We start from the raw sequence: 63,286 nt of genomic DNA on the forward strand, positions 1-63,286 counted from the left end.
GTGTTCAGACACGAAGGTCAACAGTGCATTTGGACTGACTGCCATCATCTCCACCGCTGGAGTGGACTCCATCTTCATCCTGCTCTCCTACGTCCTCATCATCCGCTCGGTTCTCAGCATCGCATCCCCAGAGGAGAGGAAGAAGGCCTTTGGCACCTGCGTCTCTCACATCACCGCTGTGGCCATCTTCTACATCCCTTTAATCAGCTTGTCCTTTGTTCATAGATTCGGAAAACACGCTCCGCCCTTTGTGCCCACCCTCGTTGCTAATCTCTACCTCCTCCTTCCACCTGTGATGAATCCTATCATCTACAGTGTGAAAACGAAGCAGATTCAGAAAGCTGTGCTCAAACTAGTGTGTTCTAAGATAACTCAGATTTAGCATTTACTATTCTTAGAATGTTCTTCTAAAGTTCTTTTTTAAATGTTCATATGTTGTTCACAAATGTTCACATTTTACTTAATGACCCCATATTTATATGACATTCACTGTTTTTCTCTTACATTTTTAGTTTAGAATGATGTTCACTTCTGTTAAATATTTTATTAAATAGCTACAAATGATTATCTCAGATCATATCTTGAGGATTTTTCTGCTCTACACTCTCTGTCATGGTTTTTCTAGGTTAATATTACAAATGACCTGTTTCACCACAACACTATTTTTAATTTAAAATAAAAACACCTTTTACATTTATCTGCTTATAAAATTGAAGCTGCATTCTGACATTCTAGTTCTTGAAGACTTTCACCACCTAGATTTAGTTGATATTTTACTTAAATCCTTTCTTTTATTGACCAACTCTGTCTCTTAACAAAATGATGCATTAACTCTTTTTTCAGATATATTTCAGTTCCTTATTTACTTGTGCTTGTTCACATCTCTTGGAATCTCCATAATTGTCCCCTCACTACCTTCAAATTCCACCTGCTTTTTAAGGCCCATCTAAAATATTACCCATGTTATTCTCTTCATACCCAGTACTCAGATTTTTATCCTTTCTTTTCATTACATTTTAATAATGTTTTAGATGCATCTTCTTATGGTGCATTTGATTATTATGTCTCCTACTGAACATATCCTAAGGATAAAAAAAATTTATATTCTTTGAACTTTTGAAATTACTAGCATAGTACCATTCAAATAGGAGGTACTCCATGATTTTTCTAAATTTTCTACAACATAACAAATTGTCACCTTCTCCATTTGAATGATTGCTAAGATAATCCATTCAATTCTATTGATTGGACACCTAATTTAATTTTTTAAGATTTCATGTTAAACCAAATTTTTCTTTTTATATAACAAAAATAATGATCATTCTGACTTTTATAAATAAGTATAAAGAAGCCAAGAATCCTAATGTTGTGGTGCCTAAAACTTACCTACTTACCTATATCATAGTCAAAAGCCACAAATAAATTAAACCCTTTCCCAGATTTTGGTCAAAATGTGTTTTAGATAGATCCAAAACATCGTGTGGATGTGCTTCCTTCTTTCCAGCTCCCTTTCAGGACTTATATCTATGATATGAAAATTCCTTAATTATTTCTAGTAGCTGCTTTCTATGTGCTCACTCTTTCTGCCTTATCCCATTCTATAATTTTCATTGCCATCAAAGTGACAATTTATTAACCTAAATTTTAATAAAGAATAGAGTGATAGATAATAGAGGCAGGGAAGGGTGTGAGAGAGGGAAGGAGAAATGAAGAGAGGTTGGTGAATGGGTATAAACTTGTAGTTAGAAGAAATAAGTTCTAATGTTGGATGGAAGACTAGAGTGACCAAAGTTAGCAACAAGATATTGCATATTTTAAGGTAGGTGGAAAAGAGGACATGAAATGTTACCAAGATATAGAAAAGGTAAACACTTAAGGTGATGGATATTACACATTTGATGCATGTAAAAAACATTGACCTTAGTATGTAAAATATTATATATCATTGAAATAAAAATACTGATTGAACTAATGATGTAGAAAACAAAAATTAACTTTTAATTATGTATAAAATATATTTATATATTATTATTGGAAAATATGGCATTATAGAAATACTAAAAGTCTCTTTCACACTTCTGCATTAAATTTTCCACCAAAAATAAATACTGGGTAAAGAGAGTTTATTTTGAAGATTATCTCAGAAAGTACAAGTGAGAAAAGGGAGATTTAAAAGGGAAAAGATAAATAAAACATGTATTAATGAGTAGGTAACCACTGTGGACATCTGGAATTCAGTTTTCATGAAACCACTTCAATAACTGAAAAACACAGATCTCAGGACATTCCCTTCAGAAGACAGAGTCAAACATACAATCTATTCAGTCTCATGTTCAGGGATAGAAGGATAAATACTGAGGATATTACTCCCTTAATTAGGTTGTAAATATCTGATAATATATCATATATTATATGATAATATATCTCTAACACTAGAGAAAAGTCATAGGTAGTAAAGTGGAGAGTAGATGGTAAAGATTGAAAGCCAAAAATATGATGGGAGAATCTACCTTCCACTGCTTGCATATGAATTGAGAAGGGTGCTAACATAATATAAGGCAGAGAACCTATTCCAGCTGCCACAATCCACTTCTATGACCACCCAGAGTCCTTTGTATCCATTTTTATTTTTACCTGATACTAATGCTTCTGATTACTAGCTGGCCACTATCTGTAAGAACTATTCAATAACCAATGGTTAGTGAAGGAACAACAGTCCCATCAGCTGCGGATGGTTTTGAGGCCATAACTAATTTTCATTATTACCTTTATCCATCATTTTTTCCCCAAATTTCCCTCCCTCTCAACAGTTTCCAATGATTTAGGTTTCAGGCCATTGAAGTAATCTAGTGCTTTTCCCTTGAAAAATGTAATTCCTGGTTACATTTCCCTATGTCATAACTTCTACAATTGCTCTTTTGTTCCTTTTGTTTTACAAGCTTCATTGAAGTATAATTGATATACCAAAAACTTTATGTATTTAATGTATACAATTTGATGAGATTGGATATATGCATAGACCTCTGAAATCATCAAAACAATAAAGGTGGTAAACATATTCTTCACTTCCAAAAGTTTCCTCCTACCCCTCTGAATTTGTTTTTTTTGTTTGTTTGTTTTTGTAGGAGGAACGTGTAACATAAAACTCACCATCTTAACAAGTTCTCAAGTGCATAATACAGTATTATTAATTATAGGCACTATGGTGTACAGAAGATTTCTAGATCTTATTCAACTTGTATAAGCAATACTTTATACATGTTGAAAATTCCTTTTCCCCAAATTGCCCTTTTACTCTTATCACCAATCATTAGACACTAAGATTTGCCCCAGTGAATCTTCCAAATTTCAGATGTAATCTTTCCTACTCTCATTGTGTAGCAACAACCCTAGCTCCTCGTGGTAATGAGGCAATTACCTCACTAGTACACTATTTTTTTTCTTTCCTACTGTTTAGCTGGTGTGAGTATAAGTGACCAGTTATAGGAGTATTAGAACATTTGCGATTCTCCAGAATCTAATTTTGCAGTAAAAGCAAAAACAGAGTCCCCAAGTAAGCCATTGAACTGATGGTGAAAAAAGCCAATTGTATTTCCAAACCTGGGTTTCCAGACCTACTGACAAAGCATCACAAAAAAAAATCTATTGAGTCAGTATACAAGCTATAGGCCAGTGCCTGAAGATCATCACCAAGATTACACCTCAGTTCAGCCTTTAAAAGATCATACCAACGTTTTATCAATCCAACAATTTCCAGTTGGTGCATTATATGGAAAGAATAATGGATCTCATGGTTATCTGCCCATTTTCACATCACAAAATACGTCCCTCAGAGAGTGGTGCTAAAAGAGGCCCTATGTTCTGAGGCAGGAGACTTATATTCAGAAAAAGGGATAAGACTAGAAAGGATACATTGCTACCCCTAAGGTGGAAGAGGTCTTATGCAGTTAATTTGCCAACAAATTTTTAGTTTCTCTCCTTTATGTGTCCCACCATATGCAAGACATAATGTCGACTTCTGCTGCTAGCAGGTGCACACTGGCAGCTGCAGTATCTAAATTAGCACTGATGAGAATGCTCGCCAGGGAACATTTAAATGAGCTAACACTAGCCCATAACTTTGTGCCCAGACTCACAGGCCTTCCTCCATGCTCCTTTTCTTGGTCTCATTATCTTCACTCTTCTACTCCAGCTATTCTATGCCCTTGATTTACCAAAACATATTTCTCCACTTCCCAAGAATCTTTGCATATCGTATACAATTTTTCCTTTCAAAAAATGAGATAATCGAATGAACAGCAAAAGTCATGAGTTAGCAAAAAGTTCAGTTTGCTTTCATCTAACTTTTTCGTATAGCCTTTTCAGCACTTCCAAATAATAAACTACATTAACTGATCAGTTGTTACAAATTCATAATGAATAATCTCTTTGCTGTAAAAAAAAAAAAAGATTAGCAACTTAATTTTGACTCTTGATTTGGACTGACAGAACTTTTTCAGTTGTGAGAATTGGCTGGGTTCCATTATGAAAATTGACACTTTGTTTCAAGGTCATATTGATACACCCAGGTTTCGTCACCAGTGATAACATGGCCCAAAGCATCATCTTTCCTCTCCAAAAGTTCTTTGCAAACTTCAGTTCTCCTTTGTTTTTATTCATCAGTGAGTTTCCTTAGGACCATTTTTGCACGCAACTTTCTTAAGCCAAGATTTTCAGTTAATATTTTCCTAACTGTTTGGGTTTCTCTGTGGATGTTTACTTAGTCTGCTATACTTCCCACAGATGACTATTTTAACACAAAATTTGACAAATTTTTGCAATGTTTTACCACTTCCTTACCTTACTTGCCACTCTGACCTTTCTTATACAGTAATGCTTTCTCTCTCCTCAGAGAAAACATTTTATCCATTTGTACACTGCTATTTACTTCAGGCACTATCCCCATAAAAATAAATAAATAAAAATAGCTGGGCGTTGTGGTGGGTGCCTGTAGTCCCAGCTACTCAGGAGGCTGAGGCAGGAGAATTGCCTAAGCCCAGGAGTTGGAGGTTGCTGTGAGGTGTGTGACGCCATGGCACTCTACCGAGGGCAATAAAGTGAAACTCTGTCTCTACAAAAAAAAGACAAAAACCCTATTAAAAAAAAAAAAAAAGAAACTAAGTTCCAATAAGAAACTAAGCAAAGAAATTTTAGACTTAAACATAACCATACAACAAATGGATTTAACAGACATGTTCAGAACATTCCATCCTAACAAAACTGAATACACATTCTTCTTATCAGCCCATGGAACATCCTCCAATATCCTCACATCTTAGGTCACAAGTCTAACCTCAGCAAATTTAAAATAATAGAAATTATTCCTTGCATCTTCTCAGACCATCATGGAATAAAAGTGGAACTTAGTAACAACAGGAATTTGCATATCATACAAAAACATGGAAACTAAATAACCTTATGCTGAGTGATAGCTGGGTCATAGATGAGATTAAGAAGGAAATTACCAAATTTTTGAAATAAAACAATAATGAAGACATGAATTACCAGAACCTACGGGTTACCACAAAGGCAGTACTAAGAGGGAAATTCATAGCTTTGCAAGCCTTCCTCAAGAAAACAGAAAAAGAGGAAGATGTCTCTAATGGGACATCTCAAGCAACTGGAAATGGAAGAAAATTCCAATCCTGAGCCCAGCAAAAGAAAAGAAATAACCAAAATTAGAACAGAATTAAATGAAATTAAAATCAAAGGATTCTACAACAGATAGAATCTGGGTGTGCCAGAGGTGCAAAGTGGGGAAGAAGGCATCAACCTTCCCAGACAGATCTATTTGCTGGGTGGCTCTTCCTGACTCCATGCAGCAGTGGAGCAAGCCATATCAGAATAGTCACCAGATTCCTGTGATCCAGTTGCCAGAGACCTTTTAAACTCTCCCACCTGAGACAGGTGGTGACTGAGAAAATTGATTTGGACCTTTTGAACTGAGCCAATCGCCTGAGGACTATTCAGGTGGTGTACTGGGTGTGTGGTTGTAGGAAGGTTTGACTTTCCTTTTCTAATTGTTACCTGTGGTGGGTGGGGTGACTTAATTCCTAGCGTTTCTCCACAGCTGAGACTTCAACCCGGAGTAACTGTTTCACTAGGATCGAACAGAAACCAGCTGCAAACAAGACAGAAACACTTAGCTCCAACACACCAAACAGATCCCCAGTTTCTCAGGCCATAGCACTGTACGGGTCCTGGACAAAGCTCCAGGGAAAAAATCAAAAAGTGTAAAACAAATATTGGGTGGAATCAGCAGAAAAACTCTGGTAACATGAATAACCGGAATAGATCAACACCCCCCAAGGAAAGATATGACAATGTAACTGAAGATGCCATTAATAAACAGCTGGCCAAGACGTCAGAAATCGAATTCAGAATTTGGATTGCAAACAAGATTAATAAAATGGAGGAAAATTTGGAATTAGAAACTCGAGGAGCAATTCAAAACTCGGAATTAGAAATTCGAGGAGAAATTCAAAAGTTGTCTCAAGAATTTAACGAATTTAAAGACAAAACCACCAAAAATTTTGACACACTGAAGCAAGAATTTGCAGCCCTCAAAGATCTGAAAAATACAGTAGAATCCATCATTAACAGATTGGAGCAAGCAGAAGAAAGGATTTCTGACATTGAACACAAAGCCTTTGAACACTCCCAAACTCTCAAAGAGGAAGAGAAAATGGAGAGTAAAAATGGATCATCCTCTCAGAGAGCTCTGGCATAATTCGAAGAAGGCTAATATCTGCCTCATAGCAATCCCTGAAAATGATGAAGTGGCCTTGCTAGGCACAGAGGCCCTTCTCCATGAAATTATGAAAGAGAATTTTCCAGATATGCCTAGAGATTCTGAAATTCAGATAGCAGACAGTTTCAGAAACCCAGCATGACACAATCCCAATAAGACATCCCCCAGGCATATCGTAATTCACTTCACTAAAGTTAATATGAAGGAGAAAATTCTCAAAGCAGCCAGATGTAAGAAATCCATTACCAGGAGGAGAGCAAGATGGCGGCCAAGTAACAGCTTCCTTGCATCTGAGTACCGTGAGTCTGGGGAGATAGGACTCCAGTCATCTCTGGCTGGTGGGATCTGCCTATCATCACCTCTGTGAGGATACAGGAAGTCAGTGAGAGACTTCTGGACCCAAAGAGGAGGACTAAAACAGTGGAAAAGCCGCAAGTGGTCGAGTGTGTTCAATTGTTCTAAACCCGCCCACAACTGTAAGTTCAGTAGCAGCAAGACTGCAAACCAGAAAGGACTTACCTGTGAACTGTTTTGGTGTCTTTGGACTTGGCACTCAGTTGAACTGCCTTGGGGAGAGCCTGAGCGGGAGTGCGGAGAACTTTGGCCATTGCCTAGGGCCCCAGTCTGAGCCGCTGAGCCAGACGGAGCTAATAGTGTTTCGCTGTGGGCCACAGGGAGCCATTGTGAGTGATCTGCCCCAGCAAGCCCCGCCCTCAGGGTCGCAGAGTTAGAATTGGGTGGGAGGTGGTAACCTAGCGACTGAGTAGCCTAAGGGTGGGGTCTGAGCCGCCTTGCAGCCCTAACCCTCAGAGGCAGAGTGAGACCAGTTTTGGGACACAGGGTAAGTGGATAGCCACTTCAGCAGTGATTCCAGCAACAAGCACTTTCCTGGGAAAGCATCTGCTCAGCAAGTTTAAAAGTTCAAAGTGCCTTTTAAGTGGGCTGAAGAGAAATTTAGGGTGTCTACCTGCTGGGGTTTGAGAAATCAGCAGCCTCCAGTCGTATCAGAACTGTGATTAACATCTCATAACCCAGAAGACCACGTGTTGCCCAGACATATTCAACAACATATACATACTGCTTTGTTTCTGCTTGTGTTTTGTTTTGTTTTCTGTTTGTTTGGTTGGGGGGTTTTGTTTATTTTGATGTTATTGATGTTGTTTTGTTTTTAAATTTCAACCATCTCCATACAGATCTTTTTTCTTTCTCAATTTTATTAGTTTAATTACAATTTCCCATTGCTGCCTTTTTCAATAACTAGAACTTCATTTATGCTAGTGTTTCTACGGATATTATTTGGTTTTTCACCCAATTTTATTCCATAAATGTTTCGGTCTGCTTGTTTTGGTTTCATTTATAGCATTTTTATCTTTCCTCTCTACTTGGTAGAGGTGGGGTACTGTGTCTGATCAGGTTAGCAAAGAGCTGTGGACCTCAAGGGAACCACCCAACTGGGCAACCCCACAAGGTGGGTTTTTTTTAAGGTTGTGTCAAAATACCCTACTATACACCTATATTGCTCTGTCTCCCTCTTTTTGTGCCTCTCTTCTTTTTGTCAGATCACCTCAACTCTAACTGAGCTTCTCCAAGACACATTGTGATGAACCTGTCCAAAGTCAAGACAAAAGACAAGATTGTGCAAGCTTCCAGGACTAAGTGGCAACTGACCTACAGAGGCAAATCCAACAGAGTCACTGCAGACTTTTCTAATGAAACTTTCCAAGCGAGAAGACAATGGTCATCTACCTTTAATCTACTTAAAAAGAACAATTTTAAGCCCAGAATTCTGTACCCTGCTAAGCTAAGGTTAAAAATTGACGGAGAAATCAAATCATTTATGGATATACAAACATTGAGGAAATTTGCCACAAAAAGACCAGCTCTACAGGAAATACTTCAACCTGTTCTGCATACTGACCACCACAATGAATCAGCAGCAAAGTAAGAACTCAGAAATTAAAGGGCAGAACCTAACCTCCACACTGATGCAAAAGATAAAACTAAGCAATGGACTCTCATCAAATAAGATGAATAGAATACTACCACAGTTATCAATTATCTCAATAAATGTTAATGACTTGAATTCCCCACTGAAGAGACATAGATTGGCTGACTGGATTAAAAAACACAAGCCATCCATATACTGTCTGCAAGAAACACACCTGGCTTCAAAAGACAAATTCAAGCTCTGAGTAAAGGGTTGTAAGGCAATTTTTCAGGCAAATGGCTTTCAGAAGAAAAGAGGAGTGGCAATCTTATTTTCAGATACATGTGGATTTAAAGCAACTAAAGTCAAAAAAGACAAAGATGGTCACTTTATATTGGTCAAGGGAAAAATACAACAAGAAGACATTTCAATTCTAAATATTTATGCACCCAATTAAAATGCTCCCAGATTCTTCAAACAGACTTTACTCAGTCTAAGCAATATGATATCTGAAAATACCATAATAACAGGGGACTTTAACACTCCTCTTACAGAGCTGGAAAGATCCTCTAAGCAGAAATTAAACAAAGATATAAGAGATTTAAATGAGACCCTAGAACAACTGTGCATGATCGATGCATATCAAACACTCCATCCCAAAGATGAAGAATATACATTCTTCTCATCACCCCATGGAACATTCTCCAAAATTGATCATATCCTGGAACACAAAACAAATATCAACAGAATCAAAAGAATTGAAATTTTACCTTGTATCTTCTCAGACCATAAGGCACTAGAGGTGGAACTCAACTCTAACAAAAATGCTCGACCCCACCCAAAGGCATGGAAATTAAACAATCTTCTGTTGAATAACAGATGGGTGCACGAAGAAATAAAACAGGAAATCATTAACTTCCTTGAGCATAACAACAATGAAGACACAAGCTACCAAAACCTGTGGGATACTGTAAAAGCAGTTTTGAGAGGAAAATTCATCACTTTAGATGCCTACATTCAAAAAACAGAAAGAGAGCACATCAACAATCTCACAAGCCATCTTATGGAATTGGAAAAAGAAGAACAATCTAAGTCTAAATCAGTAGAAGAAAAGAAATATCCAAAAATCAAATCAGAGATCAATGAAATTGAAAACAAAAGAATCATTCAGAAAATTAATGAAACAAGGAGTTGGTTTTTTGAAAAAATAAATAAAATAGATAAACCATTGGCCAGACTAACGAGGAATAGAAAAGTAAAATCTCTAGTAACCTCAATCAGAAATGATAAAGGGGAAATAACAACTCATCCCACAGAGATACAAGAGATCATCTCTGAATACTACCAGAAACTCTATGCCCAGAAATTTGACAATGTGAAGGAAATGGATCAATATTTGGAATCACCCTCGCCCTAGACTTAGCCAGGAAGAAATAGAGCTCCTGAACAGACCAATTTCAAGCACTGAGATCAAAGAAACAATAAAAAAATCTTCCAACCAAAAATTGCCCTGGTCCAGATGGCTTCACACCAGAATTCGATCAAACCTTCAAGGAAAAGCTTATTCCTGTACTGCAGAAATTATGCCAAAATATTGAGGAAGAAGGAATCTTCCCCCAACACATTCTATGAAGCAAATATCACCCTGATACCAAAACCAGGAAAAGACCCAAACGAAAAGGAGAATTTCAGACCAATCTCACTCATGAATATAGATGCAAAAATTCTCAACAAAATCCTAGCCAATAGATTACAGCTTATCATCAAAATAGTCATTCATCATGATCAAGTAGGCTTCATCCCAGGGATGCAAGGCTGGCTTAACATACGCAAGCCCATAAACGTTATCCACCATATTAACAGAGGCAAAAATAAAGATCACATTATCTTCTCAATAGATGCAGAAAAAGCATTTGATAAAATCTAGCATCCTTTTCAATTAGAACACTGAAGAGTATAGGCATAGGTGGCACATTTCTAAAACTGATTGGAGCTATCTATGACAAACCCACAGCTAATATTTTACTGAATGGAGTAAAACTGAAAGCTTTTCCCCATAGAACTAGAACCAGACAAGGTTGACCTCTGTCACCTTTACTATTCAACATAGTGCTGGAAGTTCTAGCCAATACAATTAGGCAAGACAAGGAAATAAAGGGAATCCAAATGGGAGCAGAGGAGGTCAAACTCTCCCTCTTTGCTGACGACATGATCTTATACTTAGAGAACCCCAAAGACTCAACCACAAGACTCCTAGAAGTCATCAAAAAATACACTAATGTTTCAGGATATAAAATCAATGTGAACAAGTCAGTAGAATTTGTATATGCCAATAACAGTCAAGATGAGAAGCTAATTAAGGACACAACTCCCTTCACCATAGTTTCAAAGAAAATGAAATAACTAGGAATATACCTAACGAAGGAGGTGAAGGACCTCTATAAAGAAAATTATGAAATCCTCAGGAATGAAATAGCAGAGGATATTAACAAATGGAAGAACATACCATGCTCATGGATGGAAAGAATCAACATTGATAAAATGTCTATACTTCCCAAAGCAATCTACCTATTCAATGCCATTCCTATCAAAATATCAACGTTGTACTTTCAAGATTTGGAGAAAATGATTCTGCATTTTGTACGGAACCAGAAAAAAACTCGTATAGCTAAGGCAGTTCTTAGTAATAAAAATAAAGCTGGGGGCATCAGTATACCAGATTTTAGTCTGTACTACAAAGCCATAGTGATCAAGACAGCATGGTATTGGCACAAAAACAGAGACATAGACACTTGGAATCGAATTGAAAACCAGGAAGTGAAACTAACATCTTACAACCACCTAATCTTCAATAAACCAAACAAGAACATACCTTGGGGGAAAGACTCCCTATTCAATAAATGATGTTGGGAAAACTGGATGTCTACATGTAAAAGACTGAAACTGGACCCACACCTTTCCCCACTCACAAAAATTGATTCAAGATGGATAAAGGACTTAAATTTAAGGCATGGAACAATAAAAATCCTCCAAGAAAGCATAGGAAAAACACTGGAAGATATTGGCCTGGGGAAGGACTTCATGAAGAAGACTGCCATGGCAATTGCAACAACAACAAAAATAAACAAATGGGACTTCATTAAACTGAAAAGCTTCTGTACAACTAAGGAGACAATAACCAAAGCAAAGAGACAACCTACACAATGGGAAAGGATATTTGCATATTTTCAATCAGACAAAAGCTTGATAACTAGGATCTATAGAGAACTCAAATTAATCCACATGAAAAAAGAGCATTAATCCAATATATCAATGGGCAAGAGAAATGAATAGAACCTTCTCTAAAGATGACAGATGAATGGCTAACAAACATATAAAAAAAGTTCATCATCTCTATATATTAGAGAAATGAAAATCAAAACAACCCTGAGATATCATCTAACCCCAGTGAGAATGGTCCACATCACAAAATCTCAAAACTGCAGATGCTGGTGCTGATTTGGAGAGAAAGGAACACTTTTACACTGCTGGTGGGACTGCAAACTAGTACAACCTTTCTGGAAGTAAGTATGGAGAAACCTCAAAGCACTCAAGCTAGACCTCTCATTTAATCCTGCAATCCCATTACTGGGCATCTACCCAGAAGGAAAAAAATCCTTTTATCATAAGGACACTTGTACTAGACTGTTTATTGCAGCTCAATTTACAATCGCCAAAATGTGGAAACAGCCTAAATGCCCACCAACCCAGGAATGGATTAACAAGCTGTGGTATACGTATACCATGGAGTACTATTCAGCTATTAAAAAAAATGTAGACTTTACATCCTTCGTATTAACTTGGATAGAAGTGGAAGACATTATTCTCAGTAAAGCATCACAAGAATGGAGAATCATGAATCCTATGTACTCAATGTTCATATGAGGACAATTAATGACAATTAAGGTTATGGGGGGAGGATAAGCAGAAAGTGTGATGGAGGAAGGGGGTGGGGCCTTGGTGTGTGTCACACTTTATAGGGGCAAGACACGATTGCAAGAGGGATTTTGCCTAACAATTGCAATCAATGTAACCTGGCTTATTGTACCCTCAATGAATCCCCAACAATAAAAAAAAAAAAAATTAAAAAAAAAAGAAAGAGATCCATTACCTACAAAGGGAAGAATATTAGAATGACTTCAGATCTCTCTGCTGAAACTTTTCAAGCCAGAAGAGGGTGATCATGGACTTTTAACCTCCTAAACGAAAATCACTTTCAACCACGGATCCTGTATCTAGCTAAACTGAGTTTCATTTGTGATGGAGAAATTAAATACACTAATGACATTCATATGTTGAAACATCTCTTCAGAATATTTTCAGACCTATACTCCATAATAGCCAGCCCAATCCTCTACAACAAAAGTAAACTCACTCAGAAACTTTTGATCAAACTCAAACTTCCACAGTGGCGAAAGGATTAAAAATGTCCACTGGACTTTCAAAAAACTCGATACCCAAAATTTTACCAGACTTATCAATATTCTCCATTAATGTGAATGGCTTAAACTGTCCTCTAAAGAGGCATAGGTTAACTGACTGGATACAAAAATTCAGGGCAGATATTTCTTGCATACAAGAGTCACATCTTACCTTAAAATATAAATATAGACTTAGGGTGAAAGGATGGTCATCCATATTTCAGGCAAATGGTAATCAGAAAAAAGCAGGTGTTGCAATTTTATTTGGAGATAACAATAGGTTTTAAACCAACAAAAGGAAAGAAGGATAAGAATGGTCACTTCACATCTGATAAGTGTAATACTCAATATGATGAGATTACAATTATTAATATCTATGGACCCAACCAGAATGCACCTCAATTTATAAGAGAAACTCTAACAGACAGGAGCAACTTGATTTCCTCCAGCTCCATAATAGTTGGAGATTTCAACACTCCCTTGGCAGTGTTGGAATGATCCTCCAATAAGAAGCTGAGCAGGGCGGCGCCTGTGGCTCGGTCGGTAAGGCGCCGGCCCCATATGCCGAGGGTGGCGGGTTCAAGCCCAGCCCCGGCCAAACTGCAACAAAAAAATGGCTGGGCGTTGTGGCGGGCGCCTGTGGTCCCAGCTGCTGGGGAGGCTGAGGCAAGAGAATCGCGTAAGCCCAGGAGTTGGAGGTTGCCGTGAGCCGTCTGATGCCACAGAACTCTACCAGAGGGTGGTACAGTGAGACTCTGTCTCTACAAAAAAAAAAAAAAAAAAAAAAAGCTGAGCAAAGAAATCTTAGATTTAAACCTAATCATCCAACATTTGAATTTAGCAGACATCTACAGAACATTTCATCCAACAAAACTGAATACACATACTTCTCATCAGCCCATGGAACATACCCCAAAATTGATCACATCTTAGGTCACAAGTCTAACCTCAGTAAATTTAAAGGAATAGAAATTATTACTTGCATCTTCTCAGACCACCGTGGAATAAAAGTTGAGCTCAGTAACAACAGGAATCTGCATACTCATACAAAAACATGGAAGTTAAATAACCTTATGCTGAATGATAGCTGGGTCAGAGATGAGATTAAGAAGGAAATTGCCAAATTTTTGGAACAAAACAACAATGAAGACACGAATTATCAGAACCTCTGGGATACCGCAAAGGCAGTCCTAAGAGGGAAATTTGTAACACTGCAAGCCTTCCTCAAGAGAACGAAAAGAGAGGAAATTAACAACTTAATAGGACATCTCAAGCAACTGGAAAAGGAAGAACATTCCAACCCCAAACTCAGTAGAAGAAAAGGAATAACCAAAATTAGAGCAGAATTACATGAAATTGAAAACAAAAGTATTATACGACGGATCAATAAATCAAAAATTCGGTTTCTTGAAAAGGTCAATAAAATAGATAAAACTTTGGCTAACCTAACCAGAAAGAAAAAGAGTAAAATCTCTAATCTCATTAATCAGAAATGACAAAGACGAAATAACAACAGACTCCTCGGAAATTAAAAAAATCCTTAATGAATATTACAAGAAAATTTATTCTCAAAATTATGAAAATCTGAAGGAATTTGACCAATACTAGGAAGCACATCACCTTCCAAGACTTAGCTAGACTCAAGTGAAATTTTTGAACAGGCCCTTATCAAGTTCTGAAATAGCATCAACCATACAAAACCTCCCTAAAAAGAAAAGCCTGTGACCAGGTGGCTTCAAGTCAGAATTCTACCAAATGTTTAAAGAGGAATTAGTACCTATATTACACAACCTGTTCCGAAATGTAGAAAAAGAAGGAAGACTACCCAACACATTCTATGAAGCAAACATCACCCTGATCCCCAAACCAGGAAAAGACCCCAAAAGAAAAGAAAATTATAGACCAATATCACTAATGAATATAGATGCAAAAATACTCAACATGATCCTAACAAACAGAATCCAGCAACACATCAAACAAATTGTACATCATGACCAAGTCGGTTTTATCCCAGGATCTCAAGGCTGGTTCAATATCCATAAGTCTATAAGTATAATTCAGCACATAAACAAATTAAAAAACAAAGACCATATGAGTCCCTCAATTGATGCAGAAAAGGTTTTGATAATATACAGCATCCCTTCATGATCAGAACACTTAAGAAAAATTGGTATAGAAGGGACATTTCTTAAACTGATAGAGGCCATGTACAGCAAACACACAGCCAATATCGTATTGAATGGAGTCAAATTGAAATCATTTCCATTCAGATCAGGAACCAGACAAGGCTGCCCATTGTCTCCACTGCTCTTTAACATTGTAATGGAAGTTTTAGCCACTGAAATTAGGGAAGAAAAGGCGATCAAGGGTATCCATATAGGGTCAGAAGAGATCAAACTTTTGCTCTTTGCAGATGATATGATTGTATATCTGGAAAACACCAGGGATTCTACTATAAAACTCTTAGAAGTGATCAAGAAATATAACAGCCTCTCAGGTTACAAAATCAACATTCATAAATCGGTAGCCTTTATATATACCAACAATAGTCAAGCTGAAAATACAATTAACAACTCTATTCCATTCACAGTAGTGCCAAAGAAGATGAAGTATTTGGGAGTTTATCTAACAAAGGACATGAAAGATCTCTATAAAGAGAACTATGAAACTCTAAGAAAAGAAATAGCTGAAAATGTTAACAAATGGGAAAATGTACCATGCTCATGGCTGGGAAAATCAACATTCTTAAAATGTCCATACTACCCAAAGCAATATATAATTTTAATGCAATCCCTATTAAAGCTCCACTGTCATAATTTAAAGATCTTGAAAAAACAATACTTCGTTTTATATGGAATCAGAAAAAAACCTCGAATAGCCAAGACATTACTCAGAAATAAAAACAAAGCATGAGGAATCATGCTACCAGACCTCAGACCATACTACAAATCAATAGTGATCAAAACAGCATGGTGCTGGCACAAAAACAGAGAAGTAGATGTCCAGAACAGAATAGAGAACCAAGAGATGTATCCAGCTACTTAGCATTATTTGATCTTTGACAAGCAATTTAAAAACATTCAGTGGGGAAAAGAGTCCCTATTTAACAAATGGTGCTGGGTAAACTGGCTGGCAACCTGTAGAAGACTGAAACTGGACCCACACCTTTCACCCTTAACTAAGATAGACTCTCACTGGATTAAAGATTTAAACTTAAGACATGAAACTATAAAAATACTAGAGGAGAGTGCAGGGAAAACCCTTGAAGAAATCGTTCTGGGTCAGTATTTTATGAGGAGGACCCCCCAGGCAATTGAAGCAGTTCAAAAATACACTACTGGGACTTGATCAAACTAAAAAGCTTCTGCACAGCCAAGAACACAGTAAGTAAAGCAAGCAAACAGCCCTCAGAATGGGAGAAGATATTTCCAGCTTATGTCTCCAACAAAGGTTTACTAACCAGAATCCACAGAGAACTCAAACGTATAAGCAACAAAAGAACAAGTGATCCCGTCACAGGCTGGACAAGGGACTTGAAGAGAAACTTCACTGAAGAAGACAGGCACATGGCCTACAGACATATGAAAAAATGCTCATTATCTTTAATCATCAGAGAAATGCAAATCAAAACTACTTTGAGATATTATCTAACTTCAGTAAGATTAGCCTATATCACAAAATCCCAAGACCAGAGATGTTGGCATGGATGTGGAGAAAAGGGAACACTTCTACACTGCTGGTGGGAAAGCAAATTAATACATTCCTTTTGGAAAGATGCTTAGAGAACACTTAGAGATCTAAAAATAGATCTGCCATTCAATCCTATAATTCCTCTACTAGGCATATACCCAGAAGACCAAAATTCACATCATAACAAAGATATTTGTACCAGAATGTTTATTGCAGCCAAATTCATAATTGCTAAGTCATGGAAAAAGCCCAAGTGCCCAACGATCCATGAATGGATCAATAAATTGTGGTATATGTACACCATGGAATACTACGCAGCCTTAAAGAAAGATGGAGACTTTACCTCTTTCATGTTTACATAGATGGAGCTGGAACATATTCTTCTTAGTAAAGTATCTCAAGAATGCAAGAAAAAGTATCCAGTGTACTCAGCCCTACTATGAAACTAATTTATGGCTTTCACATGAAAGCTATAACCCAGTTATAACCCAAGGATAAGGAGAAGGGGTAGGAAGGGGAGAGGTGGGAAGAAAGAGGGTGATTGGTGGAATTACACCTGCGGTGCATCTTACAAGGGTATATGTGAAACTCAGTAAATGTAGAATGTAAATGTCTTAACACAATAAGAAAATGCCAGGAAGGCTATGTTAACCAGTGTGATGAAAATGTGTCAGTCTAGAAAACCAGTGTATGGTGCCCCATGGTTGCATTAATGTACACAGCTATGATTTAATAAATTTTTTTTTAAGTAGATATTAGCCAACAAATGAAAGCAAGAGTATTGGACCAAGAGGCTGAGAGAGCTGTCAAATTTTGATGTAGGATTGACCTGGAGTTAAATATGAAGGAACATAGAATATCCTGGTAGAAAGAAGCATCTTAGACTCTAGTGCAGTTCTGAACAGTTAGTCAAGGCCAGTGTGTATCCTCAAGTCAAAGTCAACTATAAAAGGAGTCCCATGCCTTCCAAAAGTGGGCTGCCTTAGTTTCCCTGCCACACTCAGTCATCACCTGGAACTTGCTCCTGAGAAATGTGGCTGCCATGGAATGTGCTGATGGACTATGACTGTTGACACCCATAATCTGAAACATGAAGGGAACATTTTAATAACCTCTACACTTACTGAATTAAGAGATCTTGAAAAAGGCCAGGTAATACAGGAGGAGGCAAATCCCCAAACCTGGAGACCGAAGAAAGGCAAAGCAGCTATGGGCTACTCAACAGAAGTTCAACAGTCTTCAGGTACCTTTCTTTAACTTTCAAATATTCAGGAAAAGCTACTGGCATAAATGACATAAGAATTTTAGTGTTCTTTTTGCAGCTTTTCTGTAACTGTGAAATTATTTAAAAATACAATGCTTAATAATTATCTGTTTGGCCTTGCTTAGGTCAGGCATCTAGTATTAATTAATTAGGTTCACGTGCACAGGTCCAGTATGCTGAGCCCACCTCTTTGGTTAGGACTGTGATCAGCAAATGGGAAGTGTTTTGCCAAAGAACTACCTAATACTTACACTCCTACAACCCTCTTTACCTAACAACATGCATTAAGAACATTTGTTTAATGGCTTGTGCTTGAAGGCAATGATCATTATCCCAGGGATTAAATTAACTAAACAAAAGAATATTGTCAACTTTAACATTTTCCTTTTAGTAAAACAACTTGAGGCAAAAGTACCAAATATTACAAAATCACTGATTTGATGAACAATAGAACAGTTTCATAAAATTACAAAGTAAACACATGTATTAACATGTCATATCTTTCCTGCAGGCCAGCAGAAACATACCCAGATATTTTGAAGCAAAGATTAAAAAGTAATCAAGAATACAATCTTATTTTGTTAGGTGTATGCACAATAAAATATCCTTTGTGTATAATTTAGATTCCTCATAAAATTCTGTTTATTATATTAAAAATTACCTTGACCATTTTAGGAAACTGAGTTTTATTTTAGGAATCCAATTTAATACTAAATATTTTGCTACTAATAAACAATGCTATACAAAATTAAACTTTAAGAAATGTAATAGTTCTTAGTCTGGGAAAACTTAGGAGAATTAAACAAAATATGCAAAAAAATCTTTAAAAGTGTTTAGTAACTTAAATCTGTATATATTTTTGTACTTATTTCCCTGTTTTGTTATACAAAAAACAAATCCATTATTCAAAACTAGTTTCCAAAAATCTGTGCATTTATTTATTTATTTTTCATTCTGTGAATATTTATCAATATCTACTACAAATAAAAAGAAATAAAGCATGCCACTGAAGGACATGCATGCACATGAAGCACTACTGCCCATGTCTTCCTACTAAAATGGTCCACATGCTCATCAGTACCTCAAATCAGCAACTCCAAAACCAAATTAATTAGTTTATTTTAAAAATAATCTAATTATTCTGCTGAGGAATGAAATTATTCCTGATAATGAATTATGTAAGGTAATTTAAAGTGTTTTTTTGTTTGTTTAGTTTTTGTTGTTTTTTTTTTCTTGAATAAACTTAATCAAGCACTCTTCAGACATGTGGTATCATATTTTTCTTTTTCTTCTTTTCTTTATTTTTTTACTTTGTAATTACACTTTTCTTTCTTTTTTTATTGTTAAATCATAGCTACGTACATTTGTGCAATCAAGGGGTACAATGTGCTGGTTTCATATACAATCTGAAATATTCTCATCAAATTGTTCAACGTAGCCTTCATGGCATTTTCTTAGTTATTGTATGTAGACATTTGTATTTTGCCTTTAGTAAGTTTCACCTATACCCATTCTAAGATGCACCGTAGGTGTGGCCCTACCCAATACCCTCCCTTGACCCATTCCCCCATATTCTTGTGCTATAGTTGGGTTATAGCCTTCATGTGAAAGCTATAAATTAGCTTCATAGTAGGGCTGAGTACATTGGATACTTTTTCTTTCATTCCTGAGATACTTTGCTAAGAAGAATACATTCCAGCTCCATCCATGTAAACATGAAAGAGGTAAAGTCTCCATCTTTCTTTAAGGCTACATAATATTCCATGATATACATGTACCAAAATTTGCTAGTCCATTCATGGGTCAGTGGGCACTTGGGCTTCTTCCATGACTTAGCAATTATAAATTGGGCTACAATAAACATTCTAGTACAGATGTCTTTCTTATATTGTGATTTTTGGTCTTCTGGGTATAAACCTAGTAAAGGAATTATAGGATCGGATGGCAGGTCTATTTTTAGGTCTCTAAGTATTCTCCAAACATCCTTCTAGAAGGAATGGATTAGTGTGCATTCCCACCAGCAGTGTAGAAGCATGCCCTTTCCTCCACATCCACACCATCTCTGGTTTGGGGATTTTGTTATGTGGGCTACTCTTTCTGGGGTTAGGTGATATCTCAAAGTGGTTTTGATTTGCATTTCTCTGATGATTAAGGATGATGAGCTTTTTTTCATGGTTTGTAGATCATGCATCTGTCTTCTTTAGAGAAGTTTCTCTTCAAGTCCCTTGCCCAACCTGAGATGGGATCACTTGTTCTTTTCTTGCTAATACGTTTGAGTTCTCTGTGGATTCTGGTTATTAAACCTTTATCAGAGGCATAACCTGCAAATATCTTCTCCCATTCTGAGGGTTGTCTGCTTGTTTTACTTACTGTGTTCTTGGCTGTGCAGAAGCTTTTTAGTTCGATCAGGTCCAAGTAATGTATTTTTGATACTGCTTCAATTGTCTGGGGAGTCCTCCTCATAAAATATTCAGCCAGGCCAATTCCTTCAAGAGTTTTCCCTGCACTTTCTCCAGGTATTTTTATAGTTTCATGTCTTTTATCCAGCGGGAGTCTATCTTAGTTAATGGTGAAAGGTGTGGGTCCAGTTTCAGTCTTTTACAGATCATCAGCCAGTTCACCCAGCACCATTTGTTAAATAGGGACTCTTTTCCCCACTGAATGTTTTTAATTGGCTTGTCAAAGATCAAATTATGGTAAGTAGCTGGATTCATCTCTTGGCTCTCTATTCTGTTCCAGACATCTACTTCTCTGTTTTTGTGCCAGCACCATGCTGTTTTGATCACTATCGATTTCTAGTACAGTCTGAGGTCTGGTAGCGTGATTCCTCCTCCTTTGTTTTTATTGCTGAGTAATGTTTTGGCTATTCGAGATTTTTTCTGATTCCATATAAAATGAAGTATTATTTTTTCAAGATCTTTAAAATGTGACAATGGAGCTTTAATAGGAATTGCATTAAAATTATATATTGCTTTGGGTAGTATAGATATTTTAACAATGTTGATTCTTCCCAGCCATGAGCATGGTATGTTTTTCCATTTGTTAACATCTTCAGCTACGTCTTTTCTTAAAGTCTCAAAGTTCTCTTTATAGAGATCTTTCACGTCCTTTGTTAGGTATACTCCCAAATACTTCATCTTCTTTGGCACTACTGTGAAAAGAATAGAGTCCATGACTGTTTTTTCAGCTTGGTTATTGTTGGTATATATAAAGGCTACAGATTTATGGGTGTTGATTTTGTACCCTGAGACATGGCTGTATTCCTTGATCACTTCTAAAAGTTTTGTAGTAGAATCCCTAGTGTTTTCCAGATATATGATCATATCATCTGCGAAGAGTGAAAGTTTGATCTCTTCTGACCCTGTGTGGATACCCTTGATCACCTTTTCTTTCCTGATTGCAATGGCTAAAACTTCCATTACAATGTTAAAGAGCAATGGAGACAATGGGCAACCTTGCCTGGTTCCTGATCTAAGTGGAAATGATTTCAATTTAACTCCATTCAATACAATATTGGCTGTGGGTTTGCTGTAGATGGTATTTACGAGTTTAAGAAATGTCCCTTCTATTCCAATTTTCTTAAATGTTCTGATCATGAAAAGATGCTGGATATTATCAAAAGCTTTTACTGCATCAATTGAGAGAATCATATGATGTTTATTTTTTAGTTTGTTTATGTGCTGAATTACATTTATAGATTTACGTATATTGAACCAGCCTTGAGACCCTGGGATAAATCCCACTTGGTCGTGGTGTATAATTTTTTTGATGTATTGTTGGATTCTGTTTGTCAGAGTATTATTGAGTATTTTTGCATCAATATTCATTAGTGATATTGGTCTATAATTTTCTTTTCTTGTGTGTCTTTCCCTGGTTTAGGGATCAAGGTGATGTTTGCTTTGTAGAATGTGTTGGGTAGTATTCCTTCTTTTTCTATAATTTGGAAGAGGTTTAGTAATATAGGTACTAGTTCTTCTTTAAAGATTTGGTAGAATTCTGACGTAAAGCCATCTGGTCCTGGGCTTTTCTTTTTAGGAGATTTTGTATAGTTGATGCTATTTCAGAACTTGTTATAGGCCTGTTCAACCTTTCCACTTTGTTCTGGCTAAGTTGGTAGGTGACTTACTTCCAAGTATTGGTAGATTTCTTTCAGATTTTCATCTTCTGAGAGTAGAGTTTCTTGTAGTATTCATTAAGGATTTTTTAAATTTCTGACGGGTCTGTTGTTATTTCATCGTTACCATTTCTGATTGATGAAATTAGAGATTTTACTCTTTTTTTCCTGGTTAGGTTGGCCAAAGGTTTATCTATTTTATTGATCCTTCCAAACAACCAACTTTTGGATTTATTGATCTGTTGTATAATTCTTGTTTTCAATTTCATTTAATTCTGCTCTGATTTTGGTTATTTCTTTTCTTCTGCTGGGTTTGGGGTTGGAATGTTCTTCCTTTTCCAGTTGCTTGAGATGTCCCATTAAGTTATTAACTTCCTCTCTATCCGTTTTCTTGAGGAAGGCTTGCAGTGCTATAAATTTCCCTCTTAGGACTGCCTTTGCAGTATACCAGAGGTTCTAATAATTCCTGTCTTGACTGTTGTTTTGTTCTAAACATTTGGTGATTTCCTTCTTAATCTCGTCTATAACCCATCTATCCTTCAGCATCAGGTTATTTAAACCATGTTTTTGTATGGGTATGCAGATTCCTGTTGTTATTGAGTTCAACTTTTATTCCATGATGGTCTGAGACGATGCAAGGAATAATTTCTATTTTTTTTTAATTTACTGATGTTAGATTTGTGGCCTAAGATGTGGTCGATTTTGGAGTATGTTCCGTGGGCTGATGAGAAGAATGTGTGTTCAGTTTTGTTGGGATGTAATGTTCTGTAGATGTCTGTTACATCCAGATGTTGAATGGTTAAGTTTAAATCTAAAATTTGTTTGCTTAGCTTCTTTTTGGAGGATCTATCCAGCACTATTAAAGGGGTGTTAAAATCTCCAACTACTATGGAACTGGAGGAAATCAAGTTACTCATGTCTGTTAAAGTTTCTCTTATAAATTGAGGTGCGTTCTGGTTGGATGCATAAATATTAATAATTGAAATCTCATCATATTGAGTATTTCCTTTAACAAATATGAAGTGTCCATCCTTATCCTTCCTTATTTTGGTTGGTTTAAAGCCTATTTTGTCTCCGAATAGGATTGCAATGCCTGCTTCTTTCTGCTTTCCATTTGCCTGCAGTATAGATGACCATCTCTTCACCTAGAGTCTATATTTATTTTTTAAGGTAAGATGAGATTCTTGTATGCAGCAGATATCTGGCTTGAGTTTTTGTATCCAGTCAGCCAACCTGTGCCTCTTTAGAGGACAATTTAAACCATTCACATTAATTGAGAATATTGATAAGCCTTTCAAGAGTCCGGTGGATATTTTTAATCCTTTTGTGACTATGGAAGTTGGAATTTGATCAAAATTTTCTGGGTGGGTTTACTTTTGTAAACTGGTCTTTATGGAGGATAGGTCTGAGAATATCCTGGAGAGCTGGTTTAGTTATGGCAATTTTCTTCAACATGTGAATGTCATTAAAGTATTTAATTTCTCCATCATAAATGAAACTCAGTTTAGCTGGATACATTATCCGGGGTTGAAAGTTATTTTGTTTTAGAAGATTAAAAGTCGATGACCGCCCTCTTCTAGCTTGAAAGGTTTCAGCAGAGAAATCTGCAGTTATTCTAATATTCTTCCCCTTGTAGGTGATGATTTTCTTTTGTCTGGCTGCTTTCAGAATTTTCTCCTTCATATTAACTTTAGTAAAATTGATTATGATGTGTCTGGATGATGTCTTATTTGGGTTGAGTCATGCTGGAGTTCTGAAACTGTCTGCTGTCTGAATTTCAGAATCTCTTGTCATGTCTGGAAAGTTCTCTTTCATAATCTCATTGAGAGGGGACTCTGTGCCTTGTGAAGCCACTTTGTCACTTTTGGGGTTCCCTATAAGACAAATATTGGTTTTCTTTGAATTATCCCAGAGCTCTCTGAGACAGTGATCTGTTTTTGCCCCCCGTTTCTCTTCCTTTTTGAGAGTTTGGGAGCGTTCAAAAGCTTTGTCTTCAATGTCAGAAATCCTTTCGTCTGCTTGCTCCATTATGTTACTGAGGGATTCTACTGTGTTTCACTGATCTTTGAGGGCTACAACTTCTTGTCTCAATGTGTCAAAATCTTTGGTCATTTGGTCTTTGAATTCGTTGAATTCTTGAGATATCTTTTGGGTTACTGCTTGGAATTTTAATTTGATCTTATTTGCTATCCAGATTCTGAATTTGATTTCTGACATCTCAGCCATTTGTGCATGAAATCTTGTGCCGTGTCTGCCTCCTTGGGGGAGTTGATCTACTCTGATTATTCATATTGTCAGAGTTTATCTGTTGATTTTGCCTCATGACTGTTTGTAACCATTGCCTCTGGCCGTCCTCAGAGTTGACGAGGTGTCTCTCCAAAATTAGACCGCAGCAGGATCACTCTATTGTTGCTGGATCTTTGTAGTAGTGACCCTGTGTAGTTCCTCTGGGGATGTCCTGGGAGTTCTGGTTGTGGAAGCAGCTCCGGAGTGTGACACACCCACATCCAGCAACAGGGTGGGGGTGGTGCACACGTTTCTGGGAGTGCCTGGCACCCAGTGACTTTGGCACAGAGAGCCCAGGCTCCAGCAGTCTCTGGCCAGGAGAACAGCTCCATGCAGTGGCAGGGAGGGCTCCAGATGCACGTGGCTACCAGAGTCCCTGGCCAGACGAGAGGGCCGGTGTGGAGGCAGGGAAGATACAGGAGGGAGAACATGGGATTGCGTGGCTCCCTGAGTTCCTGTCTGGGCATGCAGAGGCCCGACGGGTGTGGGTCATGACACAGCTCATAACGAGCTCCGGGTGGGCGTTGGTCGTGGGTCACGGCGCAGCTCTTATGGTGGTCTGGGTGGATGCCGGTTAATTATACTTTTCTTAACAAACATATTTATTAGTTGTTTGAATTATTTTCTTTGTTTCTTTACTTATTATTTTACTTTGAGATAAATATGAGGGTATAAATGTGAAGGTTACATTATTCCCATTTCTACGGTAAAGTTCAAGTTGCATTTGAACTCTTCACCCAGGGGGTATGCTGAACACCCTCACACCGTGCACATTAGGTAAGATCCTACTAGTTGCCCTCCCTCCTTGTCCTCCCCTTCCCTCTTTTCCCTTCTCTACTTTCTCCTCTCCCCTCCCCCTCACTAGGCTATACTTAGGTTTTTCTTTCGTGGGCATGTAGTTGTTTATATATTTGTTTCATGTTAGTATTGAGTACTTTGAATACTTTGGTTTTTTTTTTTACTTTCTTGAGATACTTCACCAAGAAGAATGTGTTTCAACTCCACACAGGTAAACACAAAAGATGTAAAGTCTCCATCTTTTCTTATGGTGGATGGTACTCCATGGGTGTGTGTGTGTGTGTGTGTGTGTGCACGCGCGTGTGTGCTTTGGCAACTGTAAATTGAACTGCAACAAAAATTCTGGTGCAAATGTCTTTGTGGTAAAATAATTTCTGTTCTTCTGGGTAGATACCTAGTAATAGGATTATGAGAACAAATGGAAGGTCTACTTTTAGTTCTTTGAGAATTCTCTGTACTTCTTTTCATAGAGGTGGTATTAGTTTGCAATCCCATCAGCAGGGCAAAAGTGTTTCTTTCTCTCCACATCCGTGGGGGCAGGGGGAAGCATCTGTAGCTTTGGGGTTTTGTGATGTGGGCTAATCTCACTGGACTTAGGTGATATCTCAGAGTGGTTTTGATTTGCATTTCTCTAATGATTAGGGATGATGAGCATTTTTTCATGTGCTTGTAGGCCATGCACATGTCATCTTCAGAAAAGTTTCTGTTCAAATCTCTTGCCCACTTACAAATGGGGTTGTTTGCTCTTTTATTAATTTGAATTCTCTGTAGATTCTAGTTATAAGACCTTTGCCAGATTCATAGAATGCAAATATCTACTCCCATTCCGAAGGCTGTCTGTTTGCTTTAGTTGTAATACCCTTAGCTGTGTAGAAGCTTTTTAGCTTGACCATGTTTTATTTATTTATTTGTGGTGTTGCTGCTATTGCCACGGGGCTTTTTTCCATAAAATATTTTCCCAGGCCAGTTTTGTCAAGAGTTTTCCCCAGACTTATTCTAGAATTTTTATTGTTTCATGTCTTAAATTTAAATCTTTATCCAGTGAGGATCAATTTTTGTCAATGATGAGAGGTGTAGGTCCAATTTTAGTCTTATACATGTAGCTAACCAGTTCTCCCAGCACCATTTATTAAATTTCTTTTCCCAAGTGCATGCTTTTGCTTGGTTTATCAAAGATCCTTGACTTGGCCATTTTATGCTCTGGATTATAGGAATGCATTTTCTCATCCTAAGAAATGAGAAATACTACTCACTTCTACAGAAATACTACTCATATACTACAGAAATAATACTGTATATTACCTGATGATATTTTCAAATCATCTGGTACTCCAATTAGTTGTACATAAAAATCTGTATAACAGATTATTCATAAGAAACACAGAGCAAAATAATACTGGATCCTCATCTTAAACACACTATTCATATCCAAAGTAGTGATTCAATTTCATTTTTAATTAAACCATGTAAACACAAAGTTCTTTTGTCAATATTTTTTTTTTGGTTTGATTCTTTTCTATTTATCTAAACATCCACTCTTCCTAATGCTACCTAATTATCTCAGGGGGAAGAAAAGTGCAGTGTAAGAGAATGGCACAGAAATCTCACAGGGGTACATTTATCCCAGGTGGATAAAGGATTCTTTAAAGGGTGTAACAATTCCTTATAAAATAGTCTCCATTCATTGGGGGTAAGTATTGCTCTAAGTAAGAACAAGAGAAGTTTCTCCTCCCTGTCTGAAGTCCAAGTCAAGTAGCTGCTCTGAGATTTATTGTGCCTGAGAACTCTAAAGTTATATCGTAAGTAATTTATTTAGATAAACATAAGGAAGAAATTTTTGTAAGTGAAATTAAAACCAGTAATTCATCTACTCTTCTTGTGTGGAGGAAACATCTCTATTTAAATCCCTTCTAATTCTCCATCATTTTCAAGGTAAGTGCACCCAACACACACACTCACTTAACCCTAGCTCCTGATCTCTAAGCCTTGCAAGCGTCCAACTATCCTTACTACTCCCTGTTTTGTTCATATCTGTAGACCTGATACCTATTTAAGTACACTGAATTACATATAGATGTTTCATTTTTATCTGTTTATCTAATCATATCAAAAATTGTTTTTCTTATATCATGTATGTATTTACTTCCTAACACATATAACAACCAAATTCTAAAATATAATCACTGATACATACTCACTATTACTTAACTTATATTTCTAATTTGGTTTACACTTATTACAGAATATTTATGTCATTAAGTTTCTTAAGCCTGAGTCCATCTGATTTATTTCTTTTTAATTTGATTCTGTGGACAACTATGTGGCACAGTAAAATGACCACATCTTCAGAGTCAGACAGATCTGGATTCACACGCTGGCTTCATGCTATCAATGGAAATCCTCAATAAATTCTTCCTTCTGAATCTAGGTCATCTTACCTGAAAACTGGGAATGTTAATCACAGCAGTTAAAGTAACACATATAGAGATATGTATGTAGCACAGCACCTGACTCAATGCTCATTTTTCTTCTCTCTGAGAATACTATATCCATCATCTCATACATCTGCCAAGCACTAGTTCATATCTAAGTCCAAGCCTCAGACACTGAAGATGGTTTTCTCAGTGCCTCGCATCACCATGCTTAGGATATGATCACTCCTTTGCCTCCAGTAGGTAATTAGCTTTCTATTCCATAGGCACTGATGCTAAATTCAGAAAAATAAAATTCTTCTATGTAAATAAATAAATTAAACAAATTAAATTAATTAGGTCCATGGCATTTTCAATAAGAGAACTATAATTTTTTCATCCTGGGGACATTGTGTTGGTACTCATTGTCTCAGCAAATCGCTGTGTGATGGAAACTAATTTTTGTGAACAGCAGGATCTTACTCCAACCATTATTTTTTTAAATAGGAGATGACTAATAATTTAGAAAATCAGACATATTTCTCTTTGCAAAAGAAGGACATTTTACCCTTTATCTTGATTGCTTATACTCTGTAGAGCCTAAATAAGAATAAGCTCTTTGTTCTCTTTTCCTGAAACCTTCAGGCATAGATTCCAACTCATGCCTAATTACACACTGTAGCAGCCTGTATAAGCTATGGCTAGGAGGAGTGAGAGTTATAAGAAATACCTACATAGCTCAATGGAACACCTTAGTGAAAAGGGCATGGAGAGAGGGATTTAGCTGGAACAAGCAGGAGAGCTCACGAGATGAGAGAAGAGGTGAATTGACAGTCTCTACACCTGTGGTGTTGAGAGGCACGAGGACAGCCTTATATTCAGCTGAAGGAGAAGGCAGTTACAGATATACTCATTCTATCATGGACCGCTTACTCTGACTCTGTCTCCTCTCCTGCCTGCAGAACGCCAGCCTGGCATCTCTCTGCTGAAGATTACCAAGCTCTACTAAAGTCTAAGATCTATCTTTCTAAGAAGACTGCTTTACTCTCTAAGACACTCTCTCTCTCTCTCTAGCTCTCTCCAGCTCTCTCCAGCTAAAGTAGATAGCCCTCATGCACCTAACAGACCTGAGCAAGGTAACTTAGTGGTCCACGTCCAGAACCTTGTTAAGCTGGGTCTGAGACCTGGCCAGTCTTGGGCCCTGACAAGTAGTGTCAGGAATGAGATGTGACAACACTCCCTTGAAAGAAATTAGGATTTGGCTAGAGGGAAGCTAACAAGGAGATGGAAGATGCAGAAAAGACAACAGACCCAGGCGACAGTCCTGCTGAGACAAAGCCCACCATAATCATTCTCCTTTTTACACTCTGGAGAAAACAGTGATGCAGAGAAATAATCTTTGGGCAAGCTGGTATTTTTGTCAGAATAGAAATATTATTATTTTTTAGGGGTGCTTGAGAGTATCCTTGGATAAAACGAAAAAACACCTGATTGGAAAATATCAAAGGAACTAATAAATTGAAAACATAGATGATAATTATCTTTCAGGAAGCATAGGACATAGCAACCTGCTCTATGCTCTTTTAATGCAAATAAGGAATAAGGCCAATTTCTAAATTTAAAATATTAGCACAATGTCTCATGTGTGATATGTTACTCCGTCTATAAACGTTGTTTATTATCTTAAAAGTAAAAGGTTATTTTTAGGGTTGAATACACAAAGTAGGCACTCAATACTTATCATTTAAAGAAGTAATTAGCAAATGATGAGGAATGATGAATTTATGTATGCACACGGTATGCACACTGGTAATAGTAGCTGTTGTTAATACTCTCAGGAATTTCTGGAGAAATTAAGTTGATTCAAAAGAAAGAAAAGCCTAAATGCTTGAAAAAAATAATGACAATTTTTACTCAAATACTTTCTAGCAAATAAATGTGCCGCTTTCCTTACAGCCTAACAATCCTTACTAATTTTTGTCAAGATTAATAACAATTGTTTTAATTAGTGTTCCTTAAGCTGATTGTGAGATCAAATAATCATCCTATATTAAATACTAGTTCTTCTTTATGAATTCCATTTTAATTTCTTTTGTCCAGTCTGTTTTTTTTTTAAGAAGGAGGCATTTTCTTCGCTGTCCTATAGGAAACACATTATTCAACTGAAAGTTATATACTACATGTACTTCAAATATTTCTCCCAGTTTGTAATTATCCTTTAAATCTGTATAAGTTGTTTTTGCCATAAAAAAATTTTTAAATTTTACCAAATCAAATATATCAATCCTTTTATCTTTATAGTTTATATATTTGGTTTCATTATTAGAAAATTCTTTCCCATGTCAGAATTATAAAAATATTTACCTTCATTTTATTCTAAAATATATGTACTATATTTGCATATTTATATTTGCAATTTAACCATCAGAAAACAATTTCAATATGTTTTGTTTGGTGATATGCTTTATCTTAATTTTTTATCCAAAAGGATAGTCAGTTTATCTAACTTCTTTTATTCAAGAACTCACTTTATTACTACTGATTTAAAAGCCTACCTTCACACTTAACTAAATGGTCACCTGAGCCTTTACCTATACTTTTTCTTTTCTTTTTCTCTAAGACTTCTTTTGAAATTATTATAGGTACATAATAGTTATACTTTTAATTCTGGCCCAGAGTTGTATTTTTTTCCAAAACAGGTACTAAATAATTTCAATTGTGTAAAAATCAAATATAGTAATTTAGACACATTTCTTTGTATCTGGTTGTTTTTGTAATCACAGAAAAGTCTTCTATGTTGGCAAATGTCTCTGTCAATCATTTCAGATGGCAAATTCTATTTTTTTTTTTTTTGGCATTTGTTTGTTTCATTTCCTAGTTAGTTCTCAATCAGAGAACATACCAACATTTCACATTTTATTTTAAAGATGATATGGTAGGTATATTTTCTGAGCTTTTCTCTTTTCCTAGTGAAACTAACTGGACTGGATATTGTATTTTGCCAAAAATACTATTCATGTTCATCTATTGCATTCTATGGCATTCAGTATTTCATGAAAGAAAATTTAAACACAGCCTTATTTTTAACAGTTTTACTGATATATATATGTGATATATATGTGTATATATATATTATATTATACATTAGATTATATATTTGTGTGAATTTTAAAATATACATATATATACAATACATATATTATACAAGTCAAAAAATTGTTATAAAACATATATTATGTAATTAATATATTCATATAATATATACATATATTATACAATTCAAAGAATTTAGTAAATTTATACTGTGAAATTATTACCACAATCCAATTTTAGGACATTTCTCCACCATCCTGAAATATTCCCTCATGTGGCTTTGCTGACAATCACATTCCAACTGCCAGACTGTGAGCATTGTTCTACTTAAAAAAAAATTTTTTTTCTAGTTATTTCATAAAAATGAATCATTCAGGGTGGTGCCTGTGGCTCAGTTGGTAGGACGCCAGCCCCATATACCAAAGGTGGTGGGTTTGAACTCAGCCCCAGACAGCTAAAATAGCAGTGATAACTGCAACAAAAATAGCCGGGCATTGTGGTGGGCGCCTGTAGTCTCAGCTCCTTGGGAGGCTGAGGCAAAAGAATCATCTAAGCCCAAGAGTTGGAGGTTTCTGTGAGCTGTGATGCCACAGTACTCTACTAAGGGTGACAAAGTGAGACTCTGTTTCAAAAAAAAAAAAAAAGAATCATTCAATATGTAATCTTTTACTTCTGGCTTCTTTCACTCAACATAATATACTTAAGGTGCATCCATTTTTTAGCATATACCAATGATTTTTTTCCTTTTTTCATGAACAACATTGTATCATATAGATAATGTACATTTTGTTCACCAATTAACCAAATTATGAATATTTGAGTTGTTTTCATTTAGGCCATTTTAAATAATACTGTTATCAACATTCAGTATGAGTTTTGTGGGTGTATGTGCTTTCATTTCTTTTTGGTAGATTCCTAGGAGTAGCATTTCTTGGTCATATGGTAAGTTTGTGCTTAAATTTTCAAAGTGGATGTATCATTTCACATTTCTACTAGCAATGTATGATGTTTCCAGTCTCTTTTCCATATGCTTTCAAAACTTGGTATTATCTTTCTGTTTGTATTTAGTCAGTGGGTAATGGTATCTAATTGTTTGAATTTTTACTTTAAAAATTTTTTATTTTCCTAATGATTATCTTTCCTGTGCTTATTAATCATATGTATTATCTTTTTGGGTGAAATGTCTATCCAAATACTTTGGCCATTTTTAATTTGGTTGTTTTTCTTATTGTTGAGTTATAAAAGCTCCTTCTATTTTCTATATACAAAATTTTTATGCAAATACTTTCTCCCAGTCTGTGGCCTATATTCTTATTTTCTTAATGGTGACTTTAGAATTGCATTTTGCGGGAGTTGAAGTCTGATATTTTTCATTTTCTTAATGGATCATTCTTTGGGTATGGTACTAGAGAATGCTTTGCCTAACCCAAGACAATAAACTCTTTTCCTATATTTTTTATTCTAGTAGTTTCAGATCTTTAGCTTTTACATTTAGGTCTATAATCCATTTTGAGTTAAGCCTTGAGGACAGTTTGGTAAAAGTCTACGTTGTTTATTTTGTTGTATTACATATGGATATTTAATTGTTCAAGCAACATTTGTTGAAAAGTCTATCAGTTACCTAATTTACTTGTCTTGAAATTTTTGCAGCAAATCAATTGACCGTACTGTAAGTGTTTAAATCTGGACTTTTGATTTTGTTCTACTGATCTATATGACTCCAGTGCCATGTGTCTTATTTGTAGTGACTATTAAATTTCAAAATCTGGTAGTAAAAATACTCCAAATTGTTCCTTTGCAGAATTGTTTTGTTCACTGTCTCTTCTGTATTTTCATATAAGTTATGTGAGTGTCAGTTTCTACAAACAAGAAAAATTCTGCTGATATTACATTGAATTTATGGAGCCATCAGGAAAAAATAATTATCTTGATGATATTGAGTCTTTAATTTATTATTAGCTTGTCTCTATTTCTTTATGTATTTTTAAATTTCTCTCAGCATTGTTTTGTGGTTTTCAGTGTACAAGTTTTAGTTGATTTATTTTGTAATTTTTTACATATTTTATTTCTTTTTATTCATTGTAAGTGTAAAAGCTTTTTTAAAATGGCTCCATTTAAATTTCTTTATAGGAAGTACTTATGTTCTGCTTGAAAACATGCATTAAAGAAATAAAAAACTGGGGCGGCGCCTGTTGCTCAGTGAGTAGGGCGCCGGCCCCATATGCCGAGGGTGGCGGGTTCAAACCCAGCCCTGGCCAAACTGCAACAAAAAAATAGCTGGGCGTTGTGGCGGGCGCCTGTAGTCCCAGCTGCTCGGGAGGCTGAGGCAAGAGAATCGCGTAAGCCCAGGAGTTAGAGGTTGCTGTGAGCCGTGTGACGCCCCGGCACTCTACCGGAGGGCGGTACAGTGAGACTCTGTCTCTAAAAAAAAAAAAAAAAAAAAATAGCCTGGCGTTGTGGTGGGCACCTGTAGTCCCAGCTACTCGGGAGGCTGAGGCAAGAGAATCACCTAAGCCCAGGAGTTGGAGGTTACTATGAGCAGTGTGATGCCATGGCACTCTACCAAGGGCGATAAAGTGAGACTCTGTCTCTACAAAAAAAAAAAAAAAACTTATGTAATTCAGGCTCAGCGCCCATAGTACAGTGGTTACGGCTCTAGCATCATACACTGAGGCTGGCGGGTTTGAATCCAGCCCCAGGCCAACTAAAAAAAAAAAAAAACAGTGACAACTGCTACAAAAAATACCCAAGCATTGTGGCAGGCTCCTATAGTACAAGCTACTTGGGAAGCTCAGGCAAGAGAATCGCTTAAGCCCAAGAATTTGAGGTTGCTGTGAGCTGTGACGCCACCGCACTCTACCCAGGGAGACATAGTGAGATTCTGTCTCAAAAAAAAAAACTTATGTAAGTGAAATACCTGTTTTTGTATTTTTCTTCACTAAGTTTACCTGCAATACAATGGCCCTCTTCATCCCCCATACACTGGAATTTTTGTCATTTTTATTCTATTTTTATTTCTTTTCCCTGGGACACTTATTATATTGGATTTTTATTTTTCTCCTTCTCAAATATGATTTTCTTATTATTTTCCTTTCACTATTTTTCCTATGTATGGTAAGGGAATTATGCAAACAAATTCTCCAAATTGAACTAATATTAGTTACTTTCCCTCAAGTCTGCTTTTAATTATGTAAAGCATGCATTTTAATTCTATTATGATTTTAGTCTTTTATTATTGTGGCTTTTCCTTCCTATGTGTTTTTTGATCTTCCATAATCCTACATGATGCTATTGCCTGCTTTAACTTAAGGATGTTTTCTTCTTAGTTCTGCAGAAGTTGTTACATCTGTGATGATGATGACTGAGTCTTTATAATGTGATAGATTTATCAACATTATTACATAGCTGTGTGTATGCTCGTGCACTGAATTCATCAGATTTTCTTTCTCTTTTTTGCTTTTCTTTTCTTTTCTTTTTCTCTTTTTGTTTTTTTTTTTTTGAGACAGAGTCTCACTTTGTTGCCCTTGGTAGAGTGCTGTGGCATCACAGCTCACAGCAACCTCAAACTCTTGGGCTTAAGTGATTCTCTTGCCTCAGCCTCCCAAGTAGCTGGGACTACAGGAACCTGCCACAATGCCTGGTTATTTTTTTGTTGTTGTTGTAGTTGTCATTGTCGTTGGTAGGCCCAGGCTGGATTCAAACCTTCTAACTCTGGTGTATGTAGCTGGCGCCCTAGCTGCTGAGCTGCAGGCAACGAGCCTTATTTCTCTTTCTAATGCAATATTTTAAAGTTTTCATGTTAATGTTTCTTTTCTTTATACAACCCCTGCTGCAAAGCAAGAACACTGCAGTAATTTTTTTTGTTTGTTTTTTGTTTTTTTTTGTTTTTTTTTTTTTGGATAAATTGTGTGTGGCTTGCTCACAATTGCTTGCCCAATAAGCATGATTATGTGGAGTGCAGTTTCTGGGCCAATTCTCAGTTTCTAGCAGCTTGCCATTTCACTAAGATCCTATCCATGGATCAACACTATCTTCTTCTTTGCCATTTCAAAATCATAGAGTATATTACCAACCTAAATTCCCAAAGTATTCTGTTTTACTTCTGTCTCCTCTTCTGCTGACAAAGATGTATATAGGCCAATATTTATGTCATAATTCAATGTTTCTCTACCAATTCCAGCCATTTTCCCATTAATTTTGGCTATGTTTATTGAGCTGCAATGTATGGTACAATGAAAAACTCCTGAGTCACCTTATAGTTAAGCATCCTGTAAAAAGAAATGCTGGTTTCCAACTTTTTAAGTTGGTACAGACTCTGGATTTCTTCGTGTAGATATGATGGAGATACAGCAAGCCTTATCCTGTATTTTGACTCAATACATCTCCACATCCCTTAGTTCAAGGAAGTTAACTGCCCTCACAACTTTTTGGATTTAGGATGTCCATCAGTTCTTACTAGTGTTTCTTGTGTTTGTTCATTTTCCTCTTCATTTGTGTTGAGAATTTTTTTTCTTTTTTTTTTTATTGTTGGGGATTCATTGAGGGTACAATATGTGTTGAGAATTTAATAGAAGTTGAGAGAGACTGTTTTAGACAATGCTAGTTAAAGTTACTTTAAAATGAAAGTCTGCTTTAAGTGTTAGGAAAAAACGTGATAGCAATACAGTGTATGAACTAGAAAGAGTAGTAGTAAAAACAGAAATTAACAATCAACAGCTGGAAGGCGAGAGTATGTGCAGATTTCCAAATTCGGGAACTTGATATATGGAGTTACCATAGTTACCATAGGGCAACTCTATAACTCTACTAAAGATCTACAGAACTATCATAGATAAATTAATGAAAATGGGGAAAACAGAAAATACAACTTGTGGTTTTGTAGAGAAGACTAAGTTCTCATGCAGTCATTTTGTGTTTGAGATTACTTTGAAACATCAGAGTGAAAGAATCAAGGAGTTAGATGCACGAATCTAATATTCAAGAGATTAGTCTAGGAAGAAGAGAAGAGCTTTCAAATAGAAAAATGAATAAATAAAAAGCATTGCCCATGGAATGCCTATAAAATTGAAAGTATATAGAAATCAACAAAAGATTTGAAGAAATAGCCAAGCTAATTTTTATATACATCCATAAGTAAGTAAGCTACGTAGTGAATTAGATGACAGAAATTATATAAAAGTAAGAAAACTTAGAATAATCTTGGATGGGTCATAAAAATAAAGAAAATCACTAAAGAATTTAAAATATTCTTTTAGCAATAGCTTCACTTTTATAACAAATATATCTTTTCTAAAATAGATGAATTTGAGTTATAGCATTCAGTATTATCTCGAGTATTTGCTATTTGCTAAAAATAAATCTCAGTAATTTAATTACATATCATATGAAAATATGCTATCCTGAAATAAAATTTTTTCAAATCTGAACCATAGAAATTTTAAATGATCTTCAGACATAGACCTCTATCCCACATTTGCTTTATTAATGACTAGATTATTAATTTAAGTAGAATTATAATTATTACCATTATCATTATCATTAGGTGGTGTAGTATAGTTGTTAGTGGCAAAGGCTGTAGGGTCTTTTTTTCTATGATTGATTCCCAACATCATCTCTTTCAGTTTTATGAGCTTTGAAAGGTTATCAAAATTTGTAAGCTTCATTTTATGCTTTTTTGGTAAAAAAAAGAACTACCTCTCTCTTAGGTTTGCCACAAGGCTTATATGATATAACCCATATTAAGTTTTTAAAACATTGTGTGGAAATAATTTTATCATTAATGCAATATTATATATCTCAGTAATCTTTTAAGAGATCAAAGGCAAGAATAAGGGTCAGGGCATACATATTACAAAAGAAGCTTATTATTTACCACTTTGATTTTTATCACAATAGAAACAGATTTCATAATCATAAAAAACACAGTATTTTAGTGTTACAAACTAAGAATAATATCAAGCTTCAGATTCACAGGAATTGAAGCATCTCCCAGGAAACACATATAATGAGTCATGATGAACTGCCATTATCGGGGGGCACGTTCTTAGGTATATGTAGGCCTTGGAAATAGATGTTTTCATCTTTACAAAGTGGGGCAAATAAAACTTAGTATCTGAGTTTAGTAATTCTAAAATTCCAAACCAAAACTCAAAATTAGTCAATTCTATTTCAAGACCAAGCCCTAATCACAGGTAAAGTATTTCAGAAATAACAAATAAATGTAAATCAATGACAAATCCATGTTGAATATTTATTATAAGCAAGCATCTCTACTAAGTAAAGATTAGCAAAAATATATTTCTTAATATCATAACTGTATTCCTAAATCCAGCTGAAGGATAAAATATTTAACCTAAATGTTTGACAAGAATGCAGCATGGTAAATAGTAAACACCAAGCCAAGGCATCTAAATAAAATTAAATAGAAAGCAATTAACCTACTTCAGTGATGAATCTCACAAACAAAATATTGAATGAAAAAGCCACATAAAAATAGTGCATGATTCTGTCAAAATCAATAATATGGAGAAGCAGTAATGATAACAAAAGTTATCTGACAGTAATAATAACAGTATCTGACTTTTGTTATCATTACTGCTTCTCCATATTATTGATTTGGGGTCACTATTAATGTTTCTGGGTCACTATTAATGTTTGATCAATTCACACTGGAAATGATAACATGAATAAATGTAAATGTCAAACTTCACTGAGTTGTACTCTAAAGTTTTATGAACTTTATTTGATGTATATTAAACTTAAACTAAAATAATTTAAAATTTCTAAATTTAAAAAATCAATACCTTGTAAGAGAATTCTTCTCCCACAGACCCCATGTTCCACATGCCAACCTTCTATAACTACACTTCCACTTCCACTACTTTCCTCCTGACGGGAGTCCCCGGACTTGAATGGGCCCATGCCTGGCTCTCCATCCCCTTCTGCTGCCTCTATGTAACTGCCCTTTCTGGGAATACCTTGATTCTATTCGTCGTCCTCACTGAGCCAAGCCTCCATGAGCCCATGTACTATTTCCTCTCCATGTTGTCCACCACTGACATCGGCTTATGCATCTCTACCCTGGTGACGGTGCTGGGAATCTTCTGGCTCAATGCCCGGGAGATCAGCTTCAATGCTTGTTTATCGCAGATGTTCTTCATTCACCTCTTCACATTCATGGAATCCTCAGTGCTCCTGGCTATGGCCTTTGATCGTTTTGTGGCCATTTCCAACCCCTTGAGATATTCTACCATTCTAACTCACGCAAGAATCGCCCAGATTGGTTTGGCAGTCATTACCAGAGGAATTGTCATTTTGACACCACTAGTCCTGCTGCTTAAGCGACTGTCCTTCTGTCGCAGCCGTGTGCTCCGCCACTCCTACTGCTTCCACCCTGATGTGATGAAGCTCTCGTGTTCAGACACGAAGGTCAACAGTGCATTTGGACTGACTGCCATCATCTCCACCGCTGGAGTGGACTCCATCTTCATCCTGCTCTCCTACGTCCTCATCATACGCTCGGTTCTCAGCATCGCGTCCCCAGAGGAGAGGAAGAAGGCCTTTGGCACCTGCGTCTCTCACATCACCGCTGTGGCCATCTTCTACATCCCTTTAATCAGCTTGTCCTTTGTTCATAGATTCGGAAAACACGCTCCGCCCTTTGTGCCCACCCTCATTGCTAATCTCTACCTCCTCCTTCCACCTGTGATGAATCCTATCATCTACAGTGTGAAAACGAAGCAGATTCAGAAAGCTGTGCTCAAACTAGTGTGTTCCAAGGGAACTTGGATATAACATTTACTACTCCCGTTAAAACTTCCTTCAAAGTTAGGAAAATAGTACAAAGTGGACTCATAATACATACAGTTTTAGAGTTTAGCGGAACTAGATGTCATCTAACTCATATATCTCTACAATGGGGTTATCCTTCCTGAGGAAATCTTATCTTTTCTACCACCAACATCCTAATTCATATTCTCACTCTCTCAGCTACCTTATTCCAACAGAAAAAGAGAATGTTATTCAATACTAAAAGGAGGTAGCAAGCCATAAAAAGACATTCAGGAAACTTAAATTTATATTACTAGGTGAAACAAATCAATTTGAAAAGGTTATGTTTTGTATGATTACAACTATATGACTTTCAGGAAAAAGTGAAACTTTGTAGCATTATAAAGACCACTGGTTGCCAGAAGTTTGCACAAAGGGAAAGATTAATAAACTAAAAAGCAGGGTTTATTAGGGCCAATAAACCGACTCTGTATGATACTACAATGGGATATACATGACATTAAACATTTATCAGATTCATAGAACATACCACACCAATAGTGAACCTGATTTAATTTATAAATTTTGGATGATAATTTCACATCAATGTTAGCTCATCGATTGTAACAAATGTGCTTCTCTGTGGGGAAATATTGATTGACTGTCCACGTAACGGTGGAAGGGGTATATGGGAAGCCTGGAATTTCTTCTCATTTTGCTGTGAACCTAAAACTTCTCTAACAAAGTTTATAAAAATGCAGGTTCCTGGGCCTTACTGCCATAATGTTTTATTTTATGCATTCTGGGATGAAACCTGAGAACCTGTATTTATAACAAGGTCTCAAGGTATACCTGATAGTTGAGGAGCCACTGAGAGACAACAAATATATCTGTATATCTCTTTATTATCTGCAGTCTAAAATGTATTTATTTTGATCTTTGTGGGAAAAAAAAATCTTTAAGTCTTTCTCTCTGTGGAATCAATGGGTCTAAAATCAAAAAGCAAAGTTAATCTCAGTGGTCATCTTCCCCAAACAGATGTGACAACTATGTTTATACACTTTTCAAATTTTTTAAATATTTATATTTTTCTTGACATATAATTTTAATACCATAGCAAGTCAAAAAGTAAACAATATTTAAGATAGGTGTATATGTATCTCAAAACATCTCATTATATGGCCAGGAGTGGTGGCTTAGGCCTGTAATCCTAACTTCTGGGAGGCCGAGGCAGTTGGATTGCCTGAGCTCACAGGTTTGAGACCAGACTGAGCAAAAATGAGACCCCATCTTCAAAAATAGCCAGGCATTGTGATGGGCGCCTGTAGTACCAGCTACTCAGGAGGTTGAGGCAAGAGAATCACTTGAGCCCAAGAGTTTGAGGTTGCTATGAGCTATGACGCCATGCCACTCCACCAAGGGCCACAAAGTGAGACTCTGTCTCAAAAAAAAAAAAATCACATTATAATATGATTGTAAATATACACAATTTTTATTTGTCAATTGCACCTCAATGAATCTTGTAAAAATTGTTAATAAAGATGAAAAGAAACCACATGGGGCAGGGAAGTCGATCTAGGTATGTAGAATGACTCTAAGGCACAAAGTGAAAACAAACAAATACAATTTACAAGAATGATCCCTTAGGAATTAGTTTTTCTTTTGGGTAAATGATTTTCCTGAGAATGGGTTTCTCATAAATACTTTCCTCTCTGGGAACTGAATGGGACCTCAAAGCCCTGCCTCTTCTTCATCTTCTCCACTTGATGTAAGTACAGGGGCATCTAAGAGACAACAGCTATTCATTAATGTCAAGTTTCTGTGAGTTAATTTTGCAGAAGAGTTAAATTCTGTGAGTTAATTTCACCAGAAGAAATACTTCTAAGAGCAAGTTATAACATCCCTGCAAACACAAAATGCTGTGTAGTTGCCTCCTTTGATTTAAGAATTTATAACAGGAAAAGCCCTAGTGTTTTATTGTTTTTAGGGAAGCTTAAAAATAAACAATAGAGATTCTTTTCAATGTGCTATATCTTCATTCTGAATACATCCATACATATTAAAATTATGAAAAAAAAATAAAGGGAATGTGTTCAGTATGAAATCTGGCCAGGATTCCTTTGCTAAAATAAAAATTTAAAATCCTAGACATAGAGGGTCAGAATATTTTTAAAAACGAATTTGACACCTGGCTTATTGTACCCTCAATGAATCCCCAACAATAAAAAAAAAAAAAAAAAAGAATTTGACTCATTGTTGAAAAATTCTGAAATTAAAAAATAATAATCTGATTTATTTAAGTGGAAACAAACAATATGGAATATTTGGTATCATAAATCAAGACACCCAGTATTGAGCTTTAAAACAATAAATAGTTTTTCCAACTGAAACCTATATCATTGGTAGGGCATAAACTTTTAGTTATTTTTCTAGTAGTCAGATAATGCTTCATTCAGAATAACCAACATTAATGACCTTAAAGAGATCATGACATTCAAGCCAAGCTTATACATAAAAGATGTCTTTAAATTTGGTTAACTTAGATTAAATATTTCAGTAGTGGCTATGAAAATGAGCAAAGTTAATCTTAAGTGTTCAGTGCTCAGTGCTTAAACAAAAACCAATTGTACAACAGAAATTAATCAATTTTACCAAGTCTTAATAATTTAGCACATAAGGAAATATTTACTTTTCATGTCTCCTGAATATTGACAAGAAAATGACTTATAGAAAGAATGTAACAAGGAAAGAATATTTCAAGGAAAGGACACCTTGAAACCCTGATACGTATGCATTTATGTGACTATGAACAAGGATAGTGTATGGCTGCTAAAGGAAAAATCACATTAACATTTATTTGCCACTCGAGTGATTCACATATGCATATAACACAAATTCATTTTATTTTTTATTAAAATTATTCCTAAAAATTAATTTGTTTACCAATTTTCACCACCAAAGGGAAACACTGATATTAGCACAATGAAATTTTTAACAAGTTTTAAATTTACACAGATTGAAGTTTAAATCCTAGATTTTTCAAATTATGATATAATGAAAATTGCTTAACCTCTCTGATTTTTGTCTTCCAAGGCTAAAATACTGAAATCTTATAAGCAACGTGATTTTTACATACAACGAAATAATTCATGTAAAAACCATAGCGTCAAGCCTGACATGTTGTAAGATTCTATCAATGATAGATCTGAATGAACTGACATAGTAGCTACAGCTATTATCTCATATTGGGTCTTTTCCATCATTTCTCAAATATTTAGGATATTAAATAATACTCCAAAAGTTTCTTGTTTAATTTGTAGATTTAAATTTTAGTAACATAGAATAAGAAAATAATAATGGAGATTATCTAAGTCAACCCTCCTTACTCTTAACATCAATTGACAAAACTAAAGACATGACTATTTTGTGGCTAAATCAAAACTGAGCATCCTTAGACATAATATGTGGTGGGATCTCAGCGGCTTCCTAGAATAGGAGTAAAAGCCAAAACTGGATAGCAAAAGTAGCTGGGGATTAGAAGATTATATTCAACAACAAAACATACGAGAGATGTCATAAACTAGGATTTGGAACCAAACTGTTTCACTAAGGAGGTAAAATTGTGCTACAACACAGCTAGCTGTAGGAATGTATTCTCCCAGTTAAGTGGTTGGAAGCATCCTGGTTCTGAATGTCCATGAGTGATCTGTGGGATACCAGTCCCAATGGCTGAGACTGTGAGGAAAGAATCAGATTGTCTCGAGGCTGAACAACACATAGCTACTCAGGGCACCACCAGATTGGCTTAGTGAGAATCCAAGCAAGACTTTTTATTTTTTTATTTTTTTAGATAGAGTCTCACTATGTCGCCCTCAGTAGAGTGCTGTTATGTCACAGCTCACAACAACCTCAAACTCTTGGGCTTAGGTGATTCCCTTGCCTCAACCTCCCAAGGAGCTGGAACCACAGGCACTCACCACACCTGGCTATTTTTTATTGCAGTTGTCATTGTTGTTTAGCTGGCCCAGGCCAGGTCTGAACCCACCAGACTTGGTGTATGTGGGTGACACTGTGCTATGGGCACCAAGCCAAGCAAGACTTTCCTAAGGGAATCTAAGGGAATGGATTACAAAAGTGAAGTCAATATGGGAAAGAAGAAAGGAAAGAGAAGAAAACTGATGCAGGAACTCACCTACATAGTAAGTGAGCTTACATAGTACTAAGTCTTACTTCAGATGCTGCCTACCGACAGAGGGCGGTACAGTGAGACTCTGTCTCTACAAAAAAAAAAGTTCACATGTTACTTATCTTGATAAAGAATGACTTTGAAAGTATATATCTGAGTCTTGTACATAAGTAAAAGCTGTAGATGATTGCAACATCGGGCTGAGAAGGGCAGTGTCATGTCAGGCATCTGCTCATCTAGATTCACTCCAATCCACGAAATTTAATTGCTTTTAAAAACTAATTGCTGAAGGAGGTGTTGCAGGTACTTTTCTTTCACAGTTATGCATCAATTCAGCTATAATGACAGCAGATAGGAAATCAAGAATCGAGATCAGAAATGCAAGCCTAAACTGGAAACAATCAGGACAAGGCTGGCATAAAATCTATTAACAAAGAAATAGCACATAGGCCATTTTGACACGTATGAAATTAATTCTTTATATCAATTTATTTCCTTGAAATGCTAGATCTCTTTAAAATATATGATAAGGTTTCATGATAATGCTGTAGAGTATTTAACACAAAGATCCAAATACTGTGTGTATGCATATACATATATATATAATCTACATACAAAAACTATTATCATTTTGAAGTCTCCATTGAATTTGTGGTCTTTTGAGATTATTTTTATTTAATTCTCCATGTGTAAAGTATAAAGGAACAGAGAAAGAAACTGGTTAGGGTTAAATTGAAAGAGGAACAAAAGTATTCTTGGGTTAAAAAGCTTTTTTAAAAAAGCTACTATTCTCTATTGTAAGTTAGGAAACAAGAATCATGACGAGGAAGTTGAAAAGCAGAAAAAAAATGGAAATCAAAACTGGGAAGTAGAAAGGAGAGGATAAAATCCAATTTGATTTATCTAACTACAAGACATCTGAACAAATTTGTTGAATGGTGTTATTTCTCATTCTAGGATATTTAATTGCAACAGAATTATTCTTCCATAGTAATCATGTCATCTTTTGTTAATATCACTTCCTCCTCCCCAATCTTTTTTCTGACGGGAGTTCCAGGGCTAGAAGTTGCTCATGTCTGGATCTCCATCCCCTTCTGCTGTCTCTACATAACTGCCCTCTCTGGAAATGGGATAATCCTATTTATCATCATCACTGAGTCAAGTCTCCATGAACCTATGTACTATTTTCTCTCCATGCTCTCAACCACTGACCTGGGCTTGTGTGTTTGCACACTAGTCTCTATGCTGGGCATATTCTGGTTCAACGCAAGACAGATCAGCTTCCATGCCTGTGTTGCCCAAACATTCTTCATCCAACTCTTTACTGTCATGGAGTCCTCAGTGCTCCTGGCGATGGCCTTTGACTGCTTCATTGCCATTTGTAACCCACTGAGATATGCTACCATCTTGACTGATACCAGAATTGTCAAAGTGTGGTTTGCCATCCTTGTCAGAGGCACAGTGATCCTATTGCCATTGGCCTTGCTTCTTAAACATCTATCCTTCTGCCGAAGTCATGTGCTCCACTATTCCTACTGTTTCCATCCTGATATTACCCAGCTTTCATGTTCTGACAATAAGATTAACAGTGTTTTAGGACTTACTGCACTCATAGTCACTGCTGGAGTGGACTCCATCTTTATTCTTCTCTCCTATATCCTGATTATTAAAACTGTCTTAAGTATTGCTTCCCCAGAAAAGCGGCATAAGGCCTTTAGCACTTGTATCTCCCACATAGTTGCTGTTGCCATTTTCTACATCCCTCTCATTAGTTTGTGCTTTGTCCACAGGTTTGGGAAAAGAGCTCCTCCTCATGTGCACACTTTTATTGCCAATGTGTATTTGCTCATTCCACCAGTGATGAATCCCATTATATATAGTGTTAAAACCAAACAGATCTGTAGGACCATTAAAAAAAGTCCTCTTTCCGAAGGGATTGAAGATCTGACTCTAATAATTCTTCAGTAAAATATACTCCTTAGTTATCACTAACAAAATATGGATACAAGTCATGTTTGCATACTTCCTGTGATTGCAGAAGTCAAATATAGTATTTAATCAATTATGACTCCCTATGTCAATGATTTGAAATCTAAAACAGTATATTGGGTGGGGGATGCAGTTTGGAGAAAATTCATTCTTTGTTTTCAATAGAACTGTTACCAATCTACTCTTTAGACATGACTGATGCAATATCTTGATATTATAAAAAATGCTATTAAAGTCTTAGAAGCATGCATGAATAATAATGGCTAAAATGAACACTTTGTTTATGAGATCAAGCCTTCAAATGTAGACTTAAAATAACTCATATCTTTTTTTGTACTTGGTCTTCTTGAAGTATACATAATAGTTATTAAGGATTTTTTAACTTTAAATTAGACCCTACTATCTAATATCTTACACATAACTTAATCACTGTTGATTCATTATTTAATTTATTGTCTCCTATTGCTAGACACTACACAATGTATGATATGCTAGCAGGGACAGACAAGATATTGTCATAATTAGTGAAATACATAGATAAGAAAACAACCAATCAAAATCTGATTAATATGTGATATATTGAACTATATGATATAGACAATAGGAGTAATAACAACATATAAGAATAAGGATTAATCCAGCATGGGAAACAATCACGTGTCCTTTGAGATATAAGGTCAAGTAGAGAAATCCACTTCCAGAATGACAGCATAAGGAGCTCTGAGGACATACTATTCTAGGAAACAACCATAAACAGTGATTTTGTATATATAAATATATACACACACACACATATATAACTATGATAGATATGTATTTATACAATCATTAATAATGAGATATATCATTTTATATATATGCGTGTGTATATATATAATACATATATAGTATGCATATACACACATATATAAAATGATATAGACATAAACATTTAAATTCTTTGGAAATTGCCCTAAGGGTATACAGAAAATAAAGTATTTTTTTTTCAAGAAAATCTGTTAAGTAACTATAAGAACAATGAGAGTATGTAGAACTTGAATTATGGCTAGCTTCTGCCCTCCCTTTCTTCACAGCTCAGTATATTGATAGTTACACTCCAGTAGGTAAAGCCAAGAACACAGGGCTTCTTCCTGTTTCCCATCAGTCCTCAATCTAGATCATCAGCATGTCTCATTTAAGCTCCACATCACAGAAACTACACATGGGAATGCAACTAGGAAGTCACTGTCTCCCTTCTTCCACTCAGCCCCCACTCCTAGGGCAGAGACTCTAATTCTAGCAACAACCAGAGAATACTGGGACCCCGTCACATGCCCATCTCTGTCCTAAGGTCTATGCCAAGAGATAAAAGCTCAAAAAGCTATATGCTGTCCTGCCTACTGCCCTACTTATACCTATACAGAAGGTGCCAAAAATATGCATATGCATTTTAAGAAAGAAAAAAACCTGCATTAAAATTGTAATCTCAATATATACCAATAACAAAAGTCAAATACAAGTCAAATTTGAGCACCTCTTATGATTGCAGAAGTCAAACATGAGTTAAGTATTACAATTTTAATACAGCTTTTTTCTTTCTTCATATATGCATACATTTTAGCACCCTCCATATATTAGAAGTTTCACTAATAGTAGAGACCCACAATGCAATTGACTAATAGAAAAACCTATGAAATCTACAAAATATTAAAACTATTAAATGAGGTCAGCAAAGTTGTAGAATACAAGATCAATATACAAAAATAAATTATATTTCCATGTGCTAGTAATGAACAATTCAAACCTGAAAATAAGAAAAAACTCCATTTCCGGGGGCACCTGTGGCTCAAGGAGTAGGGCGCCGGTCCCATATGCCGGAGGTGGCGGGTTCAAACCTAGTCCTGGCCAAAAACCAAAAGAAAAAAAAAAAAAAAAACTCCATTTGTAATAGCATCGAAAGTATAAATGAAACCAAAGGGGCACAAGACTTGAACGCTGAAAATATTTTACATTAATATATTGCTAAAAGAAATTAAAGACCTAAGTAAAATGAAAGACATGCCATATTCATGGATTTGAAGATTTAATATTAGGATGGCAACAGTCCCTGAATTGGTTTATAAATGTACTGCAAACCCTAGCAAAATTAAGTCTTGCTTCTTTGCATAAATTGGCAAGATGGTTCTAAAATATGGAACTTAAAGGGACCCAAAGTAGTCAAACTAATCTTAAAAAATAAAAGAGAAAACTTGAATGATTCACACTTACTAATTTCAAAATTCGCTAAACAGTTCCAATTATCCAGGCAGTGTAGCACTGGCATAGGAGAAACAGATCAATCAATTAACTAAAACTAGGTCAAGAAGTAAACACAATTCCTGATTTTCAGGACTGATTTTCATCCAGACAGTTCAATGGGGGAAATAATAGGGTTTTTAACAAATGTGCTTGCCACCCAAACATCTAAGAGGTAAAAAAAAAAAAAAATGGATATATAAAATTTGAGGGGACAGGGTCAGACAATAGAATATTAATTCAGCTATAAAAATGACAAGAATTGATATTTGCTGGAAAATAATGAACCTAGAAAACCATACGCTAAATAATAAAAGATCATATTAGACAAATATTGTCTGATTCAATTTACATGAAATTTTCATAATAGAAAAATCTATAGACAAAAAGTAGATTAGTGGTTGCTTAGGGAGGGATGGAGATAATAAGGTCTAACTCCTCCTGCATAGAGTGTTTTTGTGGGGAGTTTATAAAAATATCAGATTTATTGTGATATAGTTACATAACTCTGAGTATATTTAAAAAACATTTACATTTTAAATGGGTGAATTGTGTCTCAATAAAGGTATTATAATAGTTTTTACAACTAGTTTTAAAGTTAAAAAAAAAAAAAGAATTAGAGATTAGATAAGGAAAGTGAAGGGATCACACATGCCCAAACTACTCCCACCAAAGAAAGGGGAAACATGTTTGGAAAAAATTAAATGCATGTAATCACTTACCTGGAAAATTGGGGAGTCCAAGAAAGATAACAAAAGATGGAATAACATTGACAGACAAAACTGCAGCCCAAGCTATGTGTAGGAAATTACGTAAGGTTTTTTAATTGAACAACTCCATTGCAACGCCAAGCCATTTTACTGCTGTCCCAATAATCCTACCCTGGCCCTGTTTGTGCCATCTTTCAGGGTATAGAGAGATATTTTCCCAAAGGTGCAAGAATGAATGTGACCAACAAGGTAAGTCTGCACTTTAACTCTCTGGCAATGTACTGAACGGAGAACCACTACACCCAGAGGAAGAGCTTGTAGTGTACCCTTCCTTCTTATTATAGGATCTTCCATCCTCTTCCCATTACACAAAAGAAAATAAGTCTGCAGTAAGTAGAAAAAATACCCACAAAAAACATGAACAAAATATCGAATATATAGATAACTTTGCAGTAGAGAATTTGTAAGTATATCATTCTAAGTGGGCTATGAATTGACAGGAAATATCCACATGTATGAACTCACACATCGACAGACATGCATACACACAATTCAACATTAGATTAAGTAATAGAACTTTAAATTCAGAATATTATTGAATGTGTTCCCACTTCGTAGATAATATGTAGCATATCTTAGAGTACTTTTTCTTATTCTCCAGAAACATAAATGTGGGAGGAGAGGAAGGGGACAGCAAGGCCATGGACAACTGTCTTCACATGTTAGGGTGCTGGCAGATTAGAGCCTGATTTCTTAACCAGCCATAGCCATTACGCCAGTGAATACTTAGAGATTTTTGTTGTTGTTGTTCAGTAAGTAGTTACACAAATAAGCTAAACCTTACAGGAAAAATATGGAAATGTCTGATGGCCCCCTTGGCATGGAGAAAAATTCAGTGTTAGCTAGGCCACACCTAATTATATGGAGTATTGTGAAGCAGAGCCAGTGTGTATACCTCCAGAACCCAAAGTGGTCTCCTGAGAATGGTGCATTTCCGTTGTAGTTGGAATTGAAAGATAAAACATTCTTCCTCACTGTGGAGGAGATGTCCTAGCAGGCCCCACACCACTGGACTACTAAAAGTTTCACTTATGTGGCAGGCCCCTGCATCTCTGTAGGTTTTACCAGCTACCTTGGTAGTTCTTTCTATCTTACATAATTAGCACAGTTTCATCACTTTATCAATATGTAGTGGCTTAGTGTAATACCCCGAGAGATAGTCTACTGCTCCAGGTCTCTTTAGACTGAATTGTGGCAGTGGTCTAGAAATGCACAGTCTTGAGTCAAGACTATGAATGCATACTGTTGTATATTTTGAGTGAATATGTAGATAGATAGTGGGATAAAAAAGTGACAAATATAAGCTATGATCACGTGACCAGCTACAAGATTGAAGACTGCATCATCTATACATTTTGACATATATATGTTAGTCAATTATGTGTTCCCTTTCCCCGCTATTTGGCATGAGGAGTGCTGGTACTACTTAACTTTGCAATTTATTGTATAGGTTACTGGACCACAAAATTCCATGCCTAATCACATTGGGTGAATTATTTACCACTCAGATCCCAGACTTGTAAATGAACACTCAAAGAGGCATTCTCATCTCCACTTTTGTCAGACAGGAGAAAAGGTGTGTGTGTGTGTGTGTGTGTGTGTGTGTGTGTGTGTGTGTGTGTGTAAATAATGCTGATGCTGATACTATTAAGCTGATTCATGAATCTGTTAGAAATCTTTGATGAATAGCAAAAAGGGTGGACTGTGATGTCCTGGGACATAATTCCCCTCAAATCCATTTTTTTCCCTTCTCCACTCTACTCTGCTCAGTTCCTCAGGAGAGCAGCACCTTGCAGGCCATGTATCTGAACCTTCCACATCAGCTGGAGTCTAGCTGGATTTGGCCTGTAGTAGATACTGACAGAAAACTCAAGGCAAGGCAAGGAGTGAAGATTTTCTCCCCACTCTACTGTGCTTTGTTTTGGCAGCATCTCTGGCAGTGCTGTGTTTCTTCCGCATTTCCTGATTCCACATTCCATCAGGGAATCAGCTCCTGAGCTCCAATAACAAACAAGGTGGTTCCAGCCAAGAGGTTGTAGCCACTTCCTGCAGTCAGGTTACCTCATAACTGCATGGCTGTCAGGTTCTTCATCATGTAAATAACAATACTCTTCTTTGAAAATATTTGCAGTAATTTCCGATTTTATGCTTAACCTCCAAATTTTATTGCCCAACAATTTAACTTCTGGAGAACTTAACTTACACGTGAACTAGGAAGATGCCTATAGTACAAATTTAAAGCTTTGGATAAGGATACTTAAGTATGAAATTTTCTTTGGTCACAACAAAAAAAATGAGAATAAATTTAAATGTCTGTGAAGAGGGCATTAATTTAAAAAATGTTCCATGTGTCTAATATGAAATGTTACATACAAGTTTTTAAAACCATATGTGACATAAATATTATATATATCAACATGTATGCTCTCAAAATAGAATTTAGTTAATAGAGTAAAAGGCAAATTAAATATGCAAAATGTGTGACTTAAAAATCTCTAAACAATTCTGTGTTCTGTGTGTGCATGTGCAACTGTATGTTTCTGGTAAAAACTTTAAAACCTTTTGGGGAATGGCTATCACCACTTTCAAAACAGTGTTAACTGTGAGCACACACCACTGAGGCAAGAGAGGGCAACAGTATTGTAGGGCCAGACAAAATTGTTTGGGCTTTCTTGTCCATAATGCCACCGGAAGTTCCTATGTTTTTTCCTAGATAACCGTAACTACACAGTGCTGTCATGCTTATATAACTGCTGCTTGGCACCATGCCTTTATTGTTCCCCTGGGTCTAAAGGTTTACAGGACCTTCTGCTTGTGTAGACCTCTGTGCTTGCTCACTAGCTGCTGTGAGCTAAATAAAGACATGTTGCACCTGCTCCCAGTGCCTAAGTTACTCTCTAGTCTGTCCAAATCAGAACGTTTGCAATACAAATATCAAAAGAAAAAAAGGCAATAACATACCTTAGATCAGATTCCCCAAAATAAAGATTCTGAGATGGAGATTTGCATGCAGGAAATTTTTTAAAGTGTACTTCCTGAAATAGCATCTATAGAATAAAGATTGGCAAAATGGGATGCCCAACACTCTCACACTTATAACAGAGGTCTCAAGAAATCTCATGAGGGTTCTAGAGCTGGAAAGATACCTCAAAAGTTGTCTAATCAAGGGGGACAAGGTCTTTCTACTCCTGTATTGACCAGTCATTAGTTAACTGCATGCAGGTTCCGAGGGTGTGGCAACTTCATTCAGTGGAAACCAATTTCCATAAAGGGACTCAGCTATCAGCAACCAATACCCTGAAAAGCTAGGGAAATCATGCCTTAGTCCTTAAAAGAGGATGAAGAAGTATAAATTTTGATATCTTCTTGGATTATAATATAATTCTTCATAAGAAACAATTTCCTAAATTAAATTATTTAACCCCTTTCTAATTTTTCATGCCATGTGAAAACCTTCCATGTAGGGCGGCACCTGTGGCTCAAGGAGTAGGGTGCTGGTCCCATATGCTGGAGGTGGCGGGTTCAAACCTAGCCCTGGCCAAAAACCAGAAAAAAAGAAAAGAAAACCTTCCATGTATCTCAGCCTTCCATTAGTAAGTAGCATCTTTATTAATATTTTTTCATATCTTATTTTTTCCTTGAATATATCACTTTAATTAGAATTGCTGAATTAAATAAAATAATAATTTATAGTTTCTAATACATACCCCAGGAGACCTTTACCAGTTTGCATTCCACCAACTAATCATAAGGCTATTCTGCCCACCTACACTCAGCAGTTTTATGAAATCTTTACTTAAATCGGAGGCGGAACAAGATGGCAGCCGAGTAACAGATTCCTTGCATCTGGGCACCGTGAGTCTGGGGAGATAGGACTCCAGGCATCTCTGGCTGGTGGGATCTGCCTATCATCACCCCTGTGAAGATACTTCTGGACCCCAAGAGGAGGACTAAAACAGTGCAAAAACGGCAAGTGGTCGCGTGTCTTAAATCCGTCTAAACCCACCCTCAACTGTAAGTTCAGTAGCAGTGAGACTGCAAACCAGAAAGGCCTTACCTGTGAACTGTTTTGGTGTCTTTGGACTTGGCGCTCAGTTCAACTGCCTTGGGGAGAGCCTGAGCGGGAGTGCAGAGAACTTTGGCCATTGTCTAGGGCCCCAGTCTGAGCCGCTGAGCCAGATGGAGCTAATAGTGTTTGGCTGTGGGTCAAGGGAGCCATTGTGAACGATCTGCCCCAGCAAGCTCCGCCCTCAGGGTCGCAGAGCTAGAATCAGGTGGGAGATGGTAACCCAGCAATTGAGTAGCCTAAGGGTGGGGGCTGAGCCGCCCTGCAGCCCTAACCCTCAGGGGCAGAGTGAGACCACTTTTGGCACACTGGGTAAGTGGATAGCCACTTCAGCAGTGATTCCAGCTACAAGCACCTTCCTGGGAAATCTTCCGCTCAGCAAGTTTGCAAGTTCAAAGTGCCTTTTAAGTGGGCTGAAGAAAGATTTAGGGTGTCTACCAGCTGGGGTTTGAGAAATCAGCAGCCTCCAGTCATATCAGAACTGTGATTAACATCTCATACCCCAGAAGACCACGTGTTGCCCAGACAATATACAATAACTATACATACTGCTTTGTCTTTGGTTGTGTTTTTTTTTTTTGGTTTGGTTGGTTTTTTTTGTTTACTTTGATGTTGTTGATGTTGTTTTGTGTTTTAATGTCAACCTTTTCCATACAGATCCTTTTACTTTCTCAATTTTTCTAGTTGAATTAAAATTTCCCATTGCTGCCTCTTTCAATAACTAGAACTTGATTTTTGCTAGTGTTTCTACCGCTATTATTTGGTTTTTCACCCAATTTTATCTCGTAAAATTTCTGTTTGCTTGTTTTGGTTTGATTTATAGCATTTTTGTCTTTCCTCTCTACTTGGTGGAGGCGGGGTACTGTGTCAGATCAGGTTAGCAAAGAGCTGCTGACATCAAGGGAACCACCCAACTGGGCACCCCCAGAAGGTGGGGTTTTTTTAAGGTTGTGTCAAAGTACCCTACTATACACCTATATTGCTCTATCTCCCTCTTTCTGTGTCTCTCTTCTTTAGTCAATATTCATTTTACTCACCCTCTCTCCTTTCTCTATTTCTTTCTTTTTTTTTTTTATCACTCGGTCCTCCTTTCTTTCATCCCTTTTTGCTCTTCAACCTTCTCACACTTCTGGTCTTGTAACCCTTAGTCCACAGGCACGAGAACTTAAAGAGCAAGAGGAAGTGAAAGGAAAATTAGGGCAAGGAAACACATAAAAGAAATCACTCATGAGGAAGAATCAGCAGAAAACTCCAGGCAACATGAAGAACCAGTCCAGAACAACCCCACCAAGGGACCTTAAGGTAGCTACTTCAGAGGATTCCACCTATAAAGAAATGTTAGGAATGACAGAAAGGGAATTTAGAATACACATGTTGAAAACAATGAAAGAAATGATGGAAGCAATGAAGGAAACTGCTAATAAAGTAGAAAATAACCAAAAGGAAATCCAAAAACAAAATCAAATCAGAGATGAACGATATGAAGAATATAAAAAGGATATAGCAGAGCTGAAGGAACTGAAACAGTCAATTAGGGAACTTAAAGATGCAATGGAAAGTATCAGCAAAAGGTTAGACCATGCAGAATAAAGAATTTCAGAAGTAGAAGACAAAGTTCTTGAGATAACTCAGACAGTAAAACAGGCAGAAAAGAAGAGAGAGAAAGCAGAACGTTCACTGTCAGAATTATGGGACTTTATGAAGTGTTCCAACATACGAGTTATAGGAATCCCAGGAGGGGAAGAAGAATGCCCCAGAGGAATGGAAGCCATACTAGAGAATATTATAAAAGAAAATTTCCCAAATATCACCAAAGATTCTGACATACAGATCCCCGCTTTCAGAGGGATATTGGACCTCAGGTCACCTCAACTCTAACCGAGCTTCTCCAAGACACACTGTGATGAACCTGTCCAAAGTCAATACAAAAGAAAAGATTCTGCAGCTGCCAGGAGTAAGCGCCAGTTGACCTACAGGGGCAAATCCATCAGAGTGACCGCAAACTTCTCTAATGAAACTTTCCAAGCAAGAAAACAATGGTCATCTACCTTTAATCTACTTAAACAGAACAATTTCCAACCCAGAATTCTGTACCCTGCTAAGCTAAGCTTCAAAATTGACGGACAAATCAAATCATTTACGGATATACAAATATTGAGGAAATTCACCACAACGAGACCACCTCTACAGGAAATACATCAACCTGTGCTGCACACTGACCACCACAATGGATCAGCAGCAAAGTAAGAACTCAGAAATTAAACGACAGAAACTAACCTCCACACTGATGCAAAAGATAAAACGAAGCAATGGACTCTCACAAAATAAGACAAATAAAATACTACCACACTTATCAATTATCTCAATAAATGTTAATGGCTTGAATTCCCCACTGAAGAGACATAGATTGGCTGACTGGATTAAAAAACACAAGCCATCCATTTCCTATCTGCAAGAAACACACCGGGCTTCAAAAGACAAATTCAAGCTCTGAGTCAAGGGTTGGAAGACAATTTTTCAGGCAAATGGCATTCAGAAGAAAAGAGGAGTTGCAATCTTATTTTCAGATACATGTGGATTTAAAGCAACTAAAGTCAAAAAAGACAAAGATGGTCACTTTATATCGGTCAAGGGAAAAATACAACAAGAAGACATTTCAATTCTAAATATCTATGCACCCAATTTAAATGCTCCCAGATTCTTGAAACAGACCTTACTCAGTCTGAGTAATATGATATCTGATAATACCATAATAACGGGGGACTTTAACACTCCTCTTACAGAGCTGGAAAGATCCTCTAAACAGAAATTAAACAAGGATATAAGAGACTTAAATGAGACCCTAGAACAACGGTGCTTGATAGATGCTTATAGAACACTCCACCCAAAGATAAAGAACATACATTCATCTCATCACCCCATGGAACATTCTCCAAAATTGATCATATCCTGGGACACAAAACAAATATCAACAGAATCAAAAGAATTGAAATTTTACCTTGTATCTTCTCAGACCATAAGGCACTAAAGGTGAAACTCAACTCTAACAAAAATGCTCAATCCCACACAAAGGCATGGAAATTAAACAATCTTCTGTTGAATAACAGATGGGTGCAGGAAGAAATAAAACAGGAAATCATTAACTTCCTTGAGCATAACAACAATGAAGACACAAGCTACCAAAATCTGTGGGATACTGCAAAAGCAGTTTTGAGAGGAAAATTCATCGCTTTAGATGCCTACATTCAAAAAACAGAAAGAGAGGGGTGGCGCCTGTGGCTCAGGGAGTAGGGCGCCAGCCCCATATGCCGAGCGTGGTGGGTTCAAACCATGACCCAGCCAAAAAAAAAAAAAAAAAAGAAAGAGAGCACATCAACAATCTCACTTGCCATCTTATGGAATTGGAAAAAGAAGAACAATCTAAGCCTAAACTCAGAAGAAAAGAAATATCCAAAATCAAGTCAGAGATCAATGAAATTGAAAACAAAAGAATCATTAAGAAAATTAATGAAACAAGGACTCGGTTTTTTGAAAAGATAAATAAAATATATAAACCATTGGCCAGACTAACGAGGAATAGAAAAGTAAAATCTCTAGTAACCTCAATCAGAAACAATAAAGGGGAAATAACAACTGATCCCACAGAGATACAAGAGATCATCTCTGAATACTACCAGACACACTATGCCCAGAAATTTGACAATGTGAAGGAAATGGATCAATATTTGGAATCACACCCTCACCCTAGACTCAGCCAGGAAGAAATAGAGCTCCTGAACAGACCAATTTCAAGCACTGAGATCAAAGAAACTATAAAAAATCTTCCAACCAAAAAATGCCCTGGTCCAGATGGCTTCACACCAGAATTCTATCAAACCTTCAAGGAAGAGCTTATTCCTGTACTGCAGAAATTATTCCAAAAAATTGAGGAAGAAGGAATCTTCCCCAACACATTCTATGAAGCAGACATCAACCTGATACCAAAACCAGGAAAAGACCCAAACAAAAAGGAGAATTTCAGACCAATCTCACTCATGAATATAGATGCAAAAATTGTCAACAAAATCCTAGCCAATAGATTACAGTTTATCATCAAAAAACTCATTCATCATGATCAAGTAGGCTTCATCCCAGGGATGCATACGCAAGTCCATAAACGTTATCCACCATATTAACAGAGGCAAAAATAAAGATTACATGATCCTCTCAATAGATGCAGAAAAAGCATTTGATAAAATCCAGCATCCTTTTCTAATTAGAACACTGAAGTGCATAGGCATAGGTGGCACATTTCTAAAACTGATTGAAGCTATCTATGACAAACCCACAGCCAATATTTTACTGAATGGAGTAAAACTGAAAGCTTTTCCTCTTAGAACTGGAACCAGACAAGGTTGTCCTCTGTCACCTTTACTATTCAACATAGTGCTGGAAGTTCTAGCCAATACAATTAGGCAAGACAAGGAAATAAAGGGAATCCAAATGGGAGCAGAGGAGGTCAAACTCTCCCTCTTTGCTGACGACATGATCTTATACTTAGAGAACCCCAAAGACTCAACCACAAGACTCCTAGAAGTCATCAAAAAATACAGTAATGTTTCAGGATACAAAATCAATGTCCACAAGTCAGTAGCCTTTCTATACACCAATAACAGTCAAGATGAGAAGCTAATTAAGGACACAACTCCCTTCACTCCCTTCCTTCAACTTTCCTTTCTTTTCATGTGGATTAATTTGAGTTCTCAAAGAAAATGAAATACCTAGGAATATACCTAACGAAGGAGGTGAAGGACCTCTATAAAGAAAACTATGAAATCCTCAGAAAGGAAATAGCAGAGGATATTAACAAATGGAAGAACATACCATGCTCATGGATGGGAAAAATCAACATTGTTAAAATGTCTATACTTCCCAAAGCAATCTAACTATCCAATGCCATTCCTATCAAAATACCAACATCGTACTTTCAAGATTTGGAGAAAATGATTCTGCGTTTTGTATGGAAACGGAAAAAACCCCGTATAGCTAAGGCAGTTCTTAGTAATAAAAATAAAGCTGGGGGCATCAGCATACCAGATTTTAGGTTGTACTACAAAGCCATAGTGGTCAAGACAGCATGGTACCGGCACAAAAACAGAGACATAGACACTTGGAATCGAATTGAAAACCAAGAAATGAAACTAACATCTTACAACCACCTAATCTTCAATAAACCAAACAAGAACATACCTTGGGGGAAAGACTCCCTATTCAATAAATGGTGTTGGGAGAACTGGATGTCTACATGTAAAAGACTGAAACTGGACCCACACCTTTCCCCACTCACAAAAATTGATTCAAGATGGATAAATGACTTAAACTTAAGGCATGAAACAATAAAAATTCTCAAAGAAAGCACCATAGGAAAAACACTGGAAGATATTGGCCTTATGAAAGACTTCATGAAGAAGACTGCCATGGCAATTGCAACAACAACAAAAATAAACAAATGGGACTTCATTAAATTGAAAAGCTTCAGTACAGCTAAGGAGACAATAACCAAAGCAAAGAGACAACCTACACAATGGGAAAGGATATTTGCATATTTTCAATCAGACAAAAGCTTGATAACTAAGATCTATAGAGAACTCAAATTAATCCACATGAAAAAAGCCAACAATCCCTTATATCAATGGGCAAAAGACATGAATAGAACTTTCTCTAAAGATGACAGACGAATGGCTAACAAACACATGAAAAAATGTTCATCATCTCTATATGTTAGAGAAATGCAAATCAAAACAACCCTGAGATATCATCTAACCCCAGTGAGAATGGCCCACATCACAAAATCTCAAAACTGCAGATGCTGGCATGGATGTGGAGAGAAGGGAACACTTTTACACTGTTGGTGGGACTGCAAACTAGCACAACCTTTCTGGAAGGAAGTATGGAGAAACCTCAAAGCACTCAACCTAGACCTCCCATTTGATCCTGCAATCCCATTACTGGGCATCTACCCAGAAGGAAACAAATCCTTTTATCATAAGGACACTTGTACTGGACTGTTTATTGCAGCTCAATTTACAATCGCCAAAATGTGGAAACAGCCTAAATGCCCACCAACCCAGGAATGGATTAACAAGCTGTGGTCCATGTACACCATGGAATACTCTTCAGCCATTAAAAAAAATGGAGACTTTACATCCTTCGTATTAACCTGGATGGAAGCGGAAGACATTATTCTTAGTAAAGCATCACAAGAATGGAGAAGCATAAAAAAAAAAAAAGAATGGAGAAGCATGAATCCTATGTACTCAATTTTGATATGAGGACAATTAATGACAATTAAGGTTATGGGGGGGGACAGAAAGAGTGACAGAGGGAGGGGGGTGTGGCCTTGGTGTGTGTCACACTTTATGGGGGCAAGACATGATTGCAAGAGGGACTTTACCTAACAATTGTAATCAGTGTAACCTGGCTTATTGTACCCTCAATGAATCCCCAACAATAAAAAAAAAAAAGAAATCTTTACTTAAATCTTTGCTAATTGAGCTGAATAATGACAGCTCATTGTGGTTCTTTTGTTTGTTTGTTTTGTTTTTTTACATACAGAGTCTTACTTTGTCACCTTCGGTAGAGGGCCATGGCATCAGCGCTCACAGCAAACTCCAACTCCTGGGTTTAGGTGATTCTCTTGCCTCAGCCTCCTGAGTAGCTGGGACTACAGGCGCCCACCACAACACCCAGCTATTTTTTTGTTGCAGTTTGGCTGTGGCTGGGTTTGAACCCACCACCCTCAGTATATGGGGCTGGTGCCCTACTCACTGAGCCACAGGTTCCGCCCGACAGCTCATTGTTTTATTCTATAACTTCTCAATTACCACTACAACTGAGGAGGTGTGGGCATTTTTTTTTATTGTTAAATTATAGCTGTGTAGATTAGTGCAATCAAGGGGTACAATGTGCTGGCTTCATATACAACCTGAAATATTCTCATCAAACTGTTCAATGTAGCCTTCATGACATTTTCTTAGTTACTGTATGTAGAGATTTCTTAGTTACTGTATGTAGAGATTTGTATTCTGCATTTAGTAAGTTTCACCTGTACCCATTCTAAGATGCACCATAGGTGTGGCCCCACCAATTACCCTTCCACCACCCTAACCTCCCCCTCCTTTCCCCTCCCTTGGCCCTTTCCCCATATTCTTGTGCTACAGTTGGGTTATAGCCTTCATGTGAAAGGTATAAATTAGCTTCATAGTAGGGCTGAGTACATTGGATACTTTTTCTTCCATTCCTGAGATACTTTGCTAAGAAGAATATGTTCCAGCTCTATCCATGTAAAAATGAAAGAGGTAAAGTCTCCATCTTTCTTTAAGGGTGCATAATATTCCATGGTATACATGTACTACAATTTGCTAGTCCATTCGTGGGTCTATGGGCACTTGGGCTTCTTCCATGACTTAGCAATTATGAATTGGGCTGCAATAAACATTCTAGTACAGATGTCTTTGTTATATTATGATTTTTGGTCTTCTGGATATAAACCTAGTAAAGGAATTATAGGATCAGATGGCAGGTCTATTTTTAGGTCTCTAAGTATTCTCCAAACATCCTTCCAGAAGGAATGGATTAGTGTGCATTCTCACCAGCAGTGTAGAAGTGTGCCCTTTCCTCCACATCCACACCATCTCTGGTTTGGGGATTTTGTTATGTGGGCTACTCTTTCTGGGGTTAGGTGATATCTCAAAGTAGTTTTGATTTGCATTTCTCTGATGATTAAGGATGATGAGCTTTTTTTATGGTTTGTAGATCATGCATCTGTCTTCTTTAGAGAAGTTTCTCTTCAAGTCCCTTGCCCAACCTGAGATGGGATCACTTGTTCTTTTCTTGCTAATACGTTTGAATTCTCTGTGGATTCTGGTTATTAAACCTTTATCAGAGGCATAACCTGCAAATATTTTCTCCCATTCTGAGAGCTATCTGCTTGCTTTACTTACTGTATTCTTGGCTGTGCAGAAGCTTTTTAGTTTGATCAGGTCCAAGTAATGTATTTTTGATACTGCTTCAATTGTCTGGGGAGTCCTCCTCATAAAATATTCAGCCAGGCCGATTCCTTCAAGAGTTTTCCCTGCACTTTCTTCAAGTATTTTTATAGTTTCATGTCTTAAGTTTAAATCTTTTATCCAGTGGGAGTCTATCTTAGTTAATGGTGAAAGGTCTGGGTCCAGTTTCAGTCTTTTACAGATCATCAGCCAGTTCACCCAGCACCATTTGTTAAATAGGGAATCTTTTCCCCCACTGAATGTTTTTAATTGGCTTATCAAAGATCAAATAACGGTAAGTAGCTGGGTTCATCTCTTGGTTCTCTATTCTGTTCCAGACATCTACTTCTCTGTTTTTGTGCCAATACCATGCTGTTTTAATCACTATCAATTTATAGTATAGTCTGAGGTCTGGTAGTGTGATTCCTCCTGCTTTGTTTTATTACTGAGTAATGTTTTGGCTATTCGAGGTTTTTTCTGATTCCATATAAAATGAAGTATTTTTTTAAGATCTTTAAAATATGACAATGGAGCTTTAATAGGAATTGCATTAAAATTATATATTGGTTTGGGTAGTATAGACATTTCAACAATGTTGATTCTTCCCAGCCATGAGCATGGTATATTTTTCCATTTGTTAACATCTTCAGTTATTTCTTTTCTTAAAGTTTCATAGTTCTCTTTGTAGAGATCTTTTACATCCTTTGTTAGGTGTATTCCCAAATATTTCATCTTCTTTGGCACTACTGTGAAAGGAATAGAGTCCTTGACTGTTTTTGTTTTTTTTTTTGGATTGGTTATTGTTGGTATATATAAAGGCTACAGATTTATGGGGCTTTTTTTTTTTTTTTTAGGGTTAAGTATCTTGTACTGAGACAGGCAGTTACAGAAAAATAAATATTTTTTTCAATAATCATAAAAACTTCCTTTTCAATAATAAAATTTTTATATTTGCTATTTATAAATGTTTTACAACGGTAAGCAAACATTTTAACAAAAGCTATTAAACAGATCATATAATAGGTGATCTGCTTGTAAGTAAGAGGTGATATTAGTTATTTCTTACAATGTAACTGATGTTGATGCACACACAGTATGCATGGGATGTTTTGGGGTGATTTTTCCTCCCAGTCCCTTTATAGCTGTTCAGTGAAAAACATTCTTTCTTACTCCTGGATAAGAATGTTACAAACACTATGTTTTCTTCTTATGTTAGGAAATATTTTAGATCATAAAACACATTTTCAATTTTGAAGCTGAAGGCATTCAGCTCTGATATATTCATTCAAATACAATACTCCTCCCTGCTATCTAAGCTAAAGCTGGCTGTTGGCATGTCCCAGGACATCCAGAGACAGGCTACATTGGCTTCTTTCTCTATCACACGTTCCTCTCACTAGCTGTTATTTTCAGCACTTATAAAGAAGAGGAAAAGTAAAAACAATAATAAAATTCTTCATTATCTGATATTGTCTATAATGTTTTCATATTTGCTAGATTTGCTAGATTTATTGGTTTTTTCAGATCTATTTTCTCTCTGTAACTGCTTTTGTGGGTTCATTAAAGATCTCCCAACAAATAGCATTGGCTTCTCCCTAGTGTTTCCACTAATCTGGTGAATGTGAAAAAAGTTCTTTAAAAACAAGGTTTTGACAAAAAAGGCTGACAGTTCTTGCAAAGAGACCACTTGCCTCTTGCTTAAGATATTGAGCTAGCTCTGTGTTAGGGTGTATGAAAGGGCGTTTGCAATTGCAAGATACCAAGAAGACTGTTCTATACATCTATATTAGTAGATTAACTCTGGGCATGCAGAGTAGTAGGAAAAGAGACAGTCTTGAATTTCAAATTTTTTTTTGTTTGTTTTCAATAAAGATATTTTATTTTTTTATTTTTTTATTTTATTTTTTTTTTATTAAATCATAGCTGTGTACATTAGTATGATCATGGGGCACCATACACTTGGTTCATAGACCGTTTGATACATTTTCATCACACTAGTTAACATAGCTTTCAAATTTTTGTCTGTTTTCTTTATGTCTATAATAACTTTTTCAATTTTTTTTTATAAACTGTGTCTTCTCATTCTTATCTGACCTGTTTTCCTTGACAGTCTGACAACTCACTTTGGAATTTAGTATCTATTGTTTTTCTGCCTCAGCCACCATTAGGTAAGAAAAATCCAACTGTAACACTGTATGATAGTAATCAATGCTATTGTATCCATTTATACAGGAAGTGTTCCCTACAACCCCCTATGCCTTTCTGGGGTTTTTATGTAGGAACCATAGCAAACTTATTTTTAGTTTTTACTAAACATATTTTATATTCTCTAAATATTTGGGTATGATTCTTGATTCCAAACCAGACTATTAGCTCCTAGAGAACCGAAAGGCAAAATTCTAATCTTTGCATTCTACAAGGTAAAGCACAGGTGAATGGTAAATAGATTCTTCCAATGTTACGTTTTTAATGTAACCTAAGCCCCAAAAAGGAATGCTGTGCCAGAACTGAAGTCTCTCTCCTCTCATTCTGAAATTCTGGCCGTCTATTCTGTTTGTACCAGAGAAAATATATGAGGCTCTGTACCCAGATCCCTACAGACCAACCAACCAGGATTTCACAAGTCTACCCAATCCCCCCTTTCTTCTTTCAGGCCCTGACTGGGTGTAAAGGAAAATCCTGCATAGCCCTCTGTGCCTGTGAATCACATTGGTAGGGCTTTTCCTGGAGTCTTGCATATGGCTGAAGCAAGGCTCATGGTGCTAAGACCTAAATCCAAAGACCCAAGGAAAGAACTTATTTTATGCCTTAGATGGCAAAGGACCAATCAGCACTTATCTCATGCATCAGGTAGACTTTGAGTAGACCCAGTAGAATCAAGTAGCTATTATTTTTGCTCATTGAAGAGATATATATCAGTCACAAAATCAGCATGAAACAAAATTCATTCAGATAACTTAAAGTGAGAGTGTTAATGCATAATTAATTACAGAATAAAAACCAGGATAAGGAAACAAACAAGGTATCCTGAGATACCTGGAGACCAGTAATTGTGAGAAACCATTATTGGCCCAGGAGCCAAAGTGAAAGAAGAATCATCATCAAAGCAGCATCACTCCTCCAACCCTACATTCTCCAGTTAGTGTCTTCTGTTTTGTGACTCCAACCTGAAGTCAGCTCACAGGAGAACCTGAGTGATACAGTCCATTTGGGTCAACATCCTGGAGCATCAACAAAGCTCAGAGAATGGACGACACAATTGGATGTGGGAGGACACCGAAGACAATAGCACAAGTTTGCAGTCACAATCTATCACCCAAGGATAGTTATGCCCATGCTCAGGCTTTGGAAAGAAGACAGTAGTGAACAGA

At 36.5% G+C, this 63,286-nt stretch overlaps 3 protein-coding genes across 3 annotated transcripts in view; all 3 read left to right on the forward strand.

The window, feature by feature from the left end:
- Window positions 1-382, forward strand: part of LOC128564503 (olfactory receptor 51F2-like) — a 945-nt gene extending 563 nt beyond the window's left edge. The window contains exon 1 of the mRNA XM_053559964.1: window positions 1-382. This exon is cut by the window's left edge and continues 563 nt beyond it. Coding sequence (XP_053415939.1) covers window positions 1-382 — 382 coding nt within the window.
- A 37,294-nt stretch (window positions 383-37,676) lies between these two features.
- Window positions 37,677-38,627, forward strand: LOC128564504 (olfactory receptor 51F2-like). Its single transcript, XM_053559965.1, has one exon. It carries the CDS (start codon window positions 37,677-37,679, stop codon window positions 38,625-38,627), a length of 951 nt encoding a protein of 316 aa, XP_053415940.1.
- Window positions 38,628-43,785: 5,158 nt separating this feature from the next.
- Window positions 43,786-44,757, forward strand: LOC128564505 (olfactory receptor 51F2-like). The gene has a single exon (XM_053559966.1). It carries the CDS (start codon window positions 43,786-43,788, stop codon window positions 44,755-44,757), a length of 972 nt encoding a protein of 323 aa, XP_053415941.1.
- The last annotated feature ends 18,529 nt before the right edge of the window (window positions 44,758-63,286 follow it).

This window comes from Nycticebus coucang, chromosome 14, assembly GCF_027406575.1.
Source record: "Nycticebus coucang isolate mNycCou1 chromosome 14, mNycCou1.pri, whole genome shotgun sequence".
Lineage (NCBI taxonomy): Eukaryota > Metazoa > Chordata > Mammalia > Primates > Lorisidae > Nycticebus > Nycticebus coucang.

Excerpts from the sequence above, each read along its gene's own strand:
- LOC128564505 (XM_053559966.1), top strand. The coding sequence starts at position 43,786 with ATGTCATCTTTTGTTAATATCACTTCCTCCTCCCCAATCTTTTTTCTG.
- LOC128564504 (XM_053559965.1), top strand. The coding sequence starts at position 37,677 with ATGCCAACCTTCTATAACTACACTTCCACTTCCACTACTTTCCTCCTG.